General features: G+C 45.9%; 1 protein-coding gene across 1 annotated transcript; it reads right to left on the reverse strand.

The window, feature by feature from the left end:
• Window positions 1–40,688: 40,688 nt before the first annotated feature.
• LOC141095876 (microtubule-associated serine/threonine-protein kinase 3-like) lies at window positions 40,689–47,346 on the reverse strand. The gene is made up of 15 exons (XM_073582253.1): window positions 47,120–47,346; window positions 46,887–47,019; window positions 46,574–46,739; window positions 46,342–46,443; window positions 44,725–44,847; window positions 44,467–44,576; window positions 44,281–44,372; window positions 43,842–43,927; window positions 42,719–42,799; window positions 42,487–42,567; window positions 42,260–42,340; window positions 42,029–42,109; window positions 41,494–41,574; window positions 41,255–41,335; window positions 40,689–41,024 (listed from the first exon to the last, which is right to left on the reverse strand). The coding sequence occupies exons 1-15, from the start codon at window positions 47,344–47,346 to the stop codon at window positions 40,930–40,932; spliced, it is 1,620 nt and encodes a 539-aa protein (XP_073438354.1). The 3' UTR covers window positions 40,689–40,929.
• Between the last annotated feature and the right edge of the window lie 24,743 nt (window positions 47,347–72,089).

Genomic DNA, 72,089 nt, shown 5'->3' on the forward strand with positions numbered 1-72,089 from the left:
CATTGACTTACATTGGGTTTCGTGTTTCGGGACGACCCCGACTTTTCCCTATAGTCGGCCGATTTTGCTCGACCCGACTTTTGGAAAAGTCGGGTTTCATGAAACGAAACTCGACCCTAAAAAAACAAAAGTCGCTCAACACTAGCCAGGAGGATAATTCTTGGGTCCCTGCATCCGACATTCATAACAAAAGATTGGTTTGTGCTTTTCATCGGGCCCAACCTGATCGCCCTGGTGGCGTGGATGAGGGTTCGGTGACCCCTCCTCAAGGAGGAGGTACTGTTGTGAGTTCATTCTCCCCTTCACCTTTGATGTCTGATGAACTCCCTCTGCTGGTGAAGAGAGGTAGTGAAATTGATTGGGATGGGAAGAACCTGTCACTTGAACAGGCGAAGTGTGATTGGACATCTGGAATTTCTGAGTGGATATAAGGCAGCCGACGCCCTGCAGGGCTGCTGGTGATCCTTTCTGTTCTGAGCTCTTGCTTCCAGTTTAGTTCCTGTCTACTAAAAGCTAAGTTTTTGCCCTGCTATTATTCCATGAGATTTTGTCTGGTTTCCTTAGTGTTTGTATTCAGCCAGTCCTGGTTGGGACTGGCTGAATTCCATTTTTGTCTCTGATCAGTTGATCTCTTTGCTCTGTTTTCAGAATATACCTGAGTGCTGATATAGTGATTTTGAAGTCTAGCGACTTCAGGGCCTTTTTCCCTATCAGACGGTTGGGACATTTTTGGTAGGGTTTTTTGCGGATTGCAGCCAGCTTCTTTTCTGTCCTGTCCTATCTAGTTAGTTTGGCCCCATCGTTTGCTCAGCCTGTCTTTCTGTCTGTGTTTGTGTTTTCATCTGTATTTCACCGACAATACATGTTGGGGGCTGTCTATTGCTTTGGGGTCTGCTCTGGGGCAGTTTAGATTTCCCCTTTCCTTCTTTAGGCTTATGTAGTTCTCCGGCTGTGACGAGGGGTCCAGGGCACCGTAGGAACCCCCCACGGCTACTGTTAGTTGTGGTGTATAGGATCAGGGGTCTGCAATCCGATAGCTACCAAGCTCTCCGGTTTTCTGGACTTAGCTTGTATTTTTGTTTTCTCCTCCGGTGACTCATTCATAACAGATAACTATGTGTTTACTGATGTCCATGAGAAATTTACAGCCCATATGGACCTCTGGGCCAGATTTATTGACAACATCTTTGTCTTATGGAATGGCACAAAGGAAACATTCCAGGAATTCATTATGTCCTTGAATTGTAACAACATTGGTTTAAAATTTACCTATGAGATACAGGACAGACAACTATCATTCCAGTATGTTCCTGGTAGACAACCACACTTTATCTCCTACAAGAAACTTAGGTCCTACAGATCGTCACTTATCAGCAAAATGTTTCTGTTTGCCCTGAGCCACCCCAATGTTCTTCTGGACCTCCCTCCACACCTCACCCAGCCGTTGAACCACCGAATCAGCCCCTGGACACCCCGAATTCAGCCTGGAAAATACATCAAAATGGGGGTGAAAACCGTAGTTACAGAAAAAAGGGGAGGTGCCCGTGGACTGATTAACCCGATTATTAAATGCGAACTCAGCCACGGTCAACAAAAGCACCAGTCATCCTGCTGAGACGTGGCAAGACACCGCAAAATCTGTTCAAGTGACTGATTGGTCCTCTCCGTCTGACTGTTGGTTTCTGGATGGTAGACAGAGGAGAAGGTCAAGCTATTACCCAATCTCTTAAAAAATTCCCTCCAGAATTTGGATACAAATTGCACCCCTTCAAAATTCAGAGGCACCCCATGCAACTGCACAACATGCTCAATAAACAACTTACAGTAGATTGTGTTTCTCCATTAGGCAGTCCTGGAAAAGTACAAAATGTGCCTGTTTACTAAATCTGTTAACCACTACCCAGATCAGTTTTTCCATGGGAAGGAGGGAGATCAGTGATAAAATCCATGGACAAATGAGTCCAAGGTCTATCTGGAATTGGCAATGGAACCAATTCCCCGGCCGGATGGTTATGGGAGACTTTAGCACGGGCACACGTATCACAAGCAGACACAAACACGGCGATGTCAGAAGACATGGAGAACCACCAGAACAGTCTAGCAATAGCTCTCTGGGTGGCCGAGACTCCAGGGTGCCCACTGAGAGCAGAGTCGTGGAACTCCAGGAGCACTCTCAACTGATACTGAACAGGGACGAAGAGCTTGTTATCAGGCAATGTCGGAGGAGCAAGAGACTGAGCCTCACAAATTTCCTGCTCCAGTTCGGAGGACAACCCAGCAACGACCACCCCATGCTGAAGAATGGAGGAAGGAGGTTCAGGAGGTGATATTGGATCCAAACTGCAAGATAAGGCATCAGCCTTGACATTCTTGGAACCAGGCTGAAAGGTGATGGAAAAATGAAAACGTGAAAAAAAAGCGATCACCTGACATGACCAGACCGGGAAAGGGGGAGGACTCAAAACCCGGTCTGCATCATGACACTGAGGCTGTTGAGCTCGGGTCAGAAGGTTCACAGCCAGTTTGGACATCATGATTCGGACTCGGACTATGGTTTCATAGATATCTGAATTCGACCTCCAAGTATTCCCTGAAGTTACATTTACATTTGTAGGTAAATAATATACTGCAAAAAATGCAAAAAACTGTGGTCACACTAGGAAAACCACATCAAAAGACCCCCCAAAATGGCACATTATTGCATAACAAAACAAAGCATGATCTGAAAACCATATGGATTTCATACGATCCAATTTACTGTGGTGTAACATCTGCCGTCCCCCTTTGCTATGCAATGAGTTGCACAACAGTGCAAGCAGTGTCGGACTGGGGTGCCAAGGGCCTGAAGGCGGTAGACAATGTTATTGCTGTGCCTCGCCTATCTCTCTCGTCCTGGTATTGTCTGTTACATACCTAGGTACAATGTTATATTGGTACTGCTACATGTCATGTGTTTTACCATTTAGCTAAATGTCTATTGGTACTGCTACACTGCTAAGTGTATTACTTTCTTGCAAAATGTATATTGTACATTGTATATTTGTGCTGCTATGTATAGTGTATAGGGTAAGTGCAGTTAGTGGATTGGCCACTAGATGGGAGTATTATAGTGCACAGAGTCTCCAGCTAGAATATAGCATGGGAAATAGTTAATGTAGGAGGGGCTGCTGTGTGGCAAGGGATAGCATATTGATAGGTTAGAGGAGAAGGCCACGGGCTTAGTGACCACATGGGCTCTAGGCCCAGGACGTCACAGCAGTCATGTAACGTTAAAGGGAGTAAAGTCCAGCCATGCAGGGGTCCTCTAGGACAGAAGGACAGTATCAAGGGACAGAGTTGCATCAGTATAGAGCTGGACTAAGGAAGCGGTCCTCAAAAGCACTGGGCGCAGATTGTTCAACATGTGGCAGGTCATTGCATGGGCTGATGCTCTCAGATCTGGGGCGAAACGGATGAGGGATTCCCCAGAAGTAGTGAGTCTGGACAAGGAGAACGCTGCTGTGATGACTCCTGGAGTGGACCCTCTGGGTCGTGGCACCAACCCTCCTAGGGAGAGCTGACCTAGTGAGGACCACCAGTGTCAGGGGCAAGCCCAAGGGGATAAGGTACCACGACTGCTGGCACCAGATGGTCGGCTCACAGGAGACATGAGTGAGTGTGTCTGCAGGAACGTGCAAAGCGTGGACACAGGGACACGCAGAGTACAGGACGGTGCAGGACGAGTGTACGGAGGTACGTAAAGTACAGGACAATACAAGGCATGTACACAGGAGTGCGCTAGATACAGGATAGTGCAAGGCGGGTACACAAGAGCACGGATGGCGTGCACAGACAAGCACGCCCGGGTGCGAGCAAAGCATCCGTTGCATCTGTTTTTTTTGCGGATCCGCCAAAAGTTGCTGTCCGTCACCATCCTTAAAGATTTCAAAATGGAGCTTGCAACGTTTTTTTTTTCTGGCGGATCCTCCAGACACTAATTTAACCCGAAATTCTTTCTGGGTGCCGGACAAAAAAAACTCTCTCTCTTTCTTTCTCTCTCTCTCTCTCTCTCTCTTTCTTTCTTTCTTTCTTTCTCTCTCTCTCTCTCTCTCTCTTTCTCTCTCTTTCTCTCCTTTTTCAGGCTGCGATTCCTTTAAAATTCTTCATTTTGCGGATCCGTCAAAAAAACGGACGGGTGGCATCCGTTGTCATCAGTTCGAAAACGGATTGGCGGATTTTGACTGATGCAAAAAACTGAAGTGTGAAAGAGGCCTAACGAGACAAGGAGCAGCCGCTCGACATTGGTGCATGTCACGACTGCTAATCACCTCTCATGACATCCAGAGGCTCCTGACATTTCCCTGCTGCTCATTGGTGACCAATGTTGTCTGCACTGTTGTCTCCTGCACCACCCTACATAGGCAGGCAGTGGTGGCACCAACGCAGGCGGGCAGAGATCACCCCAGGCAGGCAGTGGTGACACCCCACCACCCCTCTCAGGTAGGCAGAGATCGCCCCATGCAGGCGGGCAGAGATCACCCTGTGCAGGTAGGCAGTGGTGACACCAATGCAGGCGGGCAGAGATCACCCTGTGCAGGTAGGCAGTGGTGCCCCTTCTGCGCAGGTGGGGAGAGATCACCCCATGCAAGCAGACAGTGGTGACCCCCTGTGTAGGCGGGTGGTGTTGGCCTCAACAATCTGGGAGAAATGATCATATCATTGATTCTCATCTTCATATTTTTTTTTTGGTGTCATATACCTTTTCAGCCAAATTAATCAAAAATAATTTTTGGTGATGTGGCGCAAATTCAAAGATTTTTTTTTTTTTAGTTTATGTTTGCAGCCAACATTTTGTGACACGCTGACACGTGATGATTTAGTCTGTGGCTTCTGGATTGGATCTGACAGATCTCTGAGTATCTCTGTACACATGTGAGTAATACCCAGAGTTGAAGCCCATTTGGTATATTTACAACCCTGTCCTAAACTGTGTTCACACATAGCATTGTCGCTGCTTTTTTTTTCTGTAGTGTTAACCCCTTTACCACCAGGGTGGTTTGCAGCTTAATGACCAGGCCAATTTGTACTATTCTGACCACTGTCCCTTTATGAGGTAATAGCTCTGGAACGCTTCCATGGATCCTGGTGATTCTGACGTTGTTTTTTCGTGACATATTGTACTTCACTTTAGTGGTAAAATTTCTTCGGTATGACTTGTGTTTATTTGTGTAAAAAAAAAATGGAAATTTGGCGAATATTTGGAAACTTTTGCAATTCTTTGAATTTTCATGCCCTTAAATAGAGAAATATGTGACAGAAAATAGTTAATAAATAACATTTCCCACATGTCTGCTTTACATCAGCACCATTTTGGAAACAATTTTTTTTGTTTGGAAGCTATAAGGGTTAAAAAATGACCATCGGTTTCTCATTTTTACAACAAAATGTACAAAACCATTTTTTTAGGGACCACCTCACATTTGAAGTCACTTTGAGGGGTCAATATGGCAGCAAATACCCAAAAGTGACATCATTCTAAAAACTCCACCCCTCAAGGTGCTCAAAATCACGTTCAAGAAGTTTTCTAACCCTTCAGGTGTTTTACAGGAGCAGAAAGCAACGTGGAAAGAAAAAATGAACATTTGACTCGGAAGGGAAGGAGCGCCGTTTGACTATTTCAAGCTAAAATTGGCTGGAATTGAGATCAGGGGCTCGTCAAACACGACATGGCGCGCGATGTGTCTGAATAGTGAAACCCCCCACAAGTGACCCCATTTGGGAAACTAGACCATCTAAGGAAGTTATCTAGGTGTGTGGTGAGCACCTTGAAGCCCCAAGTGTTTCAATAAAGTTTATAATGCCTGGGCGTGAAAAATAATCCTTTTTTTCCCCACACAAAAATGATCTTTTAGTCCACAATTGTTAATTTTCCCAAGGGTAACAGGAGAAATTGGACCCCAAGAGTTGTCCAATATGTCCTGAGTATGCTGATATCCCATATGTGGGGGAAAACTACTGCTCTTACAGCACCCATCCAGGCAGGTATCGGCAGGGCACAGCTCTGTAACACCGCTGCTGTTCCCTGCTATTGGCGCGATAGATGTGATCGTCGATCGCACCAATCCGAGGGGGTTTATCAGTACTTGATCCTAGCCTGGGACCTCACTGTTTCAGCCAATGAGAAAGGCTGTGATTGGCTGTTAAGAATTGAACAGCCAATCACAGCGATCGGGAGGCCGGATGGGGGAGGACGCAGCCCGGGATGCCGACACCATTTTCCCACAGGTAAGATGGCGTCGGAATTTTAATGCCATCACCGCAACTTAAGTCGCAGTGTCGCATTAAAGGGCGTGAAGTACTATCCCGTCCATGGGAATTAAGTCCTAGGTCACGTGGACTAAATAGTACATCGGATGGCAATGAGGGGTTAAAAATGGATGTAATTTTGTGAAAGCGTCTGTGTGCTGTTGAAGGGCAGTTTCACATGTCAGTGTCTCCGGTACGTGTAGTGACAGTTTTCTCACGTACCGGAGACACTGACACACGTAGACACAATCGAATGAATGTGTCTAAGCAGATGTCAGCTTGTTTTCACGGACCGTGTGTCCGTGTGCAAAACACGCTGACATGTCCGTTTTTGTGCAACAGCACGGATCACACGGATTCTGTAATGCTGTAGATAAGCCTCCGATGTAACCTGAAAGATAAGAAAAACACGTTACATTATACTCACCGGGGTGGGCGGTCCGGTCCGACGCCTCCCTTCTTCATGCGATGACGTCCTCTTCTCCTGTCCTGTAATGGCTGCGGCGCAAGCGCACTGAAGAGGATGTCATCACATGAAGAAGGGAGGCGTCGGACCAGACCGCAACGCCCACCGGACAGGACCGCCCACCCCGGTGAGTATAATATAACGTGTTTTTCTTATCTTTCAGGTTACATCGGAGACTTATCTACAGCATTACAGAATGCTGTAGATAAGCCCACGATGTCTATGCCGGCAGCTGCAAGCCGAAAAAAAGGTGACAGATTCCCTTTAAGTGAGAAATCAAAGCTTTTCTGTACTAAAAAGATGCATAAAAAATCCACAGCTTCAGATCTGCAGTGAAAATGGATCAATTAAAGGGGAACATGCAGAAAAAACCCCGCGACGGTCGGAGAAGATTGTTATTGCATGGTTTGGTGCGGGCACCTGCAGATTAATAAGCGGCCCTTTTGTTACGTGTGAGCATAGCCTTATGTTTCCAGCCACTAGATCGTGTGTTGAAGATTATGTTTAATTACGAGTCTTTTTTTTTCTTTTTTAAATTGTATAGAAGCTGATATTTGTGCCATACATCCCTCAGGGCGGGATAACACATAGCGGACGCGCTGCAGATTTCACATCCAGATACACTGGGGATTTTCCTCTCCGAATATTACAGTACTAGGAAAGGGGATGAGGTTTTACCAAATCTCGTTTACACCATGCATAAAATAATCTGCCCAAAATTGGCCGGAGGTGCACCATCACCAATTACAGAGTGTCAATTCATACTGTGTAAATTTTCACAAAATCTGCAACAAAATCCAGAGCAAATTGTGCCGCAGGTTTTTTTTCCTTTGGGTTCAGGAGACCTTCGGTTGGTCTGTAAAGGACAATCTGCCTCGGACCGTGATATCCGGACACCTAAATTCAGCTTCTGTATAAACTGTATAATGGCGTGTTCACATACGGAGCCAATGTTTTTTTTGCTGCACTGTGGTTACCACACCTTTGACGCTGTTAGACTCTAGTGCACATTGCAGTCACATTTCTTTCTTTTTTTTTTTTTTTTTTATCTTCTCTCTCGATTTTGCCGTTGTTTTAGCCAAAATTGCAGCGAAATTTCTGAAACTTAATGACTCCATCATCTGAATACCCCACTAGTGACCATGTTGGCAGGCATCCAGATTAGTGAGAGATACCGGAACAGAATTTTTAAGTAATGACTCTACAGAAGAAGAGAACTGATGGACACCGGGGATACTTTAATTTTAGGAGAAATAATGGTTGATTCTCCTGATGTCTGCCGGTAGAGGATCTGAGCTCTAACGTATAGCTGGGACTTCTAAGTGAGCATCAAAGTTAAAAAAAAAATAAATACAAAAGAAAAATTCAGATTTGTAATGGCATTTAAGCCTTTTTGTTGCATAATTAGTCATTAGTGGATTAATTAAAGGGAATTTGTCACCAGCTTTTTGCTACCTCATCTGAGAGCAGCATAATGTAGGGAAAGTGACCCTGAGTCCAGCGATGTGTCACTTAGATTACTGGGTGCAGCCGTCCTGACGCAATCAGAGTTCCTAGATATAGCAGTACAGCAGAGCTGATAAAGCTAACCCCGCCCACACCAGGCCCTGTATGTACATTGTCTATAAGCAGTGAGCTGCTTATCACAGGAGGGGGTGGAGACGGACTGACATGCACGTGCAGCAATGATGATCACCATGTGATGCGACCTTCATTGTAAGTTAACACAGCCCGATAAGTGACACATCGGTGAAATCTGTGTTTTATCCATTACTTCATGCTGGTTTCGGGTTACACAGCAAAAACCTGCTGATGGATGCCCTCTTAAGTGGGATAAATAATGTATTCTGTGCATTGTCAGGGAATGCGTATGATGGGAGTTCTGGGCCGGATGTGAGTAATGTTTGAGCCCTTTTCACACTGGAATTAAAAGACCATCCACCTAATTGTGGCCTGATATTATGTATAGATGGGTACATGACTTGTTGTACGCTTCTTCTTGGAAGTATGAGGCAGAGAACTTGTTTTTTTTCCATTGCTCTCTATGGAGAACAGAATTATATCCAGTGTGCAAAATGCATCGTCCGTCACTGGGATGATGCGGAGTCGGTTTACAGTGTCGCCCCTTCAGCACTCTCTGACGGGCTTCGGCACTATCTTTGAGGACGTTCTCACTATTTGTATGTGATTGCTGTACTCTTTAGCAAAGCACTGAATGGCCGACTTACAGCGTTTTTGGTATTATTGTTTTTTTAGTTTTTAAATGAAGACTGCTTTGTGCGTTTTTTTTTTTTTTTATTTTTATTTTTTTAAGGCTCGGTCTCATTGGCTTTTCTATAAAGATTGATTCACAAAACTATGCGGCAGATCTTAATGGTTTTGCAGATACAAGTAAGTAATTAAGGAGCAGTTAAGACCACACTGTCTGATTTGCTGGTTAATCAGTTAATTTAAAGTCTTAGGCTGGTTTCACATTTGCGTTTTTTAGCGCTGGAAAAAAACGCATATGTGCGCATGCGTTTTTTCCCCTATATTTAACATGGGTGCGCATACCTGCGCGCTTGTAAGCGCATGTATGCGATTTTCATGCGCTGCGTTTTTTTGGGGTGTGCGTTTGTATTTTTCCAGCATGTTGCATTTTTTGGCCCTGCAAAAAAGCGCATGCGCACATATGCGCACGTTTTGCGCTAAAAATGGCCATTATAGCCTATGGATGCGCATATGTGCGCACTGGCATGCTCATGTATGCGTTTTTTTGCATATGCGTTTTTTTTTTTTAACCATGGAATTTAGGGGTTTGGGTTAGAGTTAGGGTTAGTTAAGGGGGTTTAGGGTTAGGGTTAGGGTCAGGGTCAGGGTTAGGGTTGGGGTTTGGGTCAGGGTTAGGGTTAAGTATGGTTTGGTTAAGGGTTAGGGTCAGGGTTAGGGTCAGGATTAGGGTTAAGTATGGTTTGGTTAAGGGTTAGGGTCAGGGTTAGGGTCAGGATTAGGGTTAAGTATGGTTTGGTTAAGGGTTAGGGTCAGGGTTAGGGTTAGGGTTAGGGTCAGGGTTAGGGTTATGGTCAGGGTTAGAGTTAGGGTCAGGGTTAGGGTTAAGTATGGTTTTGTTAAGGGTTAGGGTCAGGGTTAGGGTTAGGGTTAGGGTCAGGGTTTGGGTTAGGGTTAGGGTTAGGGTTAGGGTCAGGGTTAGGGTTAGGGTTAGTTAGGGTTTAGGGTTTGGGTTAGGGTTAAGTATGATTTGGTTAAGGGTTAGGGTCAGGGTTAGGGTTAGGGTTAGGGTCAGGGTTAGGGTTAGTAAAGTCATGGTTTGGGTTAGTGTGAGGGGCCACCTAATGTTGGAAAAAAACACAAACGCGGTAAAAACGCACTAAAAACGCATACAAACGCATAAAAACGCTGCGTTTTTTTCATGCATGCTCATAAACATGCTTGAAAAAAACGCAGCAGCTGTATGCTTTTGTATGCGTTTTTTCAATGCGTTTTTTTGCGGGAAAAACGCGCTGCAAAAAAAAGCAAGTGTGAAACTAGCCTTAGACAGTCCGACATTAGGAAAACTAACGTTTCTGGTTAATGGCCGGTGTGAATGCCTCAGAATCTCGGTAAGATCAACCCCCTCCAGCTGGTTGTAGATGTAGCGACTTCATAATACTGGGCGGTACAGAGGTACCAGGCGGTGGTACATGGAGTGACTTCATAATACAGGGCGGTATGGAGACACCAGGTGGTGTTACATGGAGTGACTCCATAATACAGGGCGGTATGGAGGCACCAGGTGGTGTTACATGGAGTGACTCCATAATACAGGGCGGTATGGAGGCACCAGGTGGTGTTACATGGAGTGACTCCATAATACAGGGCGGTATGGAGGCACCAGGTGGTGTTACATGGAGTGACTCCATAATACAGGGCGGTATGGAGGCACCAGGTGGTGTTACATGGAGTGACTCCATAATACAGGGCGGTATGGAGGCACCAGGTGGTGGTACATGGAGTGACTCCATAATACAGGGAGGTACGGAGGCACCAGGTGGTGTTACATGGAGTGACTTCATAATACAGGGCGGTATGGAGACACCAGGTGGTGGTACATGGGGTGACTCCATAATACAGGGCGGTATGGAGACACCAGGTGGTGGTACATGGGGGTGACTCCATAATACAGGGCGGTATGGAGACACCAGGTGGTGGTACATGGGGTGACTGCATAATACAGGGCGGTATGGAGGCACCAGGTGGTGGTACATGGGGTGACTCCGTAATACAGGGCGGTATGGAGGCACCAGGTGGTGTTACATGGAGTGACTCCGTAATACAGGGCGGTATGGAGGCACCAGGTGGTGTTACATGGAGTGACTCCGTAATACAGGGCGGTATGGAGGCACCAGGTGGTGGTTCATGGAGTGACTCCGTAATACAGGGCGGTATGGAGGCAACAGGTGGTGGTTCATGGAGTGACTGCAGTCTTGGGCTTGAGGTCTTAGTTATCAGACCAGCACCACCTTAGTCTTGCAGGGATAGCGGTCAATATGGTCTGGAGGGGTGAGGGTTGGAGGCGAAATCTTCAATCCAAAAAGTGATGTCAGTTTTAGCCTGGACGTTCGGTCGCTCCTGGCCAAATATGTGGACTGCGTTTACACAACACTGGGTTTTGTGGCCTAAAACAGCAAGCAACACGTCTTACTGGTATTCGGAGCATTCTTGGGAGATGGGCCTCTCCTCCGTAGTGTGACGACTGGCCTCAGTATACCAGAGAATCTTCTCTCTCGCTGTGGTTGGTTCTGTTCTGTACGTCTGTTTATAACAGAAGCCATTATGCTCCGTAGAAAAAGATTGCTGGATTGTGGTGATGTTTGTCGGGTTCTGGAGAGACGTCCCAGCTTGTGATGGGAGAAATAGAAGTGCATGTAGTGCAGCACATAGCACGAGGCGATTGTACTGACTGGCTGTCGCTGCACAATGCAGCAAATAGAACTGCAGTGTAAAGCAGGGAGGGGAGTAGCAGCCTGAGCCTCTGATGAGACAAATGACCGGGTAACTTAGGTTTACTCAAGAAAGTAAAAAAAATAAATATCACCTACACATTTTCATCTTTGATCCACAAACTGCAGAGAATTTCTGTGTGCACACAGGAGTCTTCTTTTATGCAGATTTTGTTCTTTGCAAAGGGTGACATTTGCAGTGAGAATCTGCAGGGAGCTGACGTCCTCCGGATTTCTGCAGCGTGCAGATGAGATTGTATACGCATCATGTGCATTATGCAATGATGCTGCAAAATATTAGCCAATTAGTTTTCCCCAGAACATCCAGATGGTAAATTATGCGGAGCATTCGACACTTTTGTATGTATCCACCAGGTTTTGTTTTCCCCTGTAATCTGAGAACAACGTAATATAGGGGAAGAGATCATGATTCCAGTGACGTGTCACATACTGGTCTTCATGATGTGATAATTTTACAATCGCTGTTTTCTCTGCTGCAGATCTCTTCTCTGAACGTGGAGCCCTGTATAACCCTGCCCGCACCACTGATCGGCAGCTTTCTGCTTATGTATTCAGTGGTGGGGGGGTGTTACGCCGGAGCGGATGACCAGGAGGCACAACACCACTAGTCCTGCAGTGCTAATCTGCTGATATAACAAGATTTTACTGAAACAGGAGCACACAGCCCATTAAGTGACACATCGCTAGTATCAGTTCTCAGCCCCTACACAATGCTGCTCTCAGACTACACAGGAGAAAAACTACTGACAAATTCCCTTTAAGGCAGATTTTTGGTTCTCCACCAACTTCTTTCTTTCCACACATAGCTGAAAACAAATCAGCAACATTCTTGGTGCTAGGTATTTGTAGCATATAACGCGTGCTCAGGTCGTGCTGGAATTTTTAGATTTTAGATTTCTTCTAGATTTTTTTTCTCTTGCCCTCTGCTGTTTTGCGAGCTTTGCAAGTTCTGAAAAATGTCATCTGCCTTTAAAAAAAAAAAAAAAAGGAAGAAATGTAAACATTAAAGGGGTTCTCCAGGTTTGGCACAAAAGCATGCGGTCACATGTCGACTAGACGTGATCACCCTTGCTTGATTCGTTTGTATTGAGCTAGGCTGAGCTTGTCTAGTTGGAATGTGGCTGTGAGTGTGCACATCGCATGACCCCTACGCTGCCGGCACCAGAGAATCCTGACCGCACATGCTTTGCATGATGTGACAACTCATAAGCTTTCATGCCAACCCCAGGGAATCTCTTTAACGTATCCATTCTTTCCTCTTTTTTTTATGATAGATGAAACAGATTTTCAAAAGATGACTCTTGTGCCAAACCGTGACAACCCCTTTAAAGAGAGAGCTTACTTCTGCCTGTGTGACAAGTGCTGGTCTGGTAGTACCACAGGATGAGGTTGATGACGGTACCGGTGAGATTAGGGTGCCGCCATTTCTGGCTGAGTAACAGGGAGCAGTTTGGGAGCAATGGTGCACGGCTGATGTAACTTGCACCTGGCAGTGACGGTTCTGGAGGAAACCAGCAGCATCTGTCAGAGAGCCGTCATCTGTGCCGGTCGCTGTATGAAGGAGCCGTGATCCCAGTCCTCCTCTATTCTGTAGATTATTCCTAGATTTCTAATTAAACCCTAAATGTGTTTTGGGCGAGACCTGATCTCGATGAGAGCGATAACACATTGTTTCCCCTCTTGCCCGTCCCACACTGTGCCGTGCCCTGCTATTTTCGCTCTTCTGATAGAGTTCATTGAAAGTTCTCGCCTGCCAGAGTCACTTAGGGTGGTTTCACATTTGCATTTAAGGCCGCAGCGTCGGCCAGCGCACGGCTGCCGCTAAACCCCGCCCCCTGCCGTGCCTCCGCCAGTAGCTCCGCCTACGGGCGCATGACGCTGCATGCGTCCTGCGTCCCCTATCTTTAGCACTGGGGATGCAGGCCATGCGCAGGTAAGCATTTCAGGGGCGCATGCGTCCTTTTGACGCTGCGCCGAGCGCACCAAATTGCAACCTGTTGCGTTTGGCTCTGGTCGGCGCAGCGTCAAAAGGACGCATGCGCTGCCAAATGCATACCTGCGCACAGCCTGTGTCCCCAGTGCTAAAGATAGGGGACGCATGCAGCGTCATTCACCCGTAGGCGGAGCTACTGGCGGAGGCACAGCAGCGGGCGGGGCTTAGCGGCGGCCGTGCAGAGGCAGACGCTGCGGCCTTAAACGCAAATGTGAAACCACCCTTGGAAACTGTTCCTTCCCAGTGACGCAGTGTTTCCATGGATGGCAGCGGCTCGTGCTGCGACAGACGGGACTGTGATAACAGCAGCTGTAAGGACCCTTCTTATTACAGCAGTGTTGTAGACCCACACACAGGCTTGGACTGACCCACGGTGGTGCAGGAGAGTCCTCCGGTGGGCCCCTGTGAAGGCGTGCTAATGGGTAGTACTATTACACTAGGTTTACAATTTGCAGAAACAAAAAGTCTAATCTCATAATTTATTAAACAAGCTAGACAAATTAATATTACACAAACACAAAAGTAAATTTGTGTACTAGAGACAGGTTATTTTTGCATGTAACTGAACAGTGGGCCCAAAGAATCAGTGTTACCAGTCCGTGCCCTCACCCTCCCCTCGTCATCATGACTATTTCCGGTTTCATACTGTAGGCTTAGTCCTTGATCTTGGGATAGGATGTTCCATGTAATATTACCTGCTCCCTTTTTTGGTTTTGCTCCGCCCTGCTTATCTACTATTTTAGGGTCCCAGCTTCCTCAGCCCAACTTGACGTTCTCGGTTACCAATGTCACTTTTCTCACAATGGCCAATTCCACTTTTTTTCTCATTGGTGCAGTTTTCACTTTGCTTGACAAGGCTGCTTATGGCACTATGGTTGTCCGCCTCTTCCCCAAAATGTAGGATAGCACAGGGTGGATGGTCACTGGTGCTGCAGACGGCGCCTTCCTTTACCGTAAGGCCTCATTCAGACGTACGGGTTTTACACGGATTGAAGTCGCACTTGTTATAATCTATGCGACTCGTCACATCTGTGTTTCTTTGAGGACGGAGTTCCTGGAAAAAATGGAGACGTGTCTGTTTTTGATCCAAATCACTGATCAAACTCGCCCATTCAAATAAATGGGTGAAGTGAAAAATATCCGTGTCCGTGTCTGTTTCTTTTTCTTTTTTTCTGTTTAATGCATAGATTTTTTTTTTCACATTTTAAAAACGAATGCCACTGTGACCAAAAATGGTGGAAAAAACTGGATCCAGAAAAAATGGCATGTGTTGAAGCCAGTTACAATTCTGTCCCTGTAGACTTGAGGCGCTGTCTGTAGGGCTGCAGTTTGGGCTTGTGATCAGATCCTGTAAAGTTGGCAACGTCTCTGTGCTGTCCAGACCCGACCATACATATTGGTGCCTCAGGCTACAGTCGGCTTTTATTTTATTTCTTTTAGGCCTCTTTCACACATCAGGTTTTCGCCGTCAGGCGCGATCCGGCGCTTTTGACAAAAACCGGATCCGGCGAAATGCAATGCCGGATCCGGTTTCCCCCCCATTGACTTGCATTTGCGCCAGATCGCGCCGGATGGCCATGCGTTTCATCCGGTTTTCGCCGAATCCGGCATTGTGTCTCAATCCGGCGTCTGGAAAAAACGGCTACTGTAACGTTTTTTGTCTCCGGCGAAAAAGCCGGACACGCCGGATCCGGCGCGTCCAGCTTTTTCACACAATGAAAGCCTATGAGCGCCGCAATGCGCCGGATCCGGCGAAAGCCGGATTCGGCGGCCGGATCCGGTATTGTTGGTCTGAGCATGCTCAGTAGCTCTGGCCACAAGACACATATATAAAAGCAAGACAGTGGGACCCTCAGCCACACCCAACATGGCACCCAAGCCAAGAACCAGGAGCAGGAGAAGGCAGCAGACATCTGCAGCAGCACCATCAGCACCACCACCACCCCAAATGGAGCAGCATGCTGAACAACGGGAGGGGAGTCCAGCAGCAGATGAGAGACGGTAATTATCAAATCCCCCATTCCTCCAAACTAGGGCTATTGAATATCAAGATATTCATTGTCCCTTTGTTTCTCTTTATTCAACAGCCGCCCAAGAGATGCAGCAGCAGCAGCAGCAGCACTGGAAGCACTGGCAGCAGCAGTACCACCACCCACAGGCATGGAGTCTGGCCAGCAGGAAGACAGCACATCTTCTTCTGGGAGCCCTCCCTCGCAACGTCAGCGTTTGACGGTAAGTTTTTATTTCCAAAATCCATCATCTCTGTAATATATGTCTATTCATTGCCTTTTATTTCAAAACAGGAATCACAAGATGAAGAGGAGCTCCCAGAAGAAGAAGGAAGGGGTGGACAGACACCTGGAGTGGGCTCACAATTGGTAAGTTTTTGGCATCAAACGCAGAAACACAACATCACACTACACACAACACATAGAAAACAATGTTCTGCAGACCACACACAGCAAACAAATGCCTACATCCAAAGACATAACATTTTTTGTTTTCTTCTCTAGTATTCACAATCTGGTGCTCGGCCAAGAGGTCCTCGCAGTGCCTCCCAGGGTCGTCGGCGACAGCAACGCGGCGGTCACCAGTGTGTAAGTATAAATATTTTTGCTTTGTTTTTTTGCACTTTTTATTTCATTTCTTTTGTGGAGGCTAATTATGTTATTTTTGTCTTTTTCTTTAACAGCCTTCACAGCGTGCTCCCGACTCTGAGGGTGAGGATGGAGGAATCGATGTGGACCACCTCATCGATCTCGTCAGAGAAAGGGAGCCGCTCTGGAATATGGCTGACCGCCGACACGCTGACCTTATCGTTACCCGACGACTCTGGGAGGAAATCTGTTCGCTCCTTGTGGACCGCTGGGAGGACCTCGATGCTCGGGCCCAGATTAAAGAGCGTAAGTATATACAGTACCGGTTGCTTGATGTAAACCAGTGTTTCCCGAACAACAGTCCTCGTGGTCCCCAAGGATCATGTGTTCAGGATTTCTATTTACTATGGAAATCCTGAAAACATGACCCCTGGGGACCATGAGGACTGGAGTTTGGGAAACACTGATGTTGTATACTAACCACTCCTTTCTCGTTTCAGGTGACAGAATTGTGAAGCGGTGGCGGTCTGTGAGGGATCGTTTCAAGAAGGAGTTCAATAAAGAGATGCGGGCCCCGAGTGGATCTGGAGGACGCAGGAGCAAGTACAAGTACGCACAAGCCCTGTCGTTCCTCCGGGAAACAATGGTCACTAGAAGGTAAATATTACACACCACATGTGAAAAAAAATGTTAGATGTAACTTTTTTTTTTCAGCCAGGGCCATACCATGTCACTATTTTAATTGTTTTTTTTTCTCTTTATTCCACAGCACGGTGAGCAGCACTCGGGAGCCTGCACGATTGGACTCTTCTGAGGCGATCCCTGAGGAGACCGGCACCGAGGGACACTTCGACCGCCCCGGTACATCTGCACCTTCCCAGCCTTCCCACACATTCGACCCATCTGTCCCATCCACCAGCACAGGAGCATCGTGGCCGCCTACATTACATGAAGCTGCTGGTGAGGAGATCGATTTCCCTTTACCTCACCCTTCTGCCCCTGCCACCTCTAGTACACCTGCGGGAACTGGGCGGCAGCGACAGAGGGGTCAGGAAAAGACTTATGCGCCAGAGTTCTTGCATCTGAATGCATCTTTCCAGAACTGTCTAAGAGTCTTGTCAGAGCAAATCTCCGCAGGCTTTCAGCAGATCAACTCCAGCATTCTGGAGGTGAAGACACTTCTGCAAACCATGCATTCAGAAGCAAGATCTTCGCCAAACCACACCTTTTTCAGGTCTGTTGTGGAGCGCATGGAAACGCTATCTCCTACCCAGCAGATGCATGTAATCATTCATGCCATGGTGCTCTCCAGCACGTTACCTCCCAACCTCCTCCTCCCACCACAGTAGTTCCTCCACCTGCACCCCCTCCAGCCACTTTCCATCCTCCCCCTCCTATTACATCTGCACCCCCTCCAGCCACTTTCCATCCTCCCCCTCCTATTACATCTGCACCCCCTCCAGCCACTTTCCATCCTCCCCCTCCTATTACATACTATCCACCTCCCCAGTACCAGCAACCTCCCCAGTACCAGCAACCTCCCCAGTACCAGCAACCTCCCCAGTACCAGACATCTCCCCACTTCCAGCAACCTGCCCCATACCAAACTCCTTCCCCATACAACTTGCCATCAACATCATCTGCTCCTACAGTCCCTGCCCAACCCTCCACTCCACCGCCCACCACCTCTTCTGCCTCCCACATGTCCACCCATTCTGTAGCTTTTTCCACACCATCACCTCTAACTGTTCCTTCCCCACCACGATCTCAGTCCTCTCTCCACACTCCCAGTGTCGAAGTGTCCCGCAGCCCCTCCAGCAGTATTTCCACCCCACACTACACAGATTTATGATGTGTTTTGTAATAAAAATGCCCAGTTGGTTTCAAACCTTTATTAAAAAAGTTTTTTTAACTTTAAAAACAGTTTACAAAAAAAAAATATTTTAAATAAAAGTTAAATTATTGTTTACACTGGTTGTCTGTCATTTCTTTCTGTGGCGAAATATGTTTAAAAAAAAGGTTAAATACAGGGTATTTAAAAGGTAAAAAGGTATTCAAAACCAGGTATATAACTGTGGGTAAATTTTAGCTTTTTGCCACAGTTGTGTTCCTGGTTGTGTTTGAAGCAAAGTATTTCACCTAAAAAGTTGTGTTTATTGTTGGTGATTTCCTAACAATGTACACAACTTTAGTTAAAAGGTGAAATACTTTGCATAAAACACAACCAGGTACACACCTGTGGCCTAAAGCTAAAAATAGAGACCATGACAAGATAGCCAACTTTGGTTGGCAAAGGTATATACTGTTGGTACAGAAGGTACACAAGTTTGGTTGGGCACAAATCTTTCACACTCTGTCATCCTGCCAGTGTACTCTGCCTTGAGGTGACATAAAGTATAGTGCAAAATTGTCCCTCATTACTGAAACCATCACAGAACTTCTAGTGGTAATGTCATGGTAATCTTGCAAGGTGGTTTCTTCAGAGGTGTCCTCAATGGAAATGGGTTCCTTGCAGCTAACAAAATTGTGGAGTACCACGCACGCTTTGATCACCTCGTCCACAGTTTCTGTCTTGAGGTTGATCGCAGTCAATAGGACCCGCCATTTGGCTGTCAGAATACCAAAGGTACATTCAACCATTCTTCTTGCTCTTGTGAGGCGGTAATTAAAAATGCGTTTTGTTCTTGTCAATCCTCTGCTAGAGTACGGTTTCAAAAGGTGTTCTGACAGCTGGAAGGCTTCATCCCCTACACAGACAAATGGCATAGGTGGACCAGATGTTTGCGGCAGCGGTCTAGGGGGTGGGAACTGGAAGGTGTTTCCATACAGTTTACGCCCCATGGCAGACAGTTTGAAAACTTGAGAGTCATTGGAGCGGCCATAGGCCCCAATATCAACAGCAATAAGTTTGTATTCCGCATCAGAGATGGCCATGAGGACAATTGAAAAATATTTCTTGTAATTGAAATATTCTGATCCCGATCCGGCTGGCTTTACAATGCGGATATGTTTCCCGTCCACAGCGCCCAAGCAGTTGGGAAACTGACATATCTGTTGAAACTTTTCTGAAATTTCAATCCACTTCTCTGTTGTGGGCTCTGGTAAAAACTCTTCAGCTAAGGAGTCCCACAGTGCACGGCATGTGTACTTCACTATTCCAGATATGGTGGAAATCCCGAGTCTGTACTGGAAATGCAGTGACGAAAGGGATTCTCCAGTTGCAAGAAATCTGTGGGGAATTAAAAAACAATCAATTAGTTTTAAATCACAGCATTACATACCAAAACTCAGCTATAACACTTGGAGATACAAACTACCACCAACAAGATTGCAGTGAAAGTGTGCTCTGATGCGAGCACATCCAATAAATGTGGCTTACCTTAAAGTCACCATCAGACGCTCTGCTGGTGAAACAGAGAAGCGGCAATAAGTGTCCGCTTTTCTTATGAGGTGTGCAATGCGCTCCACCAAGTAATCAAAATTCTCCATTTTCATCCGAACATATCCAAAAAATTTATCCGGGTTTCGTCGAAGGTCCATGCAGAGTGTAGAATAGACCCCACGCGTCATTCTCTTGGCTGTGATGGGGTGGATCCACAAACGTCATCTACGATGCCTGATGCGCTGCTGTCTCGCTCTCTCCTTCTCCAGAACAATCACCCTCAAACGATTCGCCTCCGCTGTAAAATCCGCCAAATTCTTCAAAATATTTCCAATCACAACATCCATCTTCGCCAGTAACTTGCTCTTCTCTCCAACCTGCACTTTCTCCTCTACAACCTGTCAAAGAAGGGCTGTAGGAACACGCTATATATAGTTTTCCAGTAGCCAATCCCGTTTGGAAGGCCACAAGGGGTGTTTTTAAAAACCGGATCCGGCGTAATCCGTCAAAAAACGGATAGAAAAACGGATGAACCGGATGAGACGGATCCGGTTTTGTCTGTCAAGAACAAGACGGATCCGGCAGAAAACCGGATCAGTCACATCCGGTTTTACAAAACATTTGCCGGATCCGGCGTTCCGGCACGACGCCGGATCGCGCCTGACGCCGAAAACCTGATGTGTGAAAGTAGCCTTACTTGCCTGTGTAGCAGACATTGGCATCACTGTCCCCATCGGGGCTCAAAATCTAAACTCCTGATCAGTATGTCTTTGAAGCGTGGGAGGAAACCCGCTAAAACACGGGGAGGAGATACAAATTCCTGGTACGATGTTGTCCTTGGTCGTCTTTGAACCTTGGTCCCCAGCGCTGCGAGGCTACAGTGCTAACCACTGAGCCACTGTGCTGCCCAAATTTCTCTGAATATTACGGTGTCAGGGAGGCGACCTAGAAGCCTGTGCAGCGGCGTCTGCTGAGCCAGGAAATAATTTCTTGAAAGCTGCTTTGTGCTTTGGCCCTGTGCACATTTGTTTTGGGAGCTGCGACGTGATCAGCATAAAGTTTAGTCATTTGGAGGAGCATAAAATAAATCCTGTTTCTCCAGATGGATGACTCTAATTATTAAAGGAAACCCGAGACGTTGTACACGCAGAGCTACCTACGGGCGGTAGGAACTGATTGATCTATAGGTTTGTAGGGAAAGGTTGTGCCGGAGGCTGCAGGTCCACATCCTTGTCACCCGAGTTGCATTTGTTTTTTGATCCCGTTTTTGTGACTGGCACAGATTAGGTATGACCCATTGACTCTTATCCGTGGATCCGTTAAATAGATGGAGCTCCGATGTAGAAGGAAGGGTTCAGATGAGCGGAATAAAAATCGTCTGACTTTCTTTGGTTTTGTCACCGTGTGTCCGTTTTTACATCCGTGTGACATCCGTATTTATAAGTCTACAGCATAAAATGTACAAAATTCAGTCTCCCGTGCTAAAAATTGCAATGCAGCCATAAAAATCAGCTGCTATATGGTTTTTATTTGCTCATCCATACGCTTGCATAGATTATTCTCACTCGAAATGCAAAAGAGAATAGTTTGTGCTGCTTTCTTTTTCCCATCTGTACGGATACGTGAAAAAAATTGCCATCTTTAATTTTATTCATTGAGATCACTCCTTATTCTGGACCTAGGAGTCCAGTGGGTGGTCCTAACCAGTGATCCAGTCTTCCCTGTATACACACCCACTAGGTAGGACCGCCCACTGGACTCATAAGGAGACTTTGAAATCAAAAAGGTCCAATAAATGTTTATGGAAGCAGACAGCCTACACCCAATACAGCCACCAAAGTGAGGAGACTGTACCCTACACTAATGGCTTACCTTGTACCGGCTTTTATTGATAATTTAACTAATGGACAACCCTTTTAATATAACTTGATATGTTTGTTCAGACATTTTTCTTTTTAATTTTAGGAAATTTGCTCCCTCTATCAGACATTGTGAAACACTAATGGGCCAGGAGGACAGCTCTGCTTAAAACCGGTGAGTGCGTCGTTCCCCTAGTGGGAATATAACATGGTATCTGATATGTCCACATGTGCTATAGGCCCGGACAGCTCAGCAGCCACGTAGCGTTAAGTCGTTATTGCCCACGTTACCCACGGCCACTGTGTGTCTTAGCAGTGGGCCAGAACAGGAAAGGAAAGATGTGGCGTCTCATCGCCTGGTCCAATGCTTATAGGGCAGAAGTTGGCTGAACTAAGGAGATGAAGGAAGTTGGAGCTTCGACAAGATCGGTACAGACGGGCCGGATGCTTCACCAGGGGCCACCCAACGTAGTGACTGATGAATTTGTGTCTGGGGCGAGACAGGCTGAAGGAAATGTTATTATAGCGAGGTCAGGCCAGGAGGGAGCTGGGAAGCAGTCTAAGATGGTCCGGTCCGGGCGTGTACTGCAGAGAAGTGACAGCAAGCAAGGGAAAGATGAGGAAGCAAGCAAATGTTATAATGAACTAACTGTGGATGTAACTTGCAAAATCCTAAGTAAAGAAAGTGTTACAGGTGATTCTTACTGTGTCTCCATTGATAGGGGTCGCCTAGAAAAGGACAGTTGTGGCCTGGGAAGTGCCTGAGTGAAGCTGAATCTGGAGATGCAGGTATGCCGAGGAAAAGAGTATTGTTTCATGTAGGGGAAGGACTGTACACAGCGGCTACAGTAATACAGGTCACAACTACAGTCCTGTCCTTCCCTTATACCACATCCTCAAGTACATTATGGGGTAATGGCGCCTTAGGCGGTACCACAGCATTCTCCCTGTTCTGACTTCATGTGCTTGGGGATTCTCTGGCCTTTTTCACCCCGGTCCTGAGAGCATTGGCCCATGCAACTATCTGCCACATGCTGAACAATCTGCGCCCTGTCCTGTACTTTTCCAGACCGCTTCCTTTCTCCAGCTGTGAACTGATGCAATCCTGTTGCTTGACACCATACTTCTGTCTTATAGACTCTGAATGGCTAAGCTTCTCTTCTTAAACGTTACGTGGCTGCTGCGGTGTTCTGGGCCTAGAGCCCATGTGGACGGCTCGGGCACCCTGGCCTCGACTAACTACCTAAGAGAATGTTCCTAGCTTACCACACAGCAGCCCCTCCTATTCACTGGCTGAAAGCTCTGTACACTATAATGCCCCCATCTAGTGGCCAATCCAATAACTACACTTACCCTATACATGGTATCATTACAACAGTTTAACATTATACATATATACATTCATGATGCATACAAAAATGCCCAGTACTCTATAGCAAAACATATGCGGTAACCATAGTAAATCAACCGCCATTACATATAAAATTCCAATGCATAAATCTTATGAGCAAAAAGGAGAAAGAAAGTAGTAATGGATTAAATAGTAATTAGAAAAGTACAAAAATGTATTAATTTACACATGCACAGTAGACTAATGAGTAGAAACTCAAAATTACTCAGTTACATACAATCAGACACAAACAGGGCAGACCTGAACAGGAACTACAACATAACAACCCGTGCTTCACAGTATATCAGCACAGAAGATTTAAATAATACATACAGGGTTAACCATGACCATATACAAATTTTCAAATAGTCAGACATGACATAATGCCCTGCATAGATAAACTAAAGTTCTACATGATAATAGAGATAAGCAAAAAAACCTGCCAACATGACCAAAATGGCCCCAGAGTTGGAGTGTGTAGATATAGAGTAGGGGCAGGTTGCTTACCAAAAGGCACGGGAGACCAGGGCCAAGGCGGCAACCCCCGACACGCGTTTCGCGCCTACTGCGAGCGCTTTCTCAAGGGAGTGTAGGCTGTGTGTGGACCGGACCCTTTTATATCTTACTCCTGCACTCATACACATGGTCACATGGTGTAGGTGGGAGTATCCAAGCGCAACCACGGCGCATGTGCCGTGTAATGCCCAATTCTTCCAAACAGGAAGTGACCACAAGTGTGGTCACATGTAGAGGGGCAAGTCGTACACGCGGTCACGTGATGTGAGTGAGCGTGTTTAAGGCCGCGTTAGCGGCGCATGCGCAATGCAGCGGCCACATCTTCTCATTGGAAAGTGATCGCACATGTAATTTTAAGGGGGATAAGCCAAAACCACGATAGCGGCGCATGCGCCATGTAGCACCCCGGTCCTCTGACAGTGGAAGGGGCGTCATGCATCAGAGAACCTCCCTGCGCCCGAGGCTGAAAGATGTCCGCACCCATGCAGAGACACCGGGGGAACACAGACCATGCGCACCGTGGCAGAATGTAATATAGCCTACACGAAAAATTATTATATTAAATGTCTGTGAGCACAATGATAGAATCCTCATATGGCCATGGACCACATAGGCCGCAAGCAATACATATAGCATCATCCATATCGAAAAATACCGAGTATTAATAATATAAGTACAAGAGTACAATCATGTCAATATATAAAAAGAGCATTTATAAAGATTTATACAAATAGAGATCAATATAATATGCAAGATCGATAAGGGCAAATATATGGCTTGCAGTCAAGTTTATCAAGTCCATGTAAGTACACCATAATACAAGACATATAATAAAGGACACATATTAAGACAAAAATTGTCCATAGACGACGGTCCAAAGGGATACAGATATCAGGATTCTTCACACTGTGATCGTATATATTAGGCAAAAGGTAGTGGCAAATCCCCTTCCCTTATCCAAGGGATGATGGCAGCATCAACACATCCCAGATCCAAAATATAAAAAGGGTACTGTGATGTCCACAGAGAACCAACACAGAATAAAAAAATTTTTTTTCTAAAATAAAGACAAACAAAAAAAAGGTTAAAAACATAAAACATTGCCGACAGGAACTGCAATATAAACAGTGGTGGATGCAGCGGAGACAGTATGGACTACAAAAATGAAGCGAAGCTCAGAGACTCGTTGAGACCCTTCGGGGTCATTGTGTCTAAGGCAACAATCCACTTAGCCTCTCTTTGGGCCAATGTCTTTTTGTAGTTGCCAGCCCGAATGCCCAGATGGATACAATCAATACCCCTTACCATAAAGGCCCCTGGGTCACAATTGTGAAAGGACCTGAAATGGCGGGGAATGGTCTTAAGAATAGAAGGATCAACCACTGTCTTGGCCGCCCGAATGTCCCTGACATGCTCACGCACCCTCACATGTAGTTACCTGGACGTCAGACCAACATATATCATGGGGCACCCGCATGTCACGTAGTAGATAACGTTAGTGCTACCACATGATATATGCTGTCTGATCTGGAAGTTTTTAGTTCCGTCAGAGGACTGGAACGTAGAGCAGCGTAGGACATTCGGGCAGGCAGCACAGTGGCCACACGGGAAACATCCCAAAGTTGGGCCTCTGGATCCAAAAGGATTGGCAACTACCGGGGTGTAGTGGTTCTTTATCAAGAGATCCCTAAGATTCTTGGATCTCCTCGAAGTCATCATAGGATGATCACCGATAACTGAGTTCAAAGAAGGTTCAGAGCTCAAGCGCGCCCAATGTTTGGAAAGTATTCTCATGTGGTCCCACTCATGATTGAAGGTCGACATGAAACAGATGGGATTAGACCCATCCTTCCCTCTACCTCTGCCAATAACGTCACATCTTGGGTATAGCAGGTTCTTACGGGCAGTAGTCCTAGCCCTGTCATAGCCCCTGCCTATACACCTTTGCTGTATCCTCGGTCACGGAAACGAGTCCGCAAATCTCCGGCATGTCTTTCGAATCTCTTCGGTGGAGCAGATCCGCCTCATGCTGAGAAATTGACCGACAGGAACGGCCTGGAGGGTAGAAATATTGTGTGAAGACTCGGCGTGGAGTAAGGAGTTCACAGAAGTAGGCTTCCTATAGACGTCAGTCTGGATGCGACGTGAGTCATCTATTTCCAGAGTGACGTCCAGGAAGTCAATAGTTCTGCGATCGTGCTTGAATGTAAGTCTGATATTATAAGTATTAACGTTAAGCCACACCATAAAATCCCCGAGCTGCTGCACTGTCCCATCCCAAAAAAACAAAAAAACAAAACATCATCAACATAGTGGTGCCAACACAGCACATGAGTAGTGGCCGGTGCGCCCCTGTCGCCAAAAATGAATCTCTCCCAGGAACCCAGAAAGAGATTAGCGTACGAAGGCGCACAGGCCGCGCCCATGGCCGTACCGCACCGCTGAAGGTAAGACTGATCCTTGAAAACAAAAAAATTATGGGTAACGACAAATTGCAGCAGCTCGAGGATCAAATCACACAAGGGGCCATCCAAGTTGGACATCCCCAGGAAGAGGCGGACCGCATTCAAACCGAGAGTATGGTCAATACAGGTGTATAGGGATTCGACGTCTGCAGTCACCGAGATGGTGTGAGTATCCACAAGGACGCCGTCGACCCGTGTAAGGACGTCCGTCGTGTCTTTAATAGATGATGGTAACAACTCAACCAGTGGCTTGAGATAATAATCCAGAAATTTGCACACTGGATCACAAAGTCCTTCAATACCAGACACGATCGGCCGACCAGGGGGCTCGGCGGCGTCCTTGTGGATCTTAGGCAAGAAGTAGAGGGTAGGTGTTTTAGGTGTCTTGACCATCAACCCCTCAAAGACCACATTAGTGATAATACCCTCATCTGATGCTCGAGCAAGAATACGTTGGAGTGAGAAGGAGGCAGTCGGGTTGAAGGATAATTTCTCATAGGTGTCGCGATTTTTTAATTGCCTATAGGCCTCACGTTCGTACATATCTGTGGGCCAGACCAAGATATTCCCCCCCTTGTCCGCCGGCTTAAAAATCACCCCCGGAATAGATTGCAATTCGGAAATGGCTTGCCGCTGTTTACGTGTAAGGTTATCAAACCTTCACCAGGAACCTAGTTTTTTAAAATCCTCCGTAACAAGTTTCGTAAAGATGTCTATAGCGGGGCTTAGCGACAAGGGGGGGAATCTCGTGGATCTTGGTATAATATGAGGGGGGAACTTACTCTTAGTAGGCGGTGTCTGTTCCTCAAGAAGATCCTCCAAAGCCTGAAGTGCCTCCCTCTCACTCTCAGTCATTGGTTCTCTAGACAAATTTTTATGATGTAACTTTCGTAATAATAACTTTTACTCTTCACCACGACAGCACCCACTTGGAGAGAGGGATCCGCCCATAGGAACAGGAAACCTACAGAGATAAAAGAGGGCGGTCCGCCTCTCCCCCTCAGTTGGTTTCCTGTTCCTAAGGGGAACCGCAGGATACGCTACAGTCTTACCTGGGCCAAGGAACCGCCTGTGCAGTGTCTGCGAGAACGGCAGGGGTTCCGGTCCAGAGGCAGCGACGGGGGAGTGCTGGAATCCGGCTCCCTCCTCGGCTGGTATGGACGGACGGAGCAGAAACACCGGTTCCGGGTGGCGCCGACCGGGTGTTCTTCTGATAATGACATGACACCGGCGGGAGGATCCATTCCGGTCCATGTGGGGGCGCAGGAACCAGAGAAACGGCAACCTCCGGCGTTCCTAAGGGCTTCAGCATCCAGGAGGTCGCACAGGCAGCGCGGCAGGAAGTGGTAAGGAGGAACTTCCGGGTTACCGGAGGTTCCTCGGCTCACAGCGCACGCGCGGCTGGGCGGCACCGCAAGCGTAGAGGCGCTCCCCGCCCCCTCCAGAGGGGGAAGAGAGAAAAAAAAAAATGTAACCTGCAGAGCGCGGGCGGCTAGAGTCAGCGCTGAAGCGCATACTAATGAGCCACAAATAGGCGCACCTGGAGGGGGAGGTACCAGGTATGAAGGGGCTTACAAAAGGCCTGGGGCAAAGGGATACGGCATGCAATCATGTCTTCACCAAGGCAGGACACGCATCCCCAGGCAGGCGATGCATCTGCAGCCAAGGACCACGCAAGACGAGGTTCCTCGGATCGTAGCCACAGAAGCCACGCCAACAAGCCTCCTTCTCAGCCTCCTGAGCCGGTACCTACAGCTTCTCTGGGTGAGTGGACGACGCTCTGCCTATCAAGCTGATAAAAAATCTCTCTCTCTCTCTCTCTCCCTCTCCCCTCCGTCATGATGTCTCTATCTCAGACTAAGAGGAAGGAAAAATCAAAAAATAAAGAATGTGCCCTGTGTACACGTCTGCTACCGGACTCTTACACAAAAAGGCTATGCAAAAGATGCATTAACGAAACAGCAAAACAGGCATCAACATCAGCCGCAGATATAAGGGCCATAATTAGTGAAGAACTACAGGCCTTAAACCAATCTAGCAGGCCTACTAATATCGAAACTACTAAGCCAGCAGGGGCCGTAGACACCGATGAGGGCGAAGTAGCCTCAGATAGTTCCAATGCATCCACTTCAGCATCCTCCTCAGATATGGAGGGCCGTTGCTGTTTTCCTTTAGATCATATGGACAATTTAGTTAAATCCGTGAGGAATACAATGGGATGCACAGACACAAAGGAGCCGCAAACGACTCAAGAAATTATGTTTGCGGGTCTGACAGACAGAAAGAGGAGAGTTTTTCCGGTTATCCCAGCGATAAAAGCTCTGGTTAAGAAGGAATGGGAGAGACAGGACCAGAGAGGGTATCTTCCCTCAACCTCAAAGAGAAGGTACCCCTTTAGCGACGAAGAGTTGTCGACATGGATTAAGGTCCCGAAGGTAGACACGGCAGTGGCCTCCGCCTCAAAGCAAACGATCTTACCAGTGGAGGACACAGGGATCCTAAAAGACCCTCTTGACCGCAAAGCTGACGCCTCATTGAAGAGGGTATGGGAGGCAGCTACCGGCACGTTTAAACCGGCAATAGCTAGTACATGCACAGCTCGTTCTATGCTGGTCTGGATCGATCAACTAGACCAGCAAATAGACCAGAAGATCTCCAGAGACAAGCTACGAGCCGCCATACCACTAATCCGGGGTGCAGCAGCATATATAGCAGATGCTTCTGCCGATTCCTTACGCATGGCAGCCAGAACAGCGGGGTTGGCTAATAACGCCAGACGTAGCCTTTGGCTTAAAAGCTGGAGAGGTGACACCCAGTCCAAAGCAAAGCTGTGTACCATTCCTTTCGAGGGTGAGTTCTTATTTGGGAAAGCCTTAGATGAAATCCTTACGAAGGCAAAAGAAAGGAAGAAAGGATTCCCTAACCCTCCTCTCCCATTTTATAGGAGGGCGTTTAGGAGAAGACCATTTGGCCGGGGAAGACCAGCAGAAAATCAAAACCGCTGGGCCACAAAGGAAGGGAAGGGCAAAGGTGCCATGTTCAGGGGATCCTCCTTCCGCAGGGACAGGAACTGAGGAGCCAGTCCCTCCGGTAGGAGGGAGACTAAAATATTTTTTTCGAGAAAATTACGGCTAGCCCTTGGGTCCTGAGCATTATTAAAGAAGGGTTAAAGATAGAATTCCATCATGTACCCCGTAATTCGTTAATCATAACATCCTTCAGCTCACCAATCCAACAGCAGGCCCTGGAGGCTGAGATTTGGAACCTACTGGACAAAAAAGTTTTGGTCCATGTGCCTAAAGGGCAGGAAGGGAGAGGATTTTACTCCCCTCTCTTTCTGATATCTAAACCAGACGGATCATTCCGGACGATAATCAACTTGAAGAAATTAAATTCATTTATAATAAATCATAAATTTAAAATGGAATCCATAAGATCCACGATTAAGCTCCTCTTCCCCAATTGTATGATGGCAGGCTTGGATCTGAAGGATGCGTATTATCATATTCCCATCCATTGCAGATATCAGAGATACCTCAGAGTGGCGGTCCTCCTCGATGGCAAGATACAGCATCTCCAGTTCACAGCCATGCCATTCGGCATTTCCATCGCACCACGAGTATTTACAAAGGTGATGCTGGAAGTGATGGCTTTTTTTACACCAGAAGGACACACTAATAATACCCTATCTGGATGATTTTTTGATAGTAGGGAATTCAATTGGGCAATGTAATGAGCGAGTTGCTGATACAATCTTGTCCCTACAGGCCCTAGGGTGGATAATAAACTTCAAGAAGTCCAGAATCGAGCCGCAGTCTGTTCAGTCCTTCCTGGGTCTCGAGCTAGACTCCATATACCAAAAATGTCTGCTGTCACAGGTAAAAATTTCAGCAATTAAAAAGGTTAGGATAGCAATAGATCGGACACACATATCTTTAAGGGAAGCAATGTCCCTCCTGGGATCCCTTACTGCCTGCATCCCGGCAGTTCGGTGGACCCAGTTCCACACAAGGGAGCTTCAACACCAAATTCTCTTAGAGGAGTCCCGTGACCGGGGGAATCTGACAAAGAAAATCACACTATCCCAGGAGGTCCTAACCTCCCTCGCATGGTGGCTAAGGGACGATAACCTAGCGGGAGGAGTACCTTGGGTTATAACACCCTCCCGTATAATTATCACGGACGCTAGCCCCACAGGATGGGGAGCCCATATGGGGAATATTTTTGCCCAAGGCCTATGGGGTATAGGCAAAGATAAGGATTCGTCAAATTTAAAAGATCTAAAAGCAGTCTATCATGCATCATGTCATTTTCTTCTACAGTTACAAGGGGAAAACGTGAGAATCCTTTCGGACAACACCACAGTAGTCGCATATCTGAACAGACAAGGCGGAACTCGATCAGTCACCTTAATGTCTTCCGCAAGAAGGATTTTATCCCTAGCCGAAAAACATTTTTTGTCTCTCTCAGCCCTCCACATAAGGGGAAGAGACAATTTGGAGGCAGATTTTCTAAGCCGCCATACACTGCGGCAAGGAGAGTGGTGTCTAAGCCGGGGGATATTCACACGCATCGTGTCACTATGGGGTCTTCCCCAAATTGATCTCTTCACCACCAGAGAAAACAGGCAGGTGCGAAGGTTCGCCTCTCTAAATATGACAGACAATCCGGAAATTCTGGATGCCCTCCAGTCCCCGTGGCAATTCAAACTGGCATATGCTTTTCCACCAATCATACTACTACCGCAGGTGATCAGGAAAATCAGAGCAGACGAAGCACGAGTAATCTTAATAGCGCCATTCTGGCCCAGGAGGCCATGGTTTTCGTGCCTGCAAGCAATGTCAGTGACAGACCCGTGGGTGCTTCCTTCAACTCCCAGGCTCCTCTCACAGGGGCCATTCTTCCATCCTCAAGTGGACAATCTCCACTTGACGGCCTGGAACTTGAAAGGGAAATGTTGAGATCAAGAGGATTCTCGGAGGGATTAGTCAATACACTCCTACAAAGTCGAAAAGTGGCAACGACAAAAATTTACACCAGAGTATGGAGAAAATTCCTAGAGTCCCACACAGGCCCTGATTCTGGAGAAATTCCGATTACAGCGATCCTAGAGTTCCTACAGAAAGGAAAAGAATTAGGGCTGTCTGTTAACACATTAAAGGTCCAGGTGTCGGCTCTATGGGCCCTCTATAGTTATAACGTGGCAGGCAATAGATGGATAGGCAGATTCATCTCGGCCTGTGAGCGGAGCGAGCCGGTGCACATACCTAGAGTTCCTCCTTGGGACTTAAACCTGGTTCTGGAGGCTCTAACACGTCCTCCTTTTGAACCTTTAGATTCAATATCCCTTAAACACCTATCCTTCAAAACAGTACTGTTAGTTGCACTAACCTCAGCCAGAAGAGTTAGCGACATACAAGTACTTTCAATAGAACCCCCTTTTCTGTTGACATTCCAGGATCAGCTAATATTAAAACCAGATCCCTCGTACCTACCAAAAGTAGCAGGGAAGTTTCATAGATCACAAGAGATTCACCTCCATTTTTTAGAAACCCTTCTACTCCAGAGGAAGAAAAGTTCCATACACTAGACGTTAGAAGAGCTGTATTACAATACATCGAGAGGTCTAGCAGCTGGAGGAAGAGTAGGGCTCTATTTCTTTCCTTCCAGGGCCAAAAGAAGGGATATGAAATCACAAGGGGTACTTTGTCTCGGTGGATCAGAGACGCGATTGGGCTGGCATGCTCCGAGAGCAATGAAAATCCTCCGGAGGGTATCAGAGCACATTCCACCAGAGCTATGGCTTCCTCTTGGGCAGAGAGGGGAGACGTCGCAATCGAGTCTATATGTAAGGCGGCAACCTGGTCTACACCCTCTACCTTTTATAATCACTATAGGCTTGATTTATCATGCTCATCTGACCTAGCCTTTGGTAGAGCGGTCCTCAGCACGGTGGTCCCTCCCAGGTGAAGGTCTCTGAAAGTCTCTCCAAGTGGGTGCTGTCGTGGCGAAGAGGAAAAAGCCGGATTACTTACCGGTAATGCTCTTTTAATGAGTCCACGACAGCACCCGTTCACTAACCCTCCCTAGGAGTTAACATAATGTATATACACCTTCTTAGTTGTAAAGTTAATAAATTTAGAATATTGGATAATATAATGGCCTAATAATTGGCGGTCCTCCTGGTACTCTGAAATCCAACTGAGGGGGAGAGGCGGACCGCCCTCTTTTATCTCTGTAGGTTTCCTGTTCCTATGGGCGGATCCCTCTCTCCAAGTGGGTGCTGTCGTGGACTCATTAAAAGAGCATTACCGGTAAGTAATCCGGCTTTTCTCGAGAAGAGATGAAGGTCCTTTAGTGCTACAAAGAAATCAAAAGGATTAGTGGGGGAGAAGGTCAGTCCACGACTCAAAACCTCCAATTGAGGTTGAGTGAGAACACATGAGGAGAGGTTAATTACCTGGAGACCACCAGCAGGGTTCCCAGAATAATTGCGCCCTATGTTAGTCTTCTTTTTAGCTGACTGGCGCGTAACGACACGTCTAGACAAAGAATCAGAGGTGGAAGTACCACCAGAATGAGATGGCTGTGTGGATACATCATCATCCATAGAAAAATTGGATTTAATAGAGGTGGATCTAGACCTAGATCGCGACATATTCCTGTATGGTTGTCTCGATCTGTCAGAGGGGTTACGCCATCTATACACTCTAGAGGTTAACTTGTCTTGTATATCCTTTTTGGTAAGCAACCTGCCCCTACTCTACACACTCCAACTCTGGGGCCATTTTGGTCATGTTGGCAGGTTTTTTTGCTTATCTCTATTATCATGTAGCACTTTAGTTTATCTATGCAGGGCATCATGTCATGTCTGACTACTTGAAAATTTGTATATGGTCATGGTTAACCCTGTATGTATTATTTAAATCTTTTGTGCTGATATACTGTGAAGCACGGGTTGTTATGTTGTAGTCCTTGTTCAGGTCTGCCCTGTTTGTGTCTGATTTTATGTAACTCTGAGTAATTTTGAGTTTCTACTCATTACTCTACTGTGCATGTGTAAATTAATAAATTTTGTACTTTTCTAATTACTATTGAATCCATTACGCCTTTTTTTCTCCTTTTTGCTCACATATACATTCAGCAGGAAACGGTAATACAGATAAGTGTAGCAGTACCATTATATAAGAGTGGTAATACACCAAGTCGTGTAGCAGTGCCATCATATATTGCAAATATATATATATTGTAGGGATTCAACTCGCTTAGGTGCGACGGGAGACAACCAGGAGGCACGTTCCTTTAAAAGTTCATAGGGTTTATTGCTCCATAACCCATAAACCAGCACATACAGTCATATGTTAAAGTTTGGGCACCCCTATTAATGTTAACCTTTTTTCTTTATAACAATTTTGGTTTTTGCAACAGCTATTTCAGTCTCATATATCCAATAACTGATGGACTCAGTTATATTTCTGGATTCAAATGAGGTTTATTGTACTAACAGAAAATGTGCAATCTGCATTTAAACCAAATTTGACCGGTGCAAAAGTATGGGCACCTCAACATAAAAGTAACATTAATATTTCGTAGATCCACGCAAATTTTTATTTAAACACAGCAAAAAGACACAGAAAAAGTTAAAAACATTAAAAAATGGTCACACATGTGACACCTACAGAGATTGCACAATGCTCATAATAGAGCAACCCACCTGCTACCAACAAGCACTCTCACCGGGAATGATACCTAAGACCCTAGGTCCATATAAACAGAATAACCCCAAATGGGAGATATATAGAGCACAAATAGACACATAAAATCATATGTGAGTCAAAGGCATCAATAATATATGGTTACATGCCTGCTCCATCTCACTCCACTCCATATGGGTCTTGTACTGTGCTGACTTGCATGTGTGCTTATTATTGAGGGTGGTTATGGAGAACTCTTTTGTCTACCTAACCCCCTCTAGCCCTTAATGGTTTGGGTTATCTGGTCATTTATGCTTCTTATGCCTGACTCTAGGCTGTGGCACTTTTATTTATGTATGAGGTCTATCTAGCCTGCACTATCATTATTATTATATTTGTGCGCCTCATTTTTGATCAGGATACCCTTGGGGCTTTATTATTCCATGTGCTGTGCCTTATTTTCTACCATTCAGGTCTGAAATCCATTTTTATCTGTAACCATATATTATTGATGCCTTTGACTCACATATGATTGTGTCTATTTGTGCTCTATATACAGTGGGGAAAAAAAGTATTTAGTCAGTCAGCAATAGTGCAAGTTCCACCACTTAAAAAGATGAGAGGCGTCTGTAATTTACATCATAGGTAGACCTCAACTATGGGAGACAAACTGAGAAAAAAAAATCCAGAAAATCACATTGTCTGTTTTTTTTTCATTTTATTTGCATATTATGGTGGAAAATAAGTATTTGGTCAGAAACAAAATTTCATCTCAATACTTTGTGATATATCCTTTGTTGGCAATGACAGAGGTCAAACGTTTTCTGTAAGTCTTCACAAGGTTGCCACACACTGTTGTTGGTATGTTGGCCCATTCCTCCATGCAGATCTCCTCTAGAGCAGTGATGTTTTTGGCTTTTCGCTTGGCAACATGGACTTTCAACTCCCTCCAAAGGTTTTCTATAGGGTTGAGATCTGGAGACTGGCTAGGCCACTCCAGGACCTTGAAATGCTTCTTACGAAGCCACTCCTTCGTTGCCCTGGCGGTGTGCTTTGGATCATTGTCATGTTGAAAGACCCAGCCACGTTTCATCTTCAATGCCCTTGCTGATGGAAGGAGGTTTGCACTCAAAATCTCACGATACATGGCCCCATTCATTCTTTCATGTACCCGGATCAGTCGTCCTGGCCCCTTTGCAGAGAAACAGCCCCAAAGCATGATGTTTCCACCACCATGCTTTACAGTAGCTATGGTGTTTGATGGATGCAACTCAGTATTCTTTTTCCTCCAAACACGACAAGTTGTGTTTCTACCAAACAGTTCCAATTTGGTTTCATCAGACCATAGGACATTCTCCCAAAACTCCTCTGGATCATCCAAATGCTCTCTAGCAAACTTCAGACGGGCCCGGACATGTACAGGCTTAAGCAGTGGGACACGTCTGGCACTGCAGGATCTGAGTCCATGGTGGCGTAGTGTGTTACTTATGGTAGGCCTTGTTACATTGGTCCCAGCTCTCTGCAGTTCATTCACTAGGTCCCCCCGCGTGGTTCTGGGATTTTTGCTCACCGTTCTTGTGATCATTCTGACCCCACGGGGTGGGATTTTGCGTGGAGCACCAGATCGAGGGAGATTATCAGTGGTCTTGTATGTCTTCCATTTTCTAATTATTGCTCCCACAGTTGATTTCTTCACTCCAAGCTGGTTGGCTATTGCAGATTCAGTCTTCCCAGCCTGGTGCAGGGCTACAATTTTGTTTCTGGTGTCCTTTGACAGCTCTTTGGTCTTCACCATAGTGGAGTTTGGAGTCAGACTGTTTGAGGGTGTGCACAGGTGTCTTTTTATACTGATAACAAGTTTAAACAGGTGCCATTACTACAGGTAATGAGTGGAGGAAAGAGGAGACTCTTAAAGAAGAAGTTACAGGTCTGTGAGAGCCAGAAATCTTGATTGCTTGTTTCTGACCAAATACTTATTTTCCACCATAATATGCAAATAAAATGAAAAAAAAACAGACAATGTGATTTTCTGGATTTTTTTTTCTCAGTTTGTCTCCCATAGTTGAGGTCTACCTATGATGTAAATTACAGACGCCTCTCATCTTTTTAAGTGGTGGAACTTGCACTATTGCTGACTGACTAAATACTTTTTTTCCCCACTGTATCTCCCATTTGGGGTTATTCTGTTTATATGGACCTAGGGTCTTGGGTATCATTCCTGGTGAGAGTGCTTTTTGGTAGCAGGTGGGTTGCTCTATTATGAGCATTGTGCAATCTCTGTAGGTGTCACATGTGTGACCATTTTTTTATGTTTTTAGATTTTTCTGTGTCTTTTTGCTGTGTTTAAATAAAAATTCTATTGTATATGCTATTTCCTATCCAGGGCGATCCCTTGTTTGTGGCCTATTCATTCTTCTTTTGTTAATGATATGTGGTTTGTAGGTCTAGGTTGGATCCCCTGAAATATTTTGGTGGTGCCCCCGCTTCTGTTCTTTATAAACACCAATGCGTGCACACACCCTAACAGTACACAGTATGTATGTCACGGGGTTACCGCGACAGTGTGGAGCCAGAAGACCACAGCATCTGATTGTGCTCCTATTGCGGCGCTGAGAAGAAGCACCTCTCCTTCATTTTAAATGTGCTACAGTATTTATAGATTACTAGCTGAAGAGCCCGGCGCTGCCCGGGCATAGTAACTAACTGTGGTTAGTTATAACAAATTATAATTATCCGCCATCCCATAGTCCCGTGCCCATATACCCATCATACATATTGTTCATCCCATAGTCCCGTGCCCATATACCCATCATACATATCCTCCATCCCATAGTCCAGTGCCCATATACCCATCATACATATCCACCATCCCATAGTCCCGTGCCCATATACCCATCATACATATCCACCATCCCATAGTCCAGTGCCCATATACCCATCATACATATCCACCATCCCATAGGCCCGTGCCCATATACCCATCATACAAATCCTCCATCCCATAGGCCCGTGCCCATATACCCATCATACATATCCGCCATCCCATAGTTCAGTGCCCATATACCCGTCATACATATCATCCATCCCATAGTCCAGTGCCCATATACCCATCACACATACTCCATCCCATAGTCAACCATTATGACATCATAATGAGCGGCGGGGCTTGCAACCTATGATGAATCAGCGTCGCCATGGCAACCATTATGACATCATAATGAGGGGCGGGGCTTGATACGCACACGCTGTTTCCCCATTATGTAGATAGGGGCATTATGACATCATAATGAGGGGCGGGGCTTGACACGCACACACTTTTTCCCCATTATGTAGATAGGGACAACATTGTTTGGTGAATTGGAACACGCGGGGTTAAAATTTCGCCTCACAACATAGCTTAGGACGCTCTCGGGGTCCAGACATGTGACTGTGCCAAATTTTGTGGCTGTAGCTGTGACGGTGCGGATGCCTATCCCGTACATACACACATTCATACATACATACACACTTTGAGCTTTATATATTAGATATTATTATATATTCCGTTTATTATTATTCACTTCTATTTAAATTGATGTATCTTATGTATGATAGACTGAATTAATCACATGCACATGCAATAAAACTTTTTTCTGCACTTGGACTCTTACTGATGCCTCAATTCTTTGCCTTTTTTACATTTTCTTATTTTTTATGCATTTTATTATTTTTGGACTAATAAAAATGTGGCGCCCCTGAGGGTTCAGTCACCACAGAGGTACTTCACCACCTCCTGAGGTGTGGTACCCCACTATCCAGGTAAGGTGGAGACACCTGACCACACTCCAACACCTGCATCCCACACCACATAGTAGTGTAGCAAAGCACCTTTGGTGGCTCCCTGCTTGGAACACGAAGAGTGCTGGGAGGCGGGTGGAGCTTAGACTGCACCAGAGAGCAGGAGAATATTAGGAAAAGGTCAGTCTGTGAGAGAAGATCCCCTGAGATGGATGGAGTGAAGGAAGTGCTGCAGCAGACTCCTGTGACCTGGAGCTGCTGGCACAGGAAAGAGCCATAGAAAGCCTGATTCTTCAGAAGGAAGATAGTTTAGTACGGAACGTAAGGAGAAGAAAATAACTAAGGACTAGGGTGAGAGCAGAGCCCTTCCTCAAGTTCTAAGCGCATGGCCGGGGTCCGGTCCCCGAGGTTGTATGGATACTGATGGTCCTGCAGCAGACACCGGAGGAATAGAAGCTGTCACCAATTTATTCCCACACAAGACTTGGGGGCACAACAGCAACGTGAGTGAGCCGGGACTTGATAGCAAAGAGTCCCCGAAGCAGGCTACAGCTGTCTGCCGTACAAGTAGAGTTCTAAGTAACATCAAGAAGGAGGAACTTGAGTTTAATACGCAACTACAAGTACTTCAGATTAGGGGCTAGTGTGGAGACGTTTAGAGAAGGCACATGTTGGAGGAGTGCTGGAAAGGTGTACTTTACCTTGCCTGGGAGTTTGCTAAGCCCCTGACCTGGAGGACACGGCACCGAAGTGGGCACCTGTATGGGCAACAGACTGTGAGTAAAGCTTTGGAACTACATGCCCTGGTGTCCTCCACTTATTCCTGCGCCTTGCACCTGGCCCTGCTACATCTGCTTCTTTACACTATCCCCTCATCTACATCATCTACACCAACCTCATCTACTCTGCCCTGGGACTACAGCCCTACCTGTGGAGGGCTACAACATCATTGCTGCACACACCATCTGTCCCAGAGAAGCAACCCTGCAGCGCTGGTCAAACTGACCAGAAACCACTGGTGGCGTCACGAATCATCTCAACAACTTTATCCCCATCACTCTACCCCTTTTTACATTGACCGCCTGAGGCCATGGACCAGGTCACTGCCACTGACATCTCCCGTTGTAATCAACGGGCCCAGCACTGAGTACCCCACGGCCTCTGGGGGCGAGTCAAAAATATATTCAATAAATTAAAATGAGCCCATTACATAAAACATTTGAAAGAAAATAGAATTCCTGGTATTTTTCAAGAAAATAGACTGAGACAAGAAAAGGTTCTTCTTTGTGCTTTGGAAAAAAGACAGCGCCGGCTACAGGCCACTGTATTTGGGTGGCGTGTACAGGTCCAATAATCGACTGCTACAACAAAGCAGTGTGCAAAAAAAAATGAATAGTCTTGATTTCAGGATTCTTCCTTCCTAGCAAAATTAGGACAGAGTATTAAAATGTCCTCCTGGTTTGCAGTCGTTGCAATACACATAAAGGGAATAAACGTGTGTATAACAAACCATGTGTAATTGCAATAATTTTCTGGGAGCAATACTTCATTTTCTGGAATAATTTCAAGGATGCCAACACTTTTGGCCATGACTGTAGGTATGCTCTACATAGGGCCTTTTCATTGAGTTCCATTGACTCCTCCTCTACTCAGTATGTACGAGCCATTCTGATACGATGGTCATCTGACTGCCGCTTTGGGATATTCTATTTTTTCATGAGTCGTGCATGAGTGCACTGGGCCCTTAAGTGGTCTGATGTCATGCCATCAGTGGTTCATATGATTGGCTGCTGCTCATTGGAGTGCTGGCGTCTGTGGTAGATCATGTGTGTCTCCATTATACGTGAGGTAACTACTATACACTTACTCATATGTTGCTTTATGTTTATGCATATGCTGATTGGTCACGGACACGTTAAATACCTAGCCCACAGTCCCACAAACCACCCCTGGTGAAGCATTTGTGAAACGCGCGTCGGGTGTTTGGTAGGCACTTTGAGCTTTATGTTATGTGACTTTTGTATGCTTTATATACCTGTACAGGTCCTCCTTTTGTATTTTGTTATGCCATATAAGTATTGGTGCCTTTGTACTTTTGGGGCTCCTTCACTGGCTCACCCACCAATTTGACCTTTTTGTATTGTTGGACATCTATACCTGTTTTTTTTAATAAATATTCATCATAGTCCTGAAGCACATTTGTCTAATAAGAGCATGATTTATGAGCTGAGAGTCTGATTCTCACAATGTATCATTTTCTGAGATGTGAGTTGTAGTTTCAATAAAGTCACTGTATTATCAGCACAAGAATATCACTATAGAGAGGACAAGTTGTCTCATTTATATTTTTCTCGGAAATGCTGCGGCGCTGGAGGCAGAACTGGACTAGTCTCATCTATGTCCCCCGACTAGATCATCTAACTAACTACAAAAAATATATACTATTGTGCATGTGGCACATCCACCTATATATGTATGTACAAACCCTCTTATAAGTCGCGAGGGGTCATATAAGAAGACATGTACTTTGGAGCTGAGCCCCTAATCTTTTAGGACCCTAGCAACACCTCTGGTCTGTAGTGTAGTGTGTGTTAATATATTCACCTACCACCGAGTTCTCTGGTATCTAGCGCTGTTAGCTCCTCTTCTGAGTGATGTCACCGCTCTCCAGACAGACCGGGTCACACTGCGCTCTATGTAACCCGGATGTGGCTTTAACAGTGTAAGCCTATGGAGCGTCAGAACATGGCCCCATAGGCTCCCATTATAGAAGAGACTTGTGGCTCACACCGAGAGCATAAAGTGAGCCGGAGTCTGAAGAGCGATGACAGGCGATTCCGACAGCTAAATAGGAAAGGGTTATTTACAGTTAGAGCAGTCACACTGTGGAATGCCCAACTACAAGAACTAGTAATAGCAGACACTACAACAGCTTTTAACCAGGGCTGGATGATTTTCTCAATGCACATAACATTGTGGGTTATATTTAATGTAGTGACAAAATGGACAATTGGTGAAAAAAGGTTAAACTTGATGGACCTAGGTCTTTTTTCAACCTATGTATGTAGCTATGACATCACACAAAACAGGAGCCGGACAGAGCTTGATCCCAGAGAAGACGGCAGTAGGGAAGTATATTACCCCACCACACTACAGTACATACATGTTTAGTGAAAAGACAAAACCTCATGAGGATTCTTCAAACCTGTACGACGTACAGTATTGGTATGACATGTTTCAGAAAAATTCTATTACAAAGGAACATTAATTAATTCAGAATTTTTATTTATCAATATGTCTTTGGAGTGTGGGAGGAAACCGGAGTACCCGGAGGAAACCCACGCAAACACGGGGAGAACATACAAACTCCTTGCAGATGTTTTCCTTAGTGACATTTAAACCCAGGATCCCAGTGCTGCAAACTAACAGTGCTAACCACTGAGCCACCGTGCTGCCCAAGTACAGCTTTGATGATGGACTTGCTGTACTAGATGTATATGGTGCCCTAATCACAGATTGGACAAATGCATCTTCTGATGCTGCGAGCGGCCCTGGATAATCCACGCCGACAGGATGATATAATCCGGCGGAAGATGGATCCTAGGAGAAGAGATATAAAACTAATGTAAGTAATGGGACTCCATATTAGAGGATACTGCTTTGGTGTCATTGTGGCAGGACGGTAGAGAAATCTTATCCGTGCAGAGGAACAGGATCATTGTCACTCATCATACATGTGACAATCCCACCACTGACAGATAACATCTTCTCCATCTGAATTATTCTCACTGGCCATCATCAAACAACATAGACCTTATTATCACACTTACGTCTTCTAGGTTCTCGCTCTTCTACTATTTTGGCATTTTGCTTTTCTACCAGTTTTATTGCAGAGTTATTTTTCTTCTCAACTAGAAATTCATATAAAAAGTAAAAAAAAAACAAGTCAGTGATCATTGTCAGTCATCATACATGTGACAATCGTACCCACTGGGAGTTAACATCTCCTCCTCGTGACTAATTCTCAATCGCCGACATCAGACAACATAGACCTTATTGTCACACTTACCTCTGCTAGGTTCTGTCTCTGGGACTATTTCTGGGTCTTGATCTTCTCCCAGTCTTAGTGCAGATGTATTTTTTGTCTCAACTGGAAATTCATGTAAAAAAGAAAAACAAGTCAATGATCATTGTCAGTCATAGATGAGAAAATCCCACCAATGACGTATAGTGAGGAGCGAGTGTGCTCGTTACTCGAGTTTTCCGAGCATGCTCCGGTGTTCTCCAAGCATTTTGAGTGTGCTTGTGAATTAATTTGTAGTCCCCGCAGCTGCATGTTTTGAGGCTGCTAGACAGCCTGAGTACATGTGGGGATTGCCTGTTTTTTAGGAAATCCCCACATGTATTCAGGCTGTCTAGGAGCTGCAAATCATGCAGCTCCGGGGACTAAAACTTAATTCACGAACACGCTCAAAATACTCAGGGAACACCCGAGCATGCTCGGAAAACTTGAGTAACAAGCACACTCGCTCATCACTAAATATATCCTCCTCATGAATTATGTCGCTGACATCAGACCACATAAACCTTATTGTCACACTTACCTCTGCTAGGCTCTGTCTCTGCAACTATTTCTGGGTCTTGCTCTTCTCCCAGGTTTAATCCAGATGAGATGAAAAATACAACTGGAAATTCATATAAAAAAAATTAAGAAAAACAAGTCAATGATCATTGTCAGTCATAGATGTGAAAATCCAACCATTGACATATAACATCTCCTCGTGAATTATTCTCAGTCGCCGACATCAGACAACAGACCTTATTGTCACACTTACCTCTGCTAGGTTCTGTCTCTGGGACTATTTCTTGGTCTTGATCGTCTCCCAGTTTTATTGCAGATGTATTTTTCGTCTCAACTGGAAATTCATGTAAAAAAGAAAAACAAGTCAATGATCATTGTCAGTCATAGATGTGAAAATCGCACCATTGATATATAATATATCCTCGTGAATTATTCTCAGTCGCCGACATCAGACAACATAGACCTTATTGTCACACTTACCTCTGCTAGGTTCTGTCTCTGGGACTATTTCTGGGTCTTGATCGTCTCCCAGTTTTATTGCAGATGTATTTTTCGTCTCAACTGGAAATTCATGTAAAAAAGTAAGAAAAACAAGTCAATGATCATTGTCAGTCATAGATGTGAAAATCCCACCATTGACATATAATATATCGTCCTCGTGAATTATTCTCTCGCCGACATCAGACAACATAGACCTTATCGTCACACTTACCTCTGCTAGGTTCTGTCTCTGGTACTATTTCTGGGTTTTTCTCTTCTCCCAGGTTTAATGCAGATTTATTTTTCTTCTCAACTGGAAAATCACATTAAAAAGGAAGAAAAACAAGTCAATGATAAACTCTTATAAGTTTAGATTCATATCAAGTCATAAGATTAGAGTCATATCTTTATCTAGTAGAGTTATTTTACTTTTATACCTTATAGTACTGGGATTCTGGCATTGCACCATAAGGCTATGTTCACATGCAGAATTTTTGCACATATAAGCAGTGATAGCAAAAGCTAAGAGAGGTCAGAAATCTCATGCCAAAACTAGTTTTTTTTTCCTAGCAGGATCTAGCTGCAGTGTTTTTGAAATCTGCATCATGTCAGTTCTTTCAGCATTTTTGCAGTGTTTTTTCAACCACAGAAAGCAATGCACATACATGAGAAAGGGCCAAAGAGCACCGGCGCATGCGCACTGCAGTATTTTGATCTGCCTTCAGCAGGGCAGAGGGCAGTGTGCCTGTGCAGGAATGTGATGGGGCAACACTGTGTGGAAGGCATAGGATGCATCATCCACATGAAGCAGAGAAGAACGGCATTGCAAGAAGAGAGGAGGCTCCGGATCAAGAACAGTGACGCCCATCAGCCTGGACTGTGCCATCGGTGAGTATAATAAAATGGCCTTTTTTGTTTTTTTAAGGGCGGCTTGGAGACTTATATACAGAAATTCCAGACTGCTGTAACACAGAGCTGAAAGGTGGTGGTCTTAGGTTATATGGGAAAAATCTGGTGACAGGTTTCCTTCAATATGACATTATTTGAGGCAGTGTTATCATATAATCCATTACTTAAAACATCTGTGTCACATTAAGGGTATATATAGGGTTAGTTTGGGGCCTGTTCGAGCCATGAGCAGAGTATTCGTGATCAGTATCAGGCACCAGCCTGTATGGCCCCTTATACCTTTAATGCGCAGCACAAAAGAGTGAGAATTTTATACATTAAAGTGTTGGATTGTTGTTTATTTTAAAGACATAAAAAAGCAGTGATTTTCTGAGCCCTCCTGTAACATTTACATTACACCTTTTGATCAGTGACAACAACAAGATGTCCTATAGACCTGCACATACCTGACAATATGGGAGAGGGTGACTTGTTTTCAGTATTGAAGCACTGGTTATCACCATCATTTCTAGTAGGAGAAGATTCTTTCTGCCTGTTTGGTAGAAGAAAAAGAAATAAATTACAAGTGAAGCAATTAAAAATAAAGACTCCTTTCTGTATGGGCAAATAGGACACTTGAACAAAATGGAGGGGATACCTTGCACAGGACTGCCTTCTGTCAGCAAAAATGAAGAATAACTAGTAATAAAGGGCTTTAATGAAATGGAAATGAAAGGCTGGTCACAATGGTCAACTGTTATCACCAGCGTTATCACAAGCCAGACCCTACAGTGATGATCAATCATGGGGTGGTGGGTTCTGGATTTAGTATTGTGCCATACGCATCTTGTATTTAGTATTCTGAAGATATATCAGTACTATACCCCATAATAATAATCTACTCACACTTCTGAGTGTTGTGTGCTGGTCTCTAGAAAACAATCTGGAGATGGCTCATGATCTTCATTGCTCATCATCCTGGTCTTGGTTGCATATAGCTAAAATTCACAGAGTAAAATTAAATATATAGAGTATTTTAATATTATTTTTAGTTATAGTTTTGTGGATTTACTGATCACATACAGTACTTACCTTAGAAAGTCTTTGAGAAGATGATACATAGTTTAGGCTTTCTGGCCAATCACTGACTTCACTTGTGTCACCCTCATCTGAATCAGTATGTTTGGGTCTCTCAATACCAGCTACAAAGTACAAGTATTATCAGAGATTAATAATATAATCACAGACAGTCACCATGTTATTACTAATAATGATAGGAACATATTGTCACATAAAATGAAAGACAAGACAAATGGCAGCTTTAACCACATGACGTCTCATTCTACTTACTGGGAAAGTAGCGGGTGTCCTCCTCTGACATAAGAATTGGTCTAAACTCTGGCTCGTGATTTTCAAGATTCTCAAAATCTAACTCACTCAGGAATGGATGACTCTTGATTTCATTTGCTCCTCCTGGAAACAGAAGACAAGAATAAAGTGATCCAGACAATGTTAGGAAGACTGTACATTTTATGTTAATCTAAACTGAAGACAGAGCAGATCCAAAATATACTGTAAGTCATGGCATGAAGAATGGGGAATGGACAAGAAGTTAACGCAGAGACCTCAGTGCTGATGCTCATGGAAATTATCTATTTGTCAGGTCACAGAGGAGCTATAAGTCATTAATACTTATATATATATATATATACTAGCTGAAGAGCCCGGCGCTGCCTGGGCATAGTAACTAACTGGTTAGTTATAGCAAATTATAATTATCCTCCATCCCATAGTCCCATGCCCATATACCCATCACACATCCTCCATCCCATAGTCCCATGCCCATATACCCATCATACATATCCTCCATCCCATAGTCCCGTGCCCATATACCAATCATACATATCCGCCATCCCATAGTCCCGTGCCCATATACCCGTCATACATATCCTCCATCCCGTAGTCCCGTGCCCATATACCCATCAGACATATCCTCCATCCCATAGTCCCATGCCCATATACCCATCAGACATATCCTCCATCCCATAGTCCCATGCCCATATACCCGTCATACATATCCTTCATCCCATAGTCCCATGCCCATATACCCATCATACATATCCGCCATCCCATAGTCCTGTGCCCATATACCCGTCATACATATCCTCCATCCCATAGTCCTGTGCCCATATACCCATCACACATCCTCCATTCCTTAGGCCTGTGCCCATATACCTGTCATACATATCCTCCATCCCATAGTCGAGTGCCCATATACCCATCATACATATCCTCCATCCCATAATCCCATGCCCATATACCCATCACACATATCCACGATCCCATAGTCGAGTGCCCATATACCCATCACACAACCTTCATCTCATAGTCCCATCCCCATATACCCATCACATCCTCCATCCCATAGGCCCGTGCCCATATACCCATCATACATATCCTCCATCCCATAGTCCCATGCCCATATACCCATCATACATATCCTCCATCCCATAGTCCAGTGCCCATATACCCATCATACATATCCGTCAACCCATAGTCCCATGCCCATATACCCGTCATATATATCATCCATCCCATAGTCCAGTGCCCATATACCCATCACACATCCTCCATCCCATAGTCAACCATTATGACATCATAGTGAGCGGCGGGGCTTGCAACCTATGATGACATCAGCGTCGCCATGGCAACCAATATGACATCATATTGAGGGGCGGTGCTTGATACACACACTGTTTCCCCATTATGTAGATGGGGCAAAATTGTTTGGTGAATTGGAACACGCGGGGTTAAGATTTCGCCTCACAACATAGCTTAGGACGCTCTCGGGGTCCAGACGTGTGACTGTGCCAAATTTTGCGGCTGTAGCTGCGACGGTGCAGATGCCTATTCCGGATATACACACACATACATACATACACACATTGAGCTTTATATATATATTACCTGTCCCGAGTCTCTGTGTTGGATCTTTTATGAGTAGCTGAGTAATGATGCTTTGAGCATGGGGATGAAGAGCACGCTTTTGTAATTTCAAAGTGATGTCATCTGTTATATAAAAAGTAAATATTACAGAAAAAATCTCATCAAAAACAACAAGTAACTAAACCAAAGAATGAACCTAACAACTGAATCAAATTACTGTGGCATCACACAGCATTCAGATTATTTTACTTACCCGTGGTGATACTGTTGAAAAGATCACTTGTGCATCTTCCTTTAAATGGCACATGGCCAGTAAGAAATTTATATATGATGATCCCTAGTGACCACCAGTCAACAGGCCTTCCATAGCCCTTCCGTAAGATGACTTCTGGGGCTGTATAATACAAGGTGCCACTAGTCTGGAAACCAACAGAACAATGAGAAGATGATTAATGAAAATAACTGTGACAAATAATATCAGTGGAAAAGTTTTCTATGTGAGAAAATATCAGAGAAGTAGAAATAGATCAGATCTGTAAAGAATAAGTTTTTTATGTATAGCTAACCCCATCATCAGGAAACTCTCTGGTGATGTCTTCAGTTCGAGCCTTATAAATGTCTGATGTTGGTCTCATGAGTCCGAGTTTTGAAAGCCCAAAATCGGTGACTTTGATATGTCCAGTTGATGATATCATGAGGCTGTAAAAGAAAAGATATTGTCAGCCCTAAGTAATACCCCACAGACTGTATACCAAACTATAACTGTCTGTCCCTTTATTATACTGCAGCGTTCACTTACTTTCCAGGCTTCAGGTCTCGGTGAACCACACCATAGCTGTGCAGATATTCCACAGCAACAACCGTTTCTGCAATGTACAAGCGGGCCAAGGCGAGGGGTAAACGACCATATAACTTTACGAGACTGCCACAGTCTCCTCCTAGAGCAGAAAGCAAATATGACAGGTGAGGGTTTGTTACAATGTAAATTACACATGATGAGTGTGAATGAGAAATAAGCTGAGACATTGAGGCAGGGAGTCAATCATAGAGATACACTGTGTGATGTAGAGCGTATACTGCATACTGCAGAGTAATCCTATACAAAAAGAGAGCTGAGATCTGCCCCCTGCTGGTAAACTCTTACACTGCACTGTCAATCTCTGACAGCGGCATTTCCAGCAGGTGACCTGGAGGTGAGCTGCTCTAAGCACTCATCGCCCCCATTCCATGTCAGTGGTTTGCTATGGCTGCTGAGTGTCTGCAGAAGACTACTATCCTTGCCATTATGGTGCTTCTGTGAAGGTCAGTGTGTAGCTCGGCTTCATAGGGGACCAAGATTTTCACCATATTCTGCAATGCCCATATTGCAGTACATAGTGATTACGATTATATTATCGCAAGTTCAGGTCCCTTATGGAGACTAAAAAATAAAATAGCAAAAATATTTGGGGAAAGAAAATTAAATATAAAAATCACTTTTTCTCCATTCATAATAAATAATCAAAAAATAAACTCAGATGGAATTGCAGTGTTTTTGTTGCCCCAAGATCAGAAAAAAATGCAATAAGAAGCAATGAAAATTATTATCTGTCAGAAAGATGTAACCTTCCTAAACTGTTCTTCTGAGCATGTAGAATAATGAGATATAAATACATTGGTAGCTTTATATGTTTAAGCAGATATGGGCTGGATAGAGATACAATGGATATGTCTTACCTGCTTCAAAGTCCATGACCATACACAGATGGTGTTTAGTTGGGAAGGAACAAAGCGTGGAGACAACAAAGGGACAATCAGCGAATATTGCGATGTCCCTTTCCTGATAGGCCATTTCAAGATCGAATGGATAATGCAGGTTACTCCTTGCTTGTTTCTTCATGGCGAATACCTTGTTCGTGTCTTTATGACGCACTAAGTGGACGGCCCTGTAGAGGAGAAAAATCCATAATTTATACAGAATTCTTACTAACAGTCTGTCTATATGTCAAATCATCTTCTGTAGTAATAGTTAATAGTAATGAGCGAGTATGCTCGTTACTCGAGTTTTCTGAGCATGCTCGGGTGTTCTCTGAGTAGTTTGGCGTGCTCGGAGATTTAGTTTGTGTCGCTGCAGCTGCATGATTTGTGGCTGCTAGACAGCCTGAATACACGTGAGGAGGAATGCCTGTTTGTTAGGAAACAGCCCTCACATGTATTCAGGCTGTCTAGGAGCCGCAAATCATGCAGCTGCAGCAACACAAGCTAAATCTCCAACCACACCCAAACTACTCGGATAACACCCGAGCATGCTCAGAAAACTCGAGTAACGAGTATACTCGCTCATCACTAATAGTTAATACAAGATGTATGGCCGTCACTAGAAATTAATGTCTGAAAATACACAAAATAGCTCATCATAAATGATCACTTAAGGCTCATACTCACTTAGGAGAGACTCGCATGATTCTCGTGCTAGTCTATCGCATGAAAACCCAGCACTGCAGCCGGCACTGGGGCCGGAGCGTGCGGCTGCATAGAGATACATGTAGCCGCACACTCCAGTCCCAGTGCCGGCGGCTGTGCCAGGTCTCCATGTGAGACTGGCACCAGAATTGTGCGAGTCTCTCGCAAGTGCGTCTGAGCCCTTATAGGAGGTTTTCATACATATCACATCATAACTGAGCTGCATCGGGACAAATAGATGTGGAGTAGATGACTAGATGTAGATTAGATCTAGTGCAAAGTGGTACCGATACCAACAGCTCGACACACCAAAAACAAGTCCTTACAAAGCTCTATGGGATGAGAAAATAAAAATGTTACAGATCTTGGAATACAGTAACATTTAGATGTGGACTCATATACAGGAATTTCCATAAGGCAGGACATATAGACTGAGGCATCATCATAAGGAGTTTGGGAAAAATGTAGATTATACATAAAGCTCACCCAAAAGCTCCACTGCTGATCTCTTTGATCTGGGTATAGTCGCTCTTACTTGGTTTTCTCATAGGGGTCAATGATCTGATCACGGCCTAGAAGAATAAGAAATGACAATATGACATATAAGTTGCAGGAAGATAAAAGCTGCAGATGCAGGAACTTCCCTACATTCTGTCCCCGCTGATTACACTGCAGCAGATGTAGAGGACATGATACCAGCAGGACGCTCCCCAGACACTATTATAGGGATATCCTCCATACACATGTATCATTGTATGGAGGGGATGGTAAGGGACATCACACAGAGGAGACAGGAATAATAATAATAGGTCCAATCTACATTAAGAATAGAGTTAACCCACTGTACTCTGGGGTGTAACATGTGATGTGTAATTCATACCCCGTTATCTGATGATATGCAGATGTTTTCTCTGATACTTACACTGGCAGATTCGGGGATCTCTGGTGTCTCAGATATTCCACCATCAGCAGTTGCCGGCTCAGTTGTCTCTAACATAATAATAAAATAATGAGACATCATGTATTAGACGATATCAGTACTGAATATATAACACATTGATATAAGGAAGGAAAGACAAGTAAATGGTATAATACTAGTTCTATGGATATTCTGCACATACTGTATATACTTATGGCACATCCATAGATAGATATACTCTACCATAAATGTGTGATTGTTCGGGACCTGACAATGACTTGGATGGGGACCCTGTGAGGTCCTCTGTGCATTTTGGGGCTGAGAAGATCCCAGAAGAGAGAACCAGAGGGGTTTTCAGAATTGCATGAGCCCTCTCCATTACAGTCTATAGGACGTTCAGGAGCAGTCACCGGCCTCATACAGAGGATGAAGAGTAAATTTATATATTCTCTGGTGTCTCCATAATATTAATATTTGTAGGAATGCGAGATGATCAGCTTACCTTCAATCAGATCACTTTCTAGCCCTGGCTCACTGGTATTGGGGTCAGCGATATTTCCGTGTTGTCCCTCTTTGGAGTCACCGGCCGGTGTTTCCTGATGGATATAATATGTGCAATTAATATAACAATTCACAAATACTAAATTACAGTACACAAAAGACAGAACAGACTAAACCTGGATTTATATAATGGCGGGGAATATACACGGCCGCTCCGTCCAGTAAATCCACATTAATATATAAGGAGCTTGTATATACAACAGTTCTCCAATCACTTCTATTACCAGAACTGCAGCATTTACAAGAAGGAAGATTGTGAAGATAAAGCGAGACCGATGTGATATAAAATGTCCGCACCACTGAGCACAGTACAGACTGTCACCACAGAGGATGGAGCAGAGACAGGCTGCCATAAAAGATCCTGTATCTGCCTGGAGCGGACAGGGGGCTTCTATAATGAGAAATATGACAATCTGCTATATGACCAGTAATCTGGAGAAGATCAGAGAAGACAGACATGAGATATAGAAGATGACGGATTCTTACCAAATGCTTCAGTGAGCGGGCCGTATACTCTAGTACATACAGGACTTCTTGGGCAAATTGTTTAAAAAAGGCCAAATCTCCACATTGGGATCTTTCTTCAGCCTATAAAAATGGAAATAAACAAAAAAGGAAAATCATGAGAGAAAGTAGAGAATATAGGACGCTATTTCTGTCACCATTTTACTCCTGCAATCTACAGCTACAAGTAATACATATATGGATATTTCTTATAAGCTATGAATTATATCGCTCTTGGCCAAAATACATATTTCATGTAAATAAACTTGTATTTTATAAATAGTATTCATTATTCTTTCATGTGCTGTGAATATTATTCATTATTATTGTTATATGCTTTGCCCAGATTGTCTGTTACCTGTTGTACTAATGTCCTGATGTTCATCTGTAAATGCTCAAGATATCCTGAGCTTATACGACCTTGTTGGTGTTTGGTCAGGCAGTCGCTCACTAGCTTCATAACCAGCCCGTAAGTGAAGCTGAGGACGCCATCGGGTAGTGGTAGCACATGGGCAGGGGCATAGATGGTAAGAATCCCCTGGAATAGTGCCAACACCTCAAGTTTATCTGAAGAAATTCCAGACATTTCAAACAAATCCAAGCGCAGTCAGTATATCACTAGCTTCATAGCCAATCACTGACAATAATGACACCTGGGCAGTAAGCACTTGGGTAGGTAGTGGTGGTGCATTGTGATGTCATAGTGGAATCTTGTGGTGGAATGTTAACATGTCATCAGTGATGTCATCATGGAATCCGGGGATGGAATCTTAACCCAGTTACAACTTTAAAAGTATAATTACATCCAAGGTTGTGTCCCTGTCTTTTTTAGGCAGCACCAGAGCCCGCATCTCTACCCGCACATGACAGTTGATGATGTGATCAGCTGTCATGTCCCGCAAATAGATGCAGATGGATTTCGGCTGTCAACCACTTAAATGCTGCTGTCAATCACTGACAACTGCATATCACACATGCTGACTGAAACCGTGTCACAAGTCTCGCTCATTAGCACCCTTGTCACATATTCTGGGGTTGCGATGGGTTGTCATGACAGCCGGGGGTCGGCAGAAGACCAGTGTGCCTGTCCATTGATCATCTTTTATGAACACCGACTCATGGCCGGCGTTCAGATGTTTTTCCCACCACTTAATTAAAAAAAAAGAACCTATACATGTTTGGTATCTGCATTCGCGTACTGTCCTGTAATATCATATTACCAGGTCAGTTTTAGCATTTAGTGAACATTTTAAATTTAAAAAAAAAAATATGGAATTGTACTTTTTTGCAATTTTAGCACACTTGAAATTTTTTCCCCGTTTTCAAGTACAATATATGTAATCTATGGTGTAATTTAAAACTACAACTCGGCCTGCAATAAACAAGCCCTCATAGGCTATATTGATGGTAAAAAAATGTTATAGCTCTGAGAAGAAGGGGAGCAAAACAACGAAAGCACAAAAACGGAAAATCGCAAGGTGCTGAAGGGGTTAAAGGGGCAGTTCACCATAAAGAGAAGTTGCCTAGCAACATTCTAGTAACAATTAAGGTGGCAACATTATGGGTTGAGCATGAGAACCAGAATCAGAGAACGAGGGAAAAGCATGGCTTTGCTCTTCTGATCAGGCTTTTAGATCCGTCTTTCCCCAAAAATTATTTTAACCAGGTTTTGGATGCTAAGTATTCTTTACATGTGCAAACATTTACTTTTTTTTACATATTGTCACCAGGGTAGACTGGGAGTAAAATTCAGCCCTGGCATTGTAGAGCACGCGGGCCCACGCTATCACTGCCCCCCTCCCCAGCTTGTATTTTATGAATATTATCCATTATTGTTTTATATGCTTTGCCCAGATTGTTTGTTACTTACCTGTTGTACTGATGTCCTGATGTTCATCTGTAAATGCTCAAGATATTCTGAGCTTATACGACCTCGGTGGTGTTTGGTCAGGCAGTCTCTCACTAGCTCCATAACCAGCCGGTAAGTGAAGCTGAGGACGCCATCGGGTAGTGGTAGCACATTGTCAGGGGCATAGATGGTAAGAATCCCCTGGAGTAGTGCCAACTCCTCAAGTTTATCTGAAGAAATGTCAGACATTTCAAGCAAATCCAAGCGCAGTCAGTATATCACCAGCTTCGCAGCCAATCACTGACAATAATGACACCTGGGCAGTAAGCACTTGGTTAAGTAGTGGCGGAGCATTATGAGGTCATAATGGAATCTTGGGGTGGAATGTTAACTTGTCATCAGTGATGTCATAATGGAATCTGGTGATGGAATCTTAAAGGGGCATCTCACCATAAAGGGAGGTTGCCTAGCAATAATTAACATGGCAACACCATAGGCTGAGCATCAGTTTCAAACTCAGGCAAACTCACACTGATTATTTTCACTGCATCGAAAACGCATCTTCTTACAGTCCCCACAAAGTGGATGGGATTTATAGAAATCTCATGCCCACTGTGATTTTTACGCTGAGATTTATATGCAGATTTTATCCATAGAATTGCATTAGATGAGGAAAATACGCAGGTAAAAAACACAAAATGCATAAAATCCACACATGACTCTATCAATAAAGCTTTGTTAAAGCCGAGTACCAGGAAGTATCAAATTAAAGCAGATTTATTCAACACATAGCATAGCAAATAAACAAAAAAATGCAGAGTCAAAACGATACAAAAATGTAATAAAAACGCAAGTAGCCTAATAGGTGGAAAAATGCAGCAGAAAATCTGTGACATCAAAAACTCACCAATTACTCTTCACGGGAACTTAGCCTACCAAACAAATAGCACCAGAGCAGATCAAAATATTACCAGCAAGTACAGTAGTGATAATACCGCCATACGGATCATTAGCTAAAACCAATGTACTAGTACTGATATCACCACCATACAGTGTCCATATAATGGTACTATCAGCTTTACACAAGTGCACTGCAGACCATATATGTGTGTACTGTGCAGATTCTCACCAAAGACATTCACAATAATCACAGTCATTCGTTTTTCCTTTCATTTTCCATTTGGCCCAAAACAGCATGATCACTTCTTCAATCCATAACTCACCCCTGCACAATGTAACACAGACAGGGGCTGGCTGGCACTTTTAGCCCCTTAACCCCCAAGAGTGGTTTGCACGTTCATGACCGGGCCAATTTTTACAATTCTGACCACTGTCCCTTTATGAGGTAATAACTCTGAAACGCTTCCATGGATCCCGGTGATTCTGACATTGTTTTCTCGTGACATATTGTACTTCATGTTAGTTGTAAAATTTAATTCAAATAACTTGCGTTTATTTGTGAAAAAAATGGAAATTTGGTGAAAATTTTGCAATTTTCCAACTTTGAGTTTTTATGCCCTTAAATCACAGAGATATGGCACACAAAAAACTTAATAAATAACATTTCCCACTTGTTTACTTTACATCAGCACAATTTTGGAACCAAAATTTTTTTTTGTTAGGAAGTTATAAGGGTTAAAATATCACCAGTGATTTCTCATTTTTGCAACACCATTTTAGTCTTAGGGACCACATCACATTTGAAGTCACTTTGAGGGGTCTATGTTAGAGATGAGCGACTTTGCCTTTTTTCGGGTCGAGTCGGGTTTCATGAAACCCGACATTCTCAAAAGTCAGATCCAACACAATCGTCCGATTATCGTGAAAAGTCGAAGGCCGACTGAAACACGAAACCCAATGCAAGTCAATGGGGAACCAAGGTCTTCAGTGAGTGGAGGGCAGGATACACACCTACAGTGCCAATTTTAATGCCAAAAACATCAATTCTTATTACTTAAGCTAGTCAACCTTAATTTACTTTATAATAATAGTTAGGCATTGAAAACTGGGGGTTATTTGGCTAAAGTTGTGGGGGGGTAGGGCTGGCTCCAGATTTTCATGGGCCCTGGGCCAAAGAGTGTCACTGGGCTCCTTTAACACATGCCACAATTCATGATCCTTTGATACGGCAGAGAAATAGTGGTATAGTACAATGAAAAATACTTCACTTCTTACATCTCATGACTGATATCCATTTTAAGTTCTCTAATAGCTCCAAAAACGGACAGTATATTACTCCGTACAGTATTATGGTCACCGCATAGTGCGCTATACAGAGTAATGAGGCCCATATATTTCTCCATACAGAATCATTGGTCCCATATAATGTTCTATACAGTATATGATGAGCTCCACATAATGCTACAGTATATTTTGGTACCCATGGATGAAGCTTCACTGTCTTATGGGCCCAAATAATGCTTCATATATAATGGGCCCCATTTCTAATGCTCCAGTGTATAATGGGCCCTGTAAATGCTGCTCCAGTGTCTGATGTCCACCTTTGGAATGCTCCAGTGTATGGTGGGCCTCATATATCATTCTCCAGAGTATAGTGCTCCCCAAAAATTGCTGTCCCAACATTGAAAACAATTAAATAAGTTTCCTCGCTAGGGAATCATTGTATTAGTCTGGACTCCTCGGCGTCCCCATCTTCCATCTCACTGCACTTGGACTGTTTAGACAGAGGGCGTACAGACGTGATGCCATCGCGCTCTCTGACCAGAATGTCACTGTCAGGAAACACGGAAGACAACAAGCAGGGGGGGCCCACTCGTTGGCGACGGCACTGGCACAGGGCCCCTCATAGTACGGCAGTGTGTCTGACGGCGGGTGCCCTCCCCTCCCACCGGCAGAGACACTTTTGCGTACTATGAGGGGCCCTGTGCCAGTGCTGTCGCCCATGAGTATGCCCCCCCACCTGCTCAAGGAACCTGCACTTTCATCTGCACCTTCCTCTTTGTCACCGTGTAAGGTGGTATAGTATACGGGAAGGGGAACCTGAGTTTCATCAGGGTCAGATTCTGGCTGTGTAGAGTACGAGGGGAATGTAGTGGTCTGGGTCAATGTACCAGCAGAATCATCTAGCAGTAGCTGGGCATCAGTGCACTTGTGGCGCCCCCAGGAATACGGTCGCCACAGTGGCATTACCTTCCTCCTAGGGAGTGTGATGTCATGCTTGGGAGCAACGAATGATCTCTAGCAGTTAAACCAACACACAACACAGTTCCCACTCCAGGCAAGCAGGGAGACCTCTGAACCTGACTGCTGAGGAGCTGCTCTCTGTGGTCGGGAGGAGGTAAGTTAGGGCAGTCTGTGAAGGGATGGGGAAGTGTGTGGACGTGAGAAGGAGAGCTGGAGGATGAGCAGAGTTAAGGCTCACTCCTAGCTTGAGCGCATGGTCCGGATTCCTTTCTCCAAGTTTGTAGGGACACTGACGGTCCTGCAGCAGAAACCGGAGGAAGTAGCAGCTGTAAATGCTCTGTTCCCAACTCAGGCTCGGAGGCCCCAGCAGCAACATGTGTGAGCCAGAAGGAAAAGGCTATGGCTGCCTGCCATACGAGAAAGTTCCAAAAGAGAGTCAACAGGGGGAACTTTAGTGAACTCTGCAAGTACCTCAGATAAGCGCTAGAACGGAGGCCACACTACCTATCTGCAGAGAGAGAATTACAAATTTGCTTCCAGGCTGACCAACTCCTCCATCTGTACTCTGGGTCCTGGACGGCACTTTCCAAGTACAGGTAAAGGAACTGCACGACTGTGTCTGTCATCTTTCTCCTGCGCCTGGCGCATGGCTCTGCTACATCCTGCACTGCACACCATCTACCAATTCTTTCATCTGCCCTGCGACTACGGCCCTACCTGTGCAGGGCTTCTACATCTTAGCTGCACCACAACTTCTGTCCTAGAGAAGCGACACTGCAGCGAGGGTCAATCTGATCAGAAACCACAGGTGGCGTCACATATCATTCACCTATAAACGTTATTCACCCCTTTGCATGGACGCCCAAGGCCACGGAACGGGTCATCACCACCAACGTGACACATCCCTCTGAGACACCGGCCCGGTACCGATTAACCCCACTGCCCTGGCTGGCCACCCACACTCCATGTCAGATTCATCTTGGACTGGGGAATTCATGATTTGACTTGATAACCCCTTTCCTTGTGAAGGACACAAGGAAAGGGGTTCTTCCTGACCAAGAGCCAGCACTTGATGACTCAGTGCTTGTAGTTTTTGAAACTTCAGAAGAGGAGGGCATATTTACTGGAGTCTGTTTCGGCAATGTAAGCCAAAACCAGTTCCTGATGCTCCGGCTTTAAAAGCGGTTAACCTACTCCCAAAAAAGGTAGCCTGCCAGGCGTTCTGGAGCCAGACCATGACGCAGGCTCAACCCCTCCTGCCTTAGCTGCTATTGTGCTTTTGCCACTACCAGAAGATGCACCACCATCATCAGCACCAGCTGGCCCCCCAACGCCCACGTACGCAGCCTCTTCCACCAAACTTCAAAATTTTGCAGAAAATAAACCCAAAATAACATCAGATATATGGTACTGTATCAGAAGCGTACAGCTCTATACAATCAAAGGATAATTGTTAATCTCCCTATATATTCCATCAGTCACACAGAGACACTCACAGGCTCAGTATGGATTAGACAAGAATATAAAAAGTAGAAAAAGTGTACAGTATCATCAGATAGCAGGTATATATAGTATAGTTTAAACATTCTAAATCTCCTTAGATATTTCAGGAGGCAGACACAGACGTTCTCAGGCTCAGTATGGATTACAACACAATATAAAAAGCCATAAAACGGTAATGGATCTGAAGAGTACAGCTGTACACAGTGTAGGGGTCATTGTTGTCAATCTCAGTATTTATTTCCACAGTCAGAAAATAACTCTCACTTGGTCAGTTTGGATTAGACCAGAATATAAAAAGCAGGAAATGGGTAATGTATCACAAGTGTAGAGCTGTATACACTAGTGTTGGGGTAATTTTTAAATGTACATCTAAATTGCAGGAGTAACCCAGAGACTGTCACACGCTCAGGATGGATAACACCGCAATATAACAAGAAGATCCGCAAGAAATAATCACACATGTGGGACAATGTTCCACGTGTCAATGATACACTTAGAATGGTGGGTGGAGGAGGACTTCCTGGCAGAAAGGGTACAGTATCACCAGATACCAGGTATTGTGGTGTAGTAAAGTAACCACTGTGTCCACTAGGGGGCGCTGTGTGGATGTCCCAAGAGAACGGATGAATGGCAGAACCATGAAGGACCGTTATGTATCTCAAGGTGGGTGGCCTTGAGATGGAGACTGATGCGTGTATTGACTAGCAGTGATACTGCTGAGGTGTCGTTTCTACGTGTTAGGGAGACTAGTGTTGAGCGATACCATTCGATACCCAAAAATATCGGATGGTATCGCCTGATACGAAAAAAATATCGGGTATCGCCGATTCCGATACCGGAAGTCCCATTCAAGTCAATGGGACTTCTGGTATCGGAATTAAAAAAGCCCTTTATTTCCTTGTTGGCTAATTCTACATAATTGAAAACAAATAAGAATCATGTAGAATGTATTGTGGGAGGTGGAGGAGACATTAAAGGCATAGTGGTTTATTCAAATCACATGGCATAGCATTAATTCCAATTTTTTTTTCAAGACGTTCGGAGTTAAAAAGATATTGACTATGTTAACTTTTTTATATTTTGTCAGATATGTATGTTTCACAACTTCCATGCTCTTCACCTTCTTTTGTACTTCTCCCACACTTTCTCTTTCATGATCCGCAGCAGTAGCATTTTTTTCATCAACTTTTTCTTCACCTTATTCATCTTCTTCTTCACCTTCTTCCCATTAATTTTTTTTTCCATTCTTCATATTCTTCTTATTCAGCTATTATTAATTTTCATATGCTATTTCTTCATCTTCTTCCTATTCTTCTTTTTCTTCATTTTCTTATGGTGACAGGCATTCCTGTAGTACTTATCTATAAAAGTTATAAGATTACACCTTACGTTCTGCCTGTCACAAAAGATTTACAACAGGATTTGTCCGCGTTCAGTTTGGCCTGCAGCAGCAGGCATTTTCCAGGGGCACCACGAGGAGGAACGGACTCACCCCCATTTACTGCTTAGTCTTCTTCTGCTTATAATTTTGATTTCTTCTATGCTGATTTTTAGTCTTATGCTTAATGTTCTTCTGCTTTCTGTTCTTCTGCTTTTGCTTCTTCTGCTTCTTGTTCTTCTGTCTTTTGTTCTGTATCTTGGTGGTTGTCTTCATGTTCTTTGTCCTCTTGGTCATTATTTAGGGTCGTATTTCTGGTCTTCTTTGGTGTGGTCTTCAGGGTCGTCGTCATCAGGGTCGTCGTCATGGAGATCAATAAGTATTACCAAAGACAATTTCAAAAAGCTTGATCTTGGAAATGTAGCAGAAGGTACAAGAAGGCTGAGAAACTGGCGAGAACCAGCTGACAGTACTGGAACCCGTAGTGGCAGCAGAAGGAACAAGAACCAATGGCACTACTGAGGAACAGCTGACGGTGCTGGACCCCGGTTACTATGCAGGAGGTACCTGTGCTAGAAACCACTACCAAGGACCAGCTGACGTTGCTGGACCTCGGATACCGAGATGGAGGCACCTAGGCCAAAGACTCTGGCGAGAATCAGCTGACAGTGCTGGAACCCGGATGGGTAGCAGAAGGAACAAGAGCCAATGGCACTACCGAGGACCAACTGACGGTGCTGGACCACGGTTACTAAGCAGAAGATACCTGTGCTAAAAAGCACTACCAAGGACCAGCTGACGGAGCTGGACCTCGGATACCGAGATGGAGGCACCTAGGCCAAAGGCTTTGGTGAGAACCAGCTGACAGTGCTGGAACCCGGATGGGTAGCAGAAGGAACAAGAGCCAATGGCACTACCGAGGACCAACTGACGGTGCTGGACCATGGTTACTAAGCAGAAGGTACCTGTGCTGAAAAGCACTGCCAAGGACCAGCTGACGGTGCTGGACCTCGGATACCGAGATGGAGGCACCTAGGCCAAAGGCTCTGGCGAGAACCTGCTGACAGTGCTGGAACCCGGATGGGTAGCAGAAGGAACAAGAGCCAATGGCACTACCGAGGACCAACTGACGGTGCTGGACCACGGTTACTAAGCAGAAGGTACCTGTGCTAAAAAACACTACCAAGGACCAGCTGACGTTGCTGGACCTCGGATACCGAGATGGAGGCACCTAGGCCAAAGGCTCTAGCGAGAACCAGATGACAGTGCTGGCACCCGGATGGGTAGCAGAAGGTACCCATCCAAAGCAAAGTAGCCAGGCCGCAAGCCGGCCGCAGTTACCGAAACCCACAGTCCTACAGGGGGTCCATGTCCGATTGGCACTACGGATCCAGCCTTCAGTGCCAGTTCCCGCAGCCCACATAGGAGTCACCTAAACTGCAGGCACCGTAGAGTCGGCTAACCCGGCCGCAAGACGACAGGACAACGGATTGGTAGCATAGTGACCTTGACACTACCCGGAAACAGCAGGCGTGCTGAAAACAGGCTGGGCAACAGGGAGTACCCGTGCCAAAGACACTGCCGAGAACCAGCTGACGGTGCTGGAACCCAGATGGGTAGCAAAAGCTACAAGAGCCAATGGCACTACCGAGGAACAGCTGACGGTGCTGGACCACGGTTACTAGGCAGGAGGTACCTGTGCTAGAAAGCACTACCAAGGACCAGCTGACGGTGCTGGACCTTCGGATACCGAGATGGAGGCACCTAGGCCAAAGGCTCTGGCGAGAACCAGCTGACAGTGCTGGAACCCGGGTGGGTAGCAGAAGGTACCCATCCAAAGCAAAGTAGCCAGGCCGCAAGCCGGCCGCAGTTACCAAAACCCACAGTCCTACAGGGGGTCCATGTCCGATTGGCACTACGGATCCAGCCTTCAGTGCCAGTTCCCGCAGCCCACATAGGAGTCACCTAAACTGCAGGCACCGTAGAGTCGGCTAACCCGGCCGCAAGACGACAGGACAACGGATTGGTAGCATAGTGACCTTGACACTACCCGGAATCAGCAGGCGTGCTGAAAACAGGCTGGGCAACAGGGAGTACCCGTGCCAAAGACACTGCCGAGAACCAGCTGACGGTGCTGGAACCCAGATGGGTAGCAAAAGCTACTGTTAAATATTATGGATTTATATTAGTTATGGATTTATATATTAGTTATGGAGTTGTATTCTTATCACACTCAGTTCTGTACGGGACATTGCCTTCTACTAACACTGCATGTGCTATTTTAGCAAGTGGTAAATGTCAGCTCCACTACATATATTAAGCTTGGCTCATGGTAAATGTCAAACTCCATATATACCAGGATCACGTGCTTCAAGAGACGTATATAATTCATGGCTAACTGTAGAGGTCGATGGTTCCTTCCCTCATCATCATGAGACACAGACATCTCTGCTCGGACATAACTGAACAGCTGGTATGTTACTTTACTACGAAGAAGCCTAAGAGAGACAGAGGCCATTTGCCATGTGGGATCTCAGAGTAAGAAGGTGACCAATCTTCGCACTAATGAACTAATGGACAATCTCTCTTTCACCTGTTTTTATATTTTTCTGTAATAATCTTTTCTTTGATGGAAGAATCCAAATAAACCACTATATTTTTATCTGGTAACTAGTCCTGAGTATTTTACAGGATAAGCATTATTTTACAGCTACAAGAGCCAATGGCACTACCGAGGAACAGCTGACGGTGCTGGACCACGGTTACTAGGCAGGAGGTACCTGTGCTAGAAAGCACTACCAAGGACCAGCTGATGGTTCTGGACCTTCGGATACCGAGATGGAGACACCTAGGCCAAAGGCTCTGGCGAGAACCAGCTGACAGTGCTGGAACCCGGGTGGGTAGCAGAAGGTACCCATCCAGAGCAAAGTAGCCAGGCCGCAAGCCGGCCGCAGTTACCGAAACCCACAGTCCTACAGGGGGTCCATGTCCGATTGGCACTACGGATCCAGCCTTCAGTGCCAGTTCCCGCAGCCCACATAGGAGTCACCTAAACTGCAGGCACTGTAGAGTCGGCTAACCCGGCCGCAAGACGACAGGACAACGGATTGGTGGCATAGTGACCTTGACACTACCCGGAAACAGCAGGCGTGCTGAAAACAGGCTGGGCAACAGGGAGTACCCGTGCCAAAGACACTGCCGAGAACCAGCTGACGTTGTTGGAGCCCAGGGACAATCATGTTGTAGGCCGAGGCCTACTTGGTGGCAGTTTTAGATTGTTTGTAGGCTTCAACAGACTGTCAAAGTGCTCCAATTAGGCATCTGTCTCCACTCTGTTTCCAGGATTTCACGTGACCACCAACACCGCCAGTTTATGCGTACAGTAGCCGTCTGCCCAATCCACACGTGTTCCTGTGTTACTGGGGTTCTGTAATGTCAGCAGATCCCCTGATGTGTGTCTGCCACTGTCTCCTGCTCTGTCCACATTCCCACCACTTGTAGTGGGAAGGTGGACAGCGCAGGAGACAGTGCCGGACACACATTGGGGGATCTGCTCACGTAACAGAACACCAGGAACACAGGAACAAGTGTGGAATGCGTGGACGGCAACTGTGAGCAGGATCTGGCGGTGTTGGAGGTCAGGGGAAATACTAGAGACAAAGTGGAGACAGAGGCCAAATCAGAGAATGTTTAAATCAGAAGTAGTTCCAATTTGGAGGCAGCAACAGTTTGCCCTCCACACAGCAGGGGATCAGCTGACGTTACTGACCCCCACTTTCACATGAACGAGTGTTTTTTTCTGTGTGGACAGCACTTCCGAGCAACAACTGATGATGTTGGAGCCCAGGGATAGTCATTTTGTAGGCTGAGGCCTACTTGGAGGCAGTTTAAGATAAGACGTTGTTTGAATTTGGATGCAGCAGGAGAGTTTGCCGTACACACAGCAGGGGATCAGCTGACGTTACCGAACCCCACTTTCACATGAACAAGTGTTTTTTCTGTGTGGACAGCACTTCTGAGCACCAACTGGCGTTGTTGGAGCCCAGGGAGAATCATGGTGTAGGCCGAGGCCTACTTGGTGGCAGTTTTAGATTGTTTGTAGGCTACAACAGACTGTCAACGTGCTCCAATTAGGCATCTGTCTCCACTCTGTTTCCAGGATTTCACGAGACCACCAACACCGCCAGTTTATGCGTACAGTAGCCGTCTGCCCAATCCACACGTCTTCCTGTGTTACTGGGGTTCTGTAATGTCAGCAGATCCCCTGATGTGTGTCTGCCAATGTCTCCTGCTCTGTCCACATTCCCACCACTTGTAGTGGGAAGGTGGACAGCGCAGGAGACAGTGCCGGACACACATTGGGGGATCTGCTCACGTAACAGAACACCAGGAACACAGGAACAAGTGTGGAATGCGTGGACGGCAACTGTGAGCAGGAACTGGCGGTGTTGGAGGTCAGGGGAAATACTAGAGACAGAGTGGAGACAGAGGCCAAATCAGAGAATGTTTAAATCAGAAGTAGTTCCAATTTGGTGGCAGCAGCAGTTTCCCCTCCACACAGCAGGGGATCAGCTGACGTTACCGACCCCCACTTTCACATGAACGAGTGTTTTTTTCTGTGCGGACAGCACTTCCGAGCACCAACTGGCGTTGTTGGAGCCCAGGGACAATCATGGTGTAGGCTGAGGCCTACTTGGTGGCAGTTTTCGATTGTTTCTTCACTACTACTAACTGTCAACGTACTCCAATTAGGCCTCTGGCTTCACTCTGTTTCGAGTATTTCCTCTGGCTTCCAACCACGCCAGTTGCTGCTCTGAAATGCCGTCTGCACAACCAACACTTGTTCCTGTGTTACTGGGGTTCTGTAACAGCAGCTTCTCCCTAGAGGTGAGTCAGGCAAGTAGTGGGAATGTAGACAAAGCAGGAGACATTGCCGGACTCACCTCTGGAGATGAGCAGATGTTACAGGACCCAGGTAACACAGGAACAAGTGTTGATTGTGCAGACGGCACTTGAGAGCTGAAACAGGCGGTGGTGTAGGCCGGAGGAAATACTCAAAACAGAGTGGAGACAGAGGGCAAATCAGAGAACATATTAAATCAGAGGTATTCAGAAGTTGTAGGCAGCAGGAGAGTTTGCTGTACACACAGCAGGGGATCAGCTGACATTACCGAACCCCACTTACACATGAGCGAGTGTTTTGTCTGTGCATACAGCACTTCTGAGCACCAACTGGCGGTGTCGGAGCCCAGGGAAAATCAGGTAGTAGGCCGAGGCCTACTTGGAGCCAGGTGTAAATCTGAGGTACTTTGAGTTTGGTGGGAGCAGGACACTTTGCCATACACACAGCAGGGGATCAGCAGACGTTACTGAACCCCACTTACACATGAGCGAGTGTTTTGTCTGTGCGTACAGCACTTCTGAGCACCACCTGGCGGTGTCGGAGCCCAGGGAAAATCAGGTAGTAGGCCGAGGCCTACTTGGTGGCAGTTTTTGATTGTTTCTACACTACTACTAACTGTCAACGTACTCCAATTAGGTCTCTGGCTTCACTCTGTTTCGAGTATTTCCTCTGGCTTCCAACCACGCCAGTTGCTGCTCTGAAATGCCGTCTGCACAACCAACACTTGTTCCTGTGTTACTGGGGTTCTGTAACAGCAGCTTCTCCCTAGAGGTGAGTCCGGCAATGTCTCCTGCTCTGTCCACTTTTCCACTACAAGTAGTGGGAATGTAGACAAAGCAGGAGACATTGCCGGACTCACTTCTGGAGATGAGCAGATGTTACAGGACCCAGGTAACACAGGAACAAGTGTTGATTGTGCAGACGGCACTTGAGAGCAGAAACAGGCGGTGTTGTAGGCCGGAGGAAATACTCAAAACAGAGTGGAGACAGAGGGCAAATCAGAGAACATATTAAATCAGAGGTAGTCAGAAGTTGTAGGCAGCAGGAGAGTTTGCTGTACACACAGCAGGGGATCAGCTGACATTACCGAACCCCACTTACACATGAGCGAGTGTTTTGTCTGTGCATACAGCACTTCTGAGCACCAACTGGCGGTGTCGGAGCCCAGGGAAAATCAGGTAGTAGGCCGAGGCCTACTTGGAGCCAGGTGTAAATCTGAGGTACTTTGAGTTTGGAGGGAGCAGGACACTTTGCCATACACACAGCAGGGGATCAGCTGACATTACCGAACCCCACTTACACATGAGCGAGTGTTTTGTCTGTGCATACAGCACTTCTGAGCACCAACTGGCGGTGTCGGAGCCCAGGGAAAATCAGGTAGTAGGCCGAGGCCTACTTGGAGCCAGGTGTAAATCTGAGGTACTTTGAGTTTGGAGGGAGCAGGACACTGCCATACACACAGCAGGGGATCAGCTGACGTTACCAAACCCCACTTACACATGAGCGAGTGTTTTGTCTGTGTGGACAGCACTTCTGAGCAACAACGGGCGTTGCTGTAGCCCAGGAACTAAATTTCAGGTCATAGAAACATGAACACAACAGGAGACCTGGATCCTGTTGCCAGCCAATTATTTATTCAGGAAGAGGACTGGCAAATTCAGGTGAGATCCAGGCCTTGTTCATTTTCACAAAAGTAAGTCGGTCAACATTATCGGCGGATAGTCGCATGCGACGGTCTGTTACCACACCACTTGCAGCACTAAAGACACATTCCAATAATACACTGGCAGCAGGGCAAGCCAGCACCTCCAATGCATACTGGCTAAGCTCTGGCCATGTATCCAGCTTAGAGACCCAAAACTTGAACGGGGAAGAGCCGTCTGGGAGTACACTAACAGGGCAAGACAAGTAGTCTGTCACCATCTGACGGAAACGTTGCCTCCTGCTGACTGGAGCCGTCTGTGATGGTGTAGCCGTTTGTGGTGGTCCCACAAAACTTTTCCACATTTGGGCCATACTGGCCTTGCCTTGTCCTGCGGCACTGCCTCTGCTACCTCTTTGTGCAGAGCTTCCTCCACTGCCTCTACCCACATGGCTGCTTTGAAAAGCACTACCAGCAACACTTGCGGGGGGAATGGAGAACATGATGGCCTGCACAAGTGTTTCTTGGTACTCCCGCATTTTACGCTCCCGGTTCAACTGTGGTATGAGGCTTTGTAAGTTGTCCCGGTAGCGAGGATCTAAGAGGGTGTACACCCAATAATCAGCTGTGTGGAGAATGTTGGCGATGCGGCGGTCATTTAACAAGCACTGCAGCATGAAATCAACCATGTGCTGCAGACTGCCAACTGGACCGGAAACGCTGTCCCCAGCTTGAGGCAGCATCTCAGCCTGCTCGGCATCACCCCACCCTCACTATACACACTGACTACTAGAGCCTTGTGTACTTCCCTCCTCTGGAGAGATGTGTTCCTCCTCCTCCATTGACTCCTCGTCATCCTCCTCACTAAGTGTCCCCTGCCTGGGCCTTTGTGTGGAAGCACGTTGCGCAGACTTGCCAGAAGCAGATGGCATTTTTGACTCCTCATCCTCGACCTCTTCAAAAACCTCCTCACTTAGTGCTTGTAAGGTTTTTTGAAGCAGACAGATAAGGGGGACAGTCATGCTGACTAGTGCATCATCTGCACTGGCCATCCGCGTGGAGTCATCGAAGGCATGCAAAACTTGGCAGATGTCCCTCATAGTGGCCCACTCAGTGGTGGTGAAGTGTGTCCGGCGCACAGTGCGACTTTTTTGCGCCTGATGCAGCTGGTACTCCATTACTGCTGCCTGCTGCTCACACAACCGCTCCAACATATGTAACGTTGAATTCCACCTGGTGGGGAGGTCACATATGATGCGATGTTCTGGCAGGCGGAATCGGCGTTGCAGAGATGCAATGCGCGATCTTGCCATGCTGGAATGCCGCAAGTGAGCACACTCTAGGCGAACCTTGTGCAGCAGTGCATCAAGATCCGGATAGTCCCTCAGAAAGCTCTGCACGACCAAATTGAGCACGTGTGCCAGACATGGTATGTGAGTGAGGTTGCCTAGTAGGCCCAGAGCTGCCACTAGATTTCGGCCATTGTCACTCACTACCAAACCTGGCTGGAGATTCGCTGGCACAAACCACACATCGCTCTCCTGCTTGATGGCATTACAGAGCTCCTGTGCTGTGTGGCTCCGATTCCCCAAAGAAATTAATTTAAGGACGGCCTGTTGACGTTTGGCCACACCTGTGCTCATATCTGGCCTAACAGGCTCATGCAGTGCTAATTCTGAGGAACTAGAGTAGGAGGAGGACTCAATATGTACAGACTGCATTCCTGTAATCCTTGGAGTTGGCAGAATACGTACAGAGCCACTCTCCAGATCTGTACCCGGCTCCACAACATTGACCCAATGGGTAGCGAGGGAAAGGTATCGTCCCTGTCAATGGCTACTGGTCCACGCATCGGTGGTCAGGTGGACCTTGCTACTGACGGCGTTTAGTAGCGCATTTTTAATTTTTCCCTCCACATGCTTTTGCAGGGCAGGGACGGCTTGCCTGCTGAAATAAAAGCGGCTGGGCACATTGTATTGTGGAACTGCCAATGACATCAAGTTCCGGAAGGTGTCAGTCTCCACCAGCCTGAATGACAGCATCTCAAGGGCCAGTAGTTTGGCAATGCCGGCATTCAGAGCCAGTGCTCGGGGATGGTTTGCCGAGTATGGCCGCTTTTTCTCCCATGCCTGTGCTACCGATTGCTGGTGAGTGGCCTGGGAGTGTGCTGATGACTGAGAACGTGGTTCAGTGGGTGGAATTTCACTGGGTCTCTGGACAACAGTGGCAGAGGTTCTTCCATGGCGTTCCAGTGAGGAAGCCGAACCAGCTGTGTGTGAGCTGGAGGAAGAGGCCCCAACACGAGCTGAAGAGGTGGTAGGTGCTGCTGAAGGTTGGCCTACATCTTCAGTGTGTCTGTGTAACTCCACCTCGTGCTTGGTACGCACATGTTTCCACATATTTGTGGTATTGAGGTTGCTCACATTTTTCCCTCGTTTAACTTTCTGATGACACAGCTTGCATTTGACAAAGCAAATGTCATCTGCAACTGTGTCAAAAAAAGACCACGCACTGCAAGTCCTGGGAGCGCCCGTTTTCTGTTTTGGAAGAGGATTGCTCCTCACGGGTGCCAAAGTGGAGGCTACAGGCAACCAAGTCTGCCCCCGCCCTCTCCCTCCTCTTTTGGCCGTTCGGGGAATCTCTTCCTCAGAGCTGCTCCCACCACCTTCCTGTGGCTGACGCCATGATGGGTCAAGGACCTCATCATCTCCACTCCCCTCTTCAAGCACCGGCTGGTCCTGGGTTGTCTCGCCAGCACCGTACGCACCAGAAATTGGCAACTGAGTCTCATCGTCATCAGATGAGTACTGAGGTGTGCTGACAATAGGCACTGGCCCACCCGCCTCTTCAGATTCAGAGGAACAAAGCAGTTGCGCATCACTGCATACTCCCTCTTCTTCACGCTCTAGAATGCTGCTTGGCTGGCCACCTCTTTCCAAGCCAACAGATTCTGAGAACAGAAGTAAAGATTGAGATGGCTCCTGTCCAGGGCTCTCAGACTGCCTGGGCAATTTGGTAGGTGGTGAAGAGACAGATGGTTGCTCTTCAGTGCTCTGGCCCTGGGAGGATGCGGAAGTCATTGAAGTGGATGCGTTAGCTGCCATCCATCCGACAACGGCTTCAATTTGATCGTCACGCAGCAGTGGGGTACGGCGAGGTCCTACAAAGCTGCGCATGAAGGACTGTTGCCTGGTAAAAGTGGGGGATGCCGGGTCACTGGTGGCCGCAGCAGACACCGAATCCCCACGTCCTCTCCCTGCTGAATCCCCCCGTCCTCTCCCTGCTGAAACTCCACGGCCACGACCACGTGCCTTACTCCCTGCCTTCTTCATCTTGGTAGACTGATAAAGGTAGGCAGAAAAGTAAAAAAGGGAGGGTTAGTGTTCTTATTCCTGAACACCTGCTAACCAGTATAAGAAACACTAATTTTGCTAAGAGTGTGTGTACTACACTTTAATATGATCTAATGTGGCCTACACAACTCTAAAGTGGAGTGTTTGGTGAACTTTATTTCCTTTTTTTTTGGGGGGGGGGGAAATAAAAGGATGTGACCAAAGTTTGAAAGCTATAGTATCACAAACTTTTTGGAGCGATTACAATGCAGGAAGCTAACCTACAATGCAATTGATGAGGCTCCAAAAAATAGGGTGATACTAGTCTGGCTGCCCCTTTAGGGCACAAGCCAGCAAAAAGGCTCCTCTATCTAATCCTATATAGTGTTTGCAACTAACCAATGACAATGGATGCGGATGGAAGCACACTAATATAGGAGCAAAAATCTGGACAAATTAGCTGCAAAAAAAGGACTATGTATGAGGCAGTGATGCACGCTGAGCGGACTACAACCAGCGGTGGCTGTAGAACACACTGCAACGTGAGCTGCACTCACACACAGAGAGACCTATCAGACAGCCAAAAACAGTGCAGAGAAATGGGCTATAGCACTGAATGGCTGCTGAAAGGCTCCACTGTCCACTCCTTTAGTGTTTGCAACCAACATATATGGATACGTATGGAAGCACACTATACAGGAGAAAAAAAAAGCAGCAATAAAAGAAAAATGTGTATGAGGCAGAGACACACACTGGGCGGCCTACAAGCAGACGTGCCTGCAGGACACACTACACAGCGTGGGTCTGCACTCACACAGCCCTTGCAGACAGCTATTAAAACAGCGCTGCTGGGCTAAAAAAATGCTACAGTGGTGGATTATGTAGCCTGGGTAGAGCAATAGATATGTTTGATGATTGCTATTTCTAACTGTCCCTCACAGTCTTCAACAGCAGCCTGTCCCTAACTGAATTCACAGCAGAGTGAACCCGAAATGGAGGCTGCTGTGGTTTTTATAGTGCATCATGACATCATTTCAGCAGCCAATCACAGCCATGCCAGTAATTAACATGCCTACATGCCTAACAGGATGTGCACACACTTCTGAGGATCCCCATTGGCTGAATCAAATCGAGCGGGCTCCTAGCATTATGGGAACTTCCGATTCCGGTATTCGATATGAAAAAAGTATCGGAACTAAGTATCGGAATTCCGATACAGCGAATATCGGCCGATACCCGATACTTGCGGTATCGGAATGCTCAACACTAGATATGACCGCTGCTAGAGAGGCAGAGCACTGTAGCGTTAATGTGCACGGGGTTCACTGCACCCAGTGCACTAAAGCAAGCTCTGTTAAGGTCACAGAGCTGCACGCTTAAAGCATACAAAACCGCTGAGTCTCTTCTAGGTCACAGACTCCAGCGGAGCAGACACGGTATAAATAGTCACAGGAGTAGCCTTAGACGTCAGGACAATTCCGTCTAGACCTACCGTGAGAGAGAGGTGCGAGATGTCGCAACTGCGAATGCTCGAGGAACTGCAAACGCAGCGTGGTGAGAACGGAGCCTCAGCGGAGACACCGCGATATCGCTGGCGCGATGCAGGACGCTAGCTGCTGAGACAGAAATAGCTGAAGCGCGCTGACGCTAGCGCTGCTACTGACGGCTGCCCAATCACTCACATAGTCGTAATATCAGAGGGAAGGGGTTTCATAATAAGTCAGCCACCAGTCCAAGCATCCATCACTAGAGTTGAGCGACTTTTGCTTTTTTAGGGTCGAGTTTCGTTTCATGAAACCCGACTTTTCCAAAAGTTGGGTCGAGCAAAATCGGCCGACTATAGGGAAAAGTCGGGGGTCCAACCGAAACACGAAACCCAATGTAAGTCAATGGGGAATTAAAGTTGGCAGTGAGAGGAGGACAGGAAACACACCTACAGTGCCCATTTGAATGCCAAAAGCATCAATTCTTCTTACTAAAGCTTGTCAACGTTAATTAACTTCATAATACTAGTTGCGCACTGAAAAATGGGGGTTATTTGGCTAAAGTTGTGGGAGGGTAGGGCTGGCTCCAGGTTTTCATGTGCCCTGGGCAAAAGAGCGCCCCTTTAACACATACCACAACTCATGATGCTCCGAGAAATAGCGGCATAGTACAATGAAAAATACTTCACTTTTTACATCTCATGACGAGGCCCATCTATTTCTCCATACAGAATCATTGATCCCATATAATGTTTGAAACAGTATATGATGAGCTCCACATAATGCTACAGTATATGTTGGTCCCCATGGATGAAGCTCCACTGTCTTATGGGCCCAAATAATGCTCCAAACATAATGGGCCCCATTTCTAATGCTCTAGTGTATAATGGGCCCTGTAAATGCTGCTCCAGGGTCTGATGTCCACCTTTGGAATGTTCCAGTGTATGGTGGGCCCCATCTATCATTCTCCAGAGTATAGTGCTCCCCAAAAATTGCTGTCCCAACATTGAAAACAATTAAATAAGTCTCCTCGCTAGGGAATCCCTGTACTAGTCTGGACTCCTCGTCGTCCCCATCTTCCATCTCACTGCACAGTATTTCAACCTTGCAAGTGCTGTGATCCTGAGCAAGCAGGGGGGGCCCACTCGTTGGTGACGGCACTGGCACAGGGCCCCTGATAGTACGGTGGTGTGTCTGATGGTGGGTGGGCCGAACCTGCACTTTCATCTGCAGCTTCCTCTTTGTCACCGTGTAAGATGGAACTGTATATGGGAAGGGTAACCTGAGTTTCAGCAGGGTCAGATTCAGGCCGTGTAGCGTGCAAGGGGAATGTAGTGGTCTGGGTCAATGTACCAGCAGAATCATCGAGCAGTGGCTGGGCATCAGTGCACTTGTGTCGCCCCCAGGACTACGGTCGCCACAGTGGCATTACCTTCCTCCTAGGGAGTGTGATGTCATGCTTGGGAGCAACGAAGGATCTCTCTAGCAGGTTAACTCATTGGGCGGCGTTATTCTCACGAGTCACGACCCTCCAAACAGCGTTCATCAAGGCAAAGTGTTTGTTTTACGGGGGCAGTATGGTTGCAAAGCTGAACCTTAAAGGAATGTCCAGAAGGGCACCACCAGGAGTGGAGCCTACGGCGTAATTTGACTCAACATGGGCAACCTCAACCATCCAGCCACAAAAAAGATGCACACATTGCAAGCTTAATTCCGTTAACGAACGAGACTCCGTCATGCCCCGCGGTCCGAGTCCGGCTTACTAGAGGGACACGCGAGGCTCTGGCACGTGAGATTGGCCAATAACTGGTGTGGCACGCCCTTACATGTCCGTGGCTGCATGTGCGCTACACTGAAAAGGCCAGCATTTGTCGCTTACAGGTGCAGATAACCCGCTGAACAACGTTAGTGATGGGGATCTGGGATTACAATTATTATCCGTGAACGATGATTTCCCAGTAAGTGTAGGTCAACCGCAGTTCCGGAATTAGGCCTAACCGTCATTCCTGAAAAAATGAAAAACTTACGTGTGCAAACCACAGGTGCTGTAGCTTGCTTAACAGCTCGCCAGCCGTTCTCAGACCCAGTATGGATTACACATGATTGCA

This window comes from Dendrobates tinctorius, unplaced genomic scaffold, assembly GCF_039654945.1.
Source record: "Dendrobates tinctorius isolate UK_male_01 unplaced genomic scaffold, ASM3965494v1 ptg000070l, whole genome shotgun sequence".
Taxonomy (NCBI): domain Eukaryota; kingdom Metazoa; phylum Chordata; class Amphibia; order Anura; family Dendrobatidae; genus Dendrobates; species Dendrobates tinctorius.

Coding starts and splice junctions, on each gene's coding strand:
- LOC141095876 (XM_073582253.1), bottom strand. CDS start 47,346: ATGTCTCAGCTTATTTCTCATTCACACTCATCATGTGTAATTTACATT. Junction 44,577..44,724: donor GGACACCCGCTACTTTCCCA/GTAAGTAGAATG, acceptor TGTACTTTGTAG/CTGGTATTGAGAGACCCAAA. Junction 42,568..42,718: donor AGAGACAGAACCTAGCAGAG/GTAAGTGTGACG, acceptor ATGAATTTCCAG/TTGAGACGAAAAATACATCT.